This window comes from Cololabis saira, chromosome 21 (genome assembly GCF_033807715.1).
Source record: "Cololabis saira isolate AMF1-May2022 chromosome 21, fColSai1.1, whole genome shotgun sequence".
In the NCBI taxonomy this organism is placed as follows: domain Eukaryota; kingdom Metazoa; phylum Chordata; class Actinopteri; order Beloniformes; family Belonidae; genus Cololabis; species Cololabis saira.
This window is the reverse complement of record NC_084607.1, coordinates 25,472,980-25,545,068: the sequence shown is the minus strand read 5'-3', so window position 1 is coordinate 25,545,068 and position 72,089 is coordinate 25,472,980. Positions and strand designations below refer to the sequence as shown.

Below are 72,089 nucleotides of genomic sequence, written 5' to 3'. Positions count from 1 at the left end.
GAGTCCGGGGCCGGGGAGGGAACCCCGCTGCTGAACGGCTCCGAGCCGCGGGTCCCCGCACAGGTACTGCTGCTAACACCAGCTCACACAGCACAGGGAACACTGGCATGTTATTAACCCCCATAAGGTTTAATCCAGTCATGTTTTTAATATCGCATGAGTCATGAATGCTTGCAATGATTTGTATGCATTTTAATGACACCCACCGGTCATGCTTCCATATGTTATGGCTGGTTTGCAGTTGTGTTTAAGATGCAACAGTTTGCTCCATTTCTGACTGCAACTGGAGGAATATAATTACATTAGTACGAGTTAAATGACAGCATTGATTGCCTTAACGATTTAATCATATAATAGAAATCATGGAAACGTATGACCTTTTTATAGCTAGTTAGTTGCATTGTTTACAGTTAGACATGATCACGTCACATTTACATGAATACTGTTACAGCTACAGTTCAGTTCAGACAAGCTTATTACAAAGAGAGAAGTGGATCTTAGTAATATGTAGTTGAAATAAAGTCCACAGCTGTCAGAGCTGCTGTGTTTTACGATGTCTGTGAAGCTAATTTAGAAAAAACTGTAAAATCCAACTTCCTTTTTCTTTTTTTAAATGCAACATCAGGACTAGTAAATTACTTCCTGTTATGCAGGACTACAGGTGGAACTAAATAACAAGCATCTTCTTTTTCTGTTCATTTTAAATGCAGGATTTCAGTACACTATATGAAGAAGTGGTAGACTTAACGGAAGTTCATATTGTCCAGAACAAAGTGATTTTGTCTGATTTGTTTCAGGAAAGTGAAGGGACTCGGAAGCCCTTATTGTTTCATAAGAAAAAAAGGAATGGTTGTTTTAACTTAACTTGAACACTTTCTATTGAAAAATATTTTTAATGATGAGATGAGTTTATTATACTGTCTTTTTTGTCACAAATATAATTATGAAGAGAAGGTAAAAGGTCTAGTGGAACTTTTGTTTTACAGAAAATTTTTGACTGCCCATATATTTTCATTCACACTTTTAAAACCTTTCCGACTCATTTCATTTGGCTGGTGGATACCAACATCTATCCAATATTATTACATCAGCGTAGAAATTTCAGCTGTACACATGGCCGTACGTATTTCTGTAACTGTCTGTGGTGTCCGTAGCTCTCTGGAGGAATCACTGTATGTCAAGTAGGCAGACTCAGCACGGTGGATTTGGAAGAGGAGATAACGACAGAGGAGGTAAAGTCCGAGCTCTGAACGGTATTCACTCTTTCTGTCTGTTGCGTCTATCAGTCATCACTTCTTTAGCAGGGGATTTTATTTCTATATATATATATATATATATATATATATATATATATATATATATATATATATATATATATATATATATATATATATATATATATATATATATGCACTTGTTGATATGATTGTGTGGAAGTGGTATTTTATTATTATTTTTATTCCCACAATCATATCAATAAGTCTATTCATGACTTCTTAAAAAAAAAATCGTTGATCATCAAACATGTACGGTATGTTTTGTTTTTTTCTTATTCGTATGTATCAGGTGCAAAAGAGATAATTAATATTGGAAGAAGCAGCTTGAGATTATCTGATAATTTGGACCTGTTAGTGCTCATTTTAGCTCCTACCCTCTATGGTCAAAGTTTAATCTGAGACATCTGACACAGACGACCCAGACAGCCAGTGACGGCTGACTCATCCAGTGCGTGTGAAAGACACATGTCTGATTTCCATTGTGAAGCTTTGCAAATAAAGAATGCAGGACGTATGTGCTTAAACATGTTTAAAAAGTCAGACTGATAAACAAGAGGTGTAATGTTAGTCTTTTTTTTCTTTAAGAAGGGATACAGTGACTGTGGAACGGAGGATTTGTTAAGCTGACATACATTAAGGGACTCGCCCACCAGTTTGCTATTATGTCTCTTCATCATTTCTGTCTGTGCTACAAATATGAATAGAGAAGAAGTTTCTTATCCTCTGGTGAGCTTTCCAGTCCTTTTATAAACAGTTTGGCCCAATTATGCCTACAAAATCAATAAAGCAGCTGGTCTGGCTTGGTATTTTGTTGGTGACCTAATCAGAAGTGGACAGATCTAGTTTCACATGTCGACAGCTGACGATAAAATATGTCTCAGAAAATTGAAGCTTATAAACTTTAAACGCTTTCATTTGAAGCCAGTCTTTGAAGAAAAGCCTGCTATGTCAACAGTGAACATTCATACAACAATAGATATCTTTATCACTCATGATGTTCCACATTAGGTTCTGGTCTGGGTGCATTCTGAGCATGCTCACATCTGTACTTGGCGCTGCTCACTTGTGATCCAGTCACCCAAGGTGCTTGTTCGTATGTTAGATCCAGGCCTGAACAGAGCCCCAGTCTGTAAACTTCAGATTTTAGGATGCAAACTGTGACACAAAGAGAGAAATTAAACCTTCAAGCAACAGCAGGTTACAGTACAGCACAGTTTAACTCTTTGACAGGATGTCACATTCATCTCTGTCCATGACATAAACCATTAGATCCGGTTAAGGTTTCACTGGCTAATGGGAATGTGACTGCAAGCATGTGAATGCGAGTTTGTTTAATTAGTTGCAGATGTTTTGTTTGCTGCGCTGATGGGACAGAGGCCCGCTAAACTTGTGCATGTGAAGCTGAGAATTTGGAAATTGACTGTTAAGTTGTATTAGTGCATGTGTCGCTCACATAAATGGGCATTTCCTCCATCATTATGTCATCTGTAGCTTTGAGTGAAGGAAAAAAAAAAACATACAAAGACTTCCTTTGTTAAACATCTGTGGTTGTGTTTGAAATACTTGCGTACTAAATGTTGTGGAGGAAATGCTGCAGCTTTTTTTTTGTTTCCCCTCGGGTGCTTGGTCGACCATCTGCCCTTATTATTGATGCAACACTTTATTAAAGTATGTCAAGCTTGTCAGTATTTTTTTTTCTTCTCTGAAGTGACTTTTGGGAGTCAAATGTCTATCGTGTGTTTTCAAATCTGTTTCTTTACTCCCTGCAGTTGTCTGTATGAAGTATAAGGTGCCGGTAATTCAGCTCCCAACTACAGTGGGGAGAACAAGTATTTGATGTACTGCCGATTTTGTCGGTTTTCCCCCTTGCAAAGCATGTGGAACTCTGTAATATTTAATCAGAATTTAAAACAAAAATCCAGAAGAAAAAAAAAATCACCTGATGCATCAGAAAAACAGAACTTAATAGTTGGTACAGAAACCTTTGTTAGCAACAATAACAGATGTTTCCTGTAGTTCTTGACCAGGTTTGAATACACTGCAGCAGGTTTCCACTCCTCCATACAGATCTGTCAGGTTTCGGGCTGTCGCTGGGCAATATGGACTTTCAGCTCCCTCCAAAGATTTTCTATTGGGTTCAGGTCTGGAGACTATCAAGGCCACTCTGGGACCTTGAGATGCTTCTTACGGAGCAACGACCCATCTTCTGTGCTCTTACTGAGAGAAGGAGGTTGTTGGCCAAGATCTCCAGATACATGGCCCCATCCATCCTCCCCTCAATACGGTGCAGTCGTCCTGTCCCTTTGCAGAAAAGCATCCCCAAAGAATGATGTTTCCACCTCCATGCTTCACGGTTGGGATGGTGTTCTTGGGGTTGTACTCATCCTTCTTCTTCCTCCAAACACAGAAAGTGGAGTTTAGGCAAAAAGCTCTATTTTTGGACATGTACTGTCTTGAGCAGGTGGACCATGCATGCTCTGCAGGATTTTAATCTATGACAGTGTAGTGTGTTAATGATAGTTTTCTTTGAGACCGTGGTCTCCGATCTGTTCAGGTCATTGACCGGTTCCTGCTGTGAGGTTCTGGGCTGTTCCATCACCTTATTCATGATCATTGATGCCACACATGGTGAGATCTTGCATGGACCAAGGAAGACTCACCATCATCTTGAACTTCTTCCATTTTCTAATAATTCCACCAATGATTGTTGCCCTCTCACCAAGCTGCTTGCCTATTGTCCTGTAGCCCATCCCAGCCTTGTGCAGGTCTACAATTTTTATCTCTGATGTCCTTACACATCTCTCTGGCTTTGGCCATTGTGGAGAGTTTGGAGTTTGTCTGATTGAGTGTGTCTTTAATACAGGTAACAAGTTCAAACAGGTGCAGCTAATAGAGGTAGTGAGTGGAGAACAGGAGGGTTTCCTAAAGAAGGACAAACAGGTCCGTGAGAGCCAGAATTCTTACTGGTTGGTTGGTGATCAAATACTTATTTCATGCAATGAAATACAATTTAATCATTTAGAAATCTAATTGTGATTTTCTGGATTTTTGTTTTCGATTCCATCGCTCAGACTTGAAGAGTACCTCTGATTAAAATAACAGACTCCCACATGCTTTGGAAGTGGGTAAACCTGCAAAATCGGCAGTGTATCAAAATACTTGATCTCCCCACTGTGTGAGCTTCCTGTCCTCTGGTCAAGGATTGGAGGTCAGTGTGGGCAACTCATGTCTCTAATGCTCTCTTCCCTGCAGGACTCTGCAAGAGGAAGGCCTAAAGAGATCCCTCACAACGAGAAACTGCTGTCACTTAAATATGAGGTAAAACAAGTCATGTGATTGTAAAAACCTGGAGTAAACTCAGTTGAATTGCTTTAAATTGACAACGCTTTCATGTAGGGTGTGAAAAGTCCTGAGCGCTTACAGTCCAGGAACTGGGACAAAAGAGTTTTGCTCAATAAGAACAAAGTAACCAAATAGGCAATAGAAAAAAGAAAGTTTAAGGCTAGTAAGCATTTTGATGGTCTCTGTTTATCAATACTGTATGTGTATACGTAACTACTTACATATTTAACTAAAGAAGGAGGTTAAAGACAAAAACACTAGTAGTGCAGCAGATTAACTCATTTTATCAACACGATACTTCACTTTGGTATAGAAGCATGAAATTTGGCACAGATACTCTCCAAGGTCTACTCTTTAGGGAACAGGCGCGTGCCACTCAAAATTCCAATATGGCGGCCCCAAAATCCAAGATGACCGCCCAAAAACGTGCTTTTTCCTTTATAACTCAAAATGCCTTGATTTTTAGCCCCATAGATATATTAAAGCTGAATATAAAGTTGGGTATTGTGGACATTTTGGTACCAAGTACATGTCTGTATCCATTACGGTTCTTGAGATACATCATACAGAAACTTGTATATACCCGGAAAAGTGAGAATTTTGTAAGATTGATTGTGGTTACGAGAACATGGATTCATGAAAATGTTACTCTCATAACCTGATATTTCCAGTAGGGTTACTTACTATTAAGACAACCTAGGGGTTGTCTTATTAGTTAAAGATGTCGGCCCTTTTTTCAAGATGGCCATCAAATTCTCATTATAGTAGAGTATAGTAGAGTGAATTTCACTACACAACCAGGGCACACTGGTGACATTACTGCTGTGGAACTCAGCATGGGGTTCAGTGCCAGCTGATCTAGTTGTACTAATACTGTAGTTGTTGTCTAGTAGTGATAGTATAGCTTTGTTTAGTGTCCCAAATGCTGTCTAACAGCCCCATGTCAATTAGGTAGTACTAGTTAGATGTAGTTAGATAGCCGCACCTGAATTGACAATTGCGATACTGTATCAGCCTTTCGGAACAAAGGCAAAAAGACTGCCTGGCAAACCTGGGATATTTGCCCTGAGGCCTCTCCCATCTTCAGCAAACTACCGTAGATGACCATTTAGTAGCCCGGGCGTTTAATATGCTAAATCCACTTGGACCCCAGGCGTTTATAAGAACCAGGCGGGTATTTGCACCAGGCTACAATTTATTTTTGCAATGAGCAGCACCAGACCATTACTTACAAAGAACATATGAGATCACCATAGTACCACTGGAACTAAAATTGTACACACTGTACACAACACCTCACGACGAGCTCCCGATCACGAATCGTGAGGTCGCAATAAAATCAAGCGTGTTTGAAATCCTGGTCTCGTGAATGAATCACAGTTGAAGCAGCTGCGACCCGATTTGACTCATCCTTTCACAGAGAGCATGCACAATCTCTGATGTTACATCAAAAACTATTATTTGTAGTTTAAGTTTTGCAAATTCACATTACAAATCATGTTTTAATAGCAAAAAAAAAGAGCGCAGTTCCACGTACGGTGCGGGTCGCCGCGTACCCTGCGCCGTAGGCTCTGCATTGGTGTAACGCGGAACCATAAATCAGCCTTCAGTGTGTGCGCTATCGGCTGAACTCTTTTTTCTCTTCTCATTTTGCTGGGACGCCGGGTTCCTCCACCGAGACACAACTTTTGCGGTACGCGTTCTTTGTTGTGTCTAAAAATGATTCGCAGTGCACACACCCAATCAGAAACGGTACAGATATTTTGGGATTTTAATATATAAAAAAATAAAATTATAAATAATAAAGAATCCCCATGACTTTGATCAGGTGGGCAGGATGCAGGTTTGGGTGTGGGAACAGCCCACCCCTGCCCAAAACCGGCTTCGAGTTCCAGTACACAGACTTCAGGTGAACATGTGCATTTTATATGCATGCAAACATTTTTGGAGCGGAGCGGGTTGCAGTGTTACTGGAGCGCTGAGCGGTTATGGGTGGAGCGTTTTTTTTTTTCATGCTCTGATACAAAGACAGTTTGTCTGTGTAACGGCGACACACGGAGCTGATCAGAGCAGTATGAACGATACTGTACACAATACAATGCAAATACAGTGTTATTACCAGGTTATTAGGCCTACCGGTAGTCGCCCGGGCGTTTAATTGAACCGGCGTTTATTATGCCAAATGGGCTCGGACCCCCGGCGGCTATTAGAGCACAGGCGCGTATTTGCGCGCGGGCGACTACTTGGTCATCTACGGTAGGTCAATACCCTCCTTTATTGACTGATGGTGAGCTAGAGATCTTGGAGAAGTTTGTTGTCCTCATGTACGACAGATCGAGTACGGCCGTTAGTGTAGATGAGGCTAGGCTTGATACGTTTGCCCGAAAGCAGAGGCCATATGAAGCCATTCCTCCAACAAGAGCAGCTCTGCTTCAACACACTAAACGCGCTGCCTATCAGGCAGGCTGCATATGGGGTCAGGCAACCCAGCGTAAGCCACAAGAAGAGAGCCCTGCTGACTGGGGATGGACAAAGGTCGGTGCACAGTGGCAGGTCTACTGGACAGCAAATGCGTCTGTTGCTCAAAGTTGTGAACAGCTGGCCAAGTGTAACTGCAAATCAGAGTGTTGTGGAAGGTGCAAATGTTTCAAGTTGGGTTTCAATTGCACAGAACTGTGCGGTTGCAAATGTGAATAGAGCAAGTACACTGAAAACCTTGTGGTGGGCCTGGAGCCTATCGAGTACCGTGATGACAAGTGCACCTTCCTTGATATGATCCCCCTGATGCAAACCATAATACTGAGTGCCAAGCAGGGAGAACTGTAGTATTTTAGATGGTCGTTTGTTTGACTCGGCGGGGGATCGAATGCACAACCTTTCAAATTCAGTGTGGACATTAACATCTGTAATTTTTGCTGGTCATTGAATTTTGCGATAACAGTGGCCCTTTGTATGCCTGCAATCTTGCAAAAGGCAGCATCTTGATTTTTTACTGGCTATACACTTTTTCAAAAAGAGTGGCCTATAGAATATTTGTAGCACATATGCTTGCATCAATATTTAAGCATTGTGACAATGAATATAGGACAGGAGTGGAAGACATGTTAAAAAACGGTCCCATCCTGAATATTTACTGGCCATTTTCCAAACAAGTGGCCCTTCCTCTTTGTAAGCTGCACCTTGCCGTGGTGGAGAGGCTTGAGTATTCCAATGATCCTGAGGGCTATGCCGGTGGGGATTTTAATTTATATCCCTGGCAAGTTTAACTAAGCCGGATAGGTAAAAGGGGAGGAGGCAGACAAAGCAGCGCCCTGGGCCTCCAGGTTGAGGGTTGGCCATGGGGATATCTAAGATTAAGACAACCCCCAGGTTGTCTTAATAGTAAGTAACCCTACTGAAAATATCAGGTTATGAGAGTAACATTTTCATAAATCCATGTTCTCGTAACAACAATCTTACAAAATTCTCACTTTTCCGGGTATATACAAGTTTCTATATGATGTATCTCAAGAACCGTAATGGATACAGACATGTACTTGGTACCAAAATGTCCAAAATACCTAAGTTTATATTCAACTTCAATATATTTATGGGGCTTAAAACCAAGGCATTTTGAGTTATAAAGGAAAAAACACATTTTTGGGCGGACATCTTGGATTTTGGGGCCGCAATCTTGGAATTTTGAGTGGCACGCGCCTGTTCCCTAAAGAGTAGACCTTGGAGAGTATCTGTGCCAAATTTCATGCTTCTATACCAAAGTGAAGTATCGTTTCACTAATCTGCTTTACTATAGTGCTTGTGTAGGTGTACGTCGGGGATAGAGGGGGCTTGTAAAGGTGTGTGTGGGACAAATCTGTTCCAGAAACGTTCCAGAAACGTTCCAGAACACCTCTGAATGTTAAGGGTCAGAGATCTGAACAATCCATGTGCCCAGGTTCCTTCAAACCTGTATTTAGTGGTGTCCACTGATGATCTGATCTCTCAGTACACACGCCGACACCATGTCTGAACTGTCCCAAAGTTTCATTTGTTTGAATTTGACATGACATGATGTGTTATTTTAGAGTCTGGACTATGACAACATTGAAAACCAGCTGTTTCTGGAAGAGGAGAGGAGGATGAGTTTCATGGTGAGTTGAGGAAGCACCTGTACGTAGAAATCTTTTATGAATTAATTTGTTTTTAGTCTTTTTTTTTTTGTTCTTATTGTCTTCTTTTTCCCCTCTGTTTTTTGTCTTCCTCTCCACTCCCCTTCTATGGCTTGGGTGTTTTTAGGGTTTCCGCTGTCTGGAGATCAGTCGCTGGGTGGTCTGCGGCCTGATCGGCTTCCTGACGGGCCTCATCGCCTGCTTCATAGATATTGTGGTGGAGCAGCTGGCAGGGATCAAGTACCATGTGATTAAAGAGAGTATCCTCAAGTTCAATTAAGTTTTATTGATATAGCATCTATTACAATACAACTTGTGTCTAGACGCTTTCCAGAGATCCATAACATGACCCCCGAGCAATTATTACATAAACAATGGCAGGTAAAAACTCCCCTAGTGGGAGAAAAACCTTAAGCCAAACAGTGGCAGGAAAAACTCCCCTTTAGGATGGAGGAAACCTTGAGCAGGACCAGGCTCATAAGGGGGGAACCTCCTGCTGTAGGCCAGCCGGGTAGAGGAGGAACAGAGAAAGGAATGAAGAACGGAGAGGGAAGAGGCACAGATATATTGTCAGTGGTACAAAATATACTAATAATCATCATCCCTTAGCTGGAGGACACTAAGAGTTCTATCTACATATGACCGATACATGGTTAGTTGGTGCACTACAGAGACCACTATATAAACAGATGTAGACAGCAGACTGAAGCGGTCAGAAGGTGGGACTGCAGACGGCTGAACTTAAGGGACTAGAGCAAAAATGATCACAGGTTGATGCCTTTGTTGCTCTCAATATTTGCTTGTAAGATCAGCCATGTGCTGCTTATCAAATGCACCTGATTAACTGAACACCAGCAAGTGCAATCCCCTCAATAAAAGCAGAAGTTAAATGATCTTACAGTGTGTTTGACCACAGTACTAATAAGGAAAGACATCAGCATTGATTTTAGAAAAAAGCTCCCCATCAGTCTGGGAAGGCTTTTATTTTTTAACAATTTGGTGTCAATAATTCTACAGTAAAGTATGCTACTTTGATTAAACAAAACAACAAACAAATAAACTAAGGGCTAAATCTCAGGCCCTACAGGCCGCATGATTGTATGTTGAATAGAAATCCTCGTAACGATGCAGAAAAGACTAATCAGGTATGTCTTGTTTGGTAAGGCTGCCTCTTTATTCTAAAAAGAACATTCTAGCATTAATCGAAGCTGCGTTGAAACAAGCTACAAGAATTCTGGACGAAGGAAACAGAGTGGAAAAGGTTGGCCATAATTCACAATGCCACATTAGCTGAAGGCCAAACACAGCATGTTGGGACAACTGTCACGCACTGTGATGGAGGAATGATGACCTAGAATTGTTTTGCAGTCAGCGACTCGACCATGAACTTGTTAGTATTCAAGGGTATTCTAAAGTGAAATGTGAGGTCCTCTGTCCAAATACTAAATATTTGGCAGAAATTTGGTCATGCAGCAGGTCAGTGACCTAAAGCATACAGCCAAACATGTCTATAAAAGAAAAGAATCAAGATGTTGCATGGGCGTCAAAGTGCAGCCCTGAACCAGGCTGAAATGCTTTGGTGGGACCTTAAGAAGAAAGCAGGGGCACATCCTTAAGGAGGCACTTAAAGGTCTAGTGAGTTTCTGTTCTCCTACCAGAGGATTATTTATGTTCACAATTTTGGAATGAAAAAGGATGTATTTAAAAACAAAAACAAAACATGACTAAGTAAATGTACATGTGGTTGTGTTTCGAGCTAGTTTTGCTGATTTCGGCCTCGTGTTTTAGCACCGTTGGACACTTCCTTGATTCTGAACCTTCACAGATATTGTTAAGTTTACAGAAACAGGTGGACTCTCCATTTCTCTCATCCTCTGGGCTGTTCTGAACTCCTCCTTCGTCATGGTGGGCTCCATCATTGTTGCGTTCATTGAGGTAAGACTGAAAGCAGAAAATAAGTTGATGAGTTGTTAATTATTGCCACTTTCTTTTTTTACTTCCTTGTTCTTGTGTTTTGATGTCATTCCTCAAGTGTGCGTATCCTATTTCCTTTTTTACTGAACCTTTTCATTCAGTCAGTTACACGGCATGCAGCCACATGGAAGTGAAAACTATCTGGTGTCTGCACATCCTTCCCATGTCTGGAAGTGTGGAAACACCACAAATTTGTTAAGACCAAAGTTTCCCAATTCTTGCCATAATGATTTGCTCAATCTAGCTGTTAAAACGTCTGCAGTTTTGTCTGCAACAATAGATCAGTTTACCGGACACTATTTTTAGTAAGAAATACTTTTAAATAACTATTTTCTCTCTTTCATCTTTTCCATTCTGATATACCACCTCTGCTACTACCCTCCCGCCGCTGTTTCTCTCTCAGCCCATCGCAGCTGGAAGTGGTATCCCTCAGATAAAATGTTACCTAAATGGAGTCAAGATTCCCAGGGTGGTACGACTCAAGGTAGATATACACACATACACACGCAAATCAATTCACTTACCAGGAACATAAGAGCAACCCCTGAAAATGTGTTTGTCCTCCACAGACGCTGGTGGTGAAGGTTTGTGGGGTGATCTGTTCAGTCGTAGGCGGTCTTGCTGTGGGGAAGGTAAACTACTTCTAAACAACGTCTTTTAAAATGTGATTAATCCAAAAATGTTCACTGTTAACTTCCGACGAATCGCACAAATAAATATTTTCTAATGTTCTGTTCATCATAAAAAGAACATTTTTAGATTGCAATAATGCAGGAGGAGACAATTATCTTTGCGTTAAACAAATGGTTGTGTTGATAGTCCAGAGAGGACAAACTTTGGTCCAACAAACAACATCTGATGTTGATGTGAGTGATTCTAACACACAATAAGGTTTAATTAAACATCCCTGGTTTTGAAGGAGTTTTTAATAAAATGTCTTTGCAGCCTAGTTCAAAAAAATTAAATTTGATTAGCATACAATGGGCTGGTTCACATTGGCTTCCAAAGCGTCATGGCAGGATGGCATATGAGGAAAAAGTTTATATATTCTTTTGTTTTTTGTATTTTACAAAAACTGCTATTGAGAAAACCGATGTGTTGTGTAACCGATGCTTCATGCATTGTATTTTGCAGTCTATTACAGCTGTGTTGCTTCTTGTTTATCCAAACTACATGTTGTTAATGCCTTATCTTAACTTTGACCGGCTTATAGAAAACATATAACATCTTTAACTTTTGCTTGGTGATCACTAGGGGTGTAACGATATATTGTGCCATGAAATGTTGCGATACAAAAACGTCACGATACGTGTCGTGGAGGTGACAAAGTGTATCGCGATATTGGGTTATTAATATGAATCTATTGTGTTGACTAGTAACGCGCATCCGGCCGCGACCGCGCGGACCAAAATCTTACTCCGCTCAGAAGAAACTAGTCCCGTTTTGAGCTCTGAACTTTTACTAATGTAAGGCTGGTGTAGAGTTAAGCCTTACCTTATTAAATTAAACCTTTTTCGGGTCATGAGTAGGATAAACACGGGGACAACTTCTGCTGAGTTCCAGTGTACTTTAATGTCCCTCAACAGTGTAGGATTTTAGAACATCAACACAGCACCTAGTGCTGTATCACTCCGCCCAATCTAAAACATACTAATCACTACAGATAAGCTGACTAGTGTAATTATAGTCCCTGATTTACATCAGAATATAAAGAATATATTTATAAAATAATGAACCCTGAATTACCAAAATAACCTTCTTAACAAAAATAAATCTCCTCTTACACTTATAAGGTGAGCATGAATCAATATTTTTTATGATGTAAAATGTATGTATTTACTTTTATTTATTTATTTAATGTTAGTTGTTAAATTTCTGGAAAAGAAAAAAGTCAAATCATACATGAGAGAAACTATTCAGTTTGTGGCAAAATATTTGTACTTGTATGAAACTGAAGATGCATAATGCAAACCTGACATTTACTTTTAGTTCAGTTTGTGGAAAATGGTTGGCCTGGCTTTCTCTTTAAAACTTAAACAGTTATAAAGCATTACAAACTGTAACAATAGGGCAAATGCACAGCATTGTTTTGTATTTGGTGTCTTTCAAATAAAAGACCATTTTTTCCAGTCATATGTTCCTCATTCAAGGTTGTTAAAAAAAATACTGCTATAATATCGTATCGTATCGTGACCTCAATATCGTGTATCGTATCGTACCGTATCGTGAGATTAGTGTATCGTTACACCCCTAGTGATCACAACTGATGACTGATGACTGCTGTGTCTGAAAAGTGTTTAGCCGCCTGCTCCTCCCGGCGGAGCAGTTCCTTACACACCTGTCTTCTTCCTTTCCAACAATCCCTCAGGAAGGTCCCATGATTCACTCCGGTGCCGTTGTGGCTGCAGGTGTATCCCAGGGCAGGAGCACCTCCTTAAAGAGGGACTTAAAGGTCAGACTAGAGACTTTCTGTTCTGCTGGAGGTTGTTCTTGCTTTAAAGTAATTTATAGTCCATCAGGTTTAGATCTTTCATTCGGAGAAACTCTTCTAATACGTTTGATACGCAAGATGCGTTTTATCAGTGTGTTGGAGAGCTGCAGTGATTTATTAAAAGTGTGTCTGTTTTTTGTAGATATTTGAATACTTCCGGAGAGACACAGAAAAAAGGGACTTTGTTTCTGCCGGAGCTGCTGCCGGAGTCTCGGCTGCTTTTGGAGCCCCAGTTGGTAAAAATCCAGCAACTCTTCCAGAGCACAATATAAAATCTGCTGTGTTAATAATCAGCTTTACTGTATTGGCAGTATAATGTCTGTAAGCCTGCTTGGCTATACTACACGGCAAAGAATCTTTCAACCAAATTGAAAATGAACTTTAATCCCAAGTAGTAAAAGACCATAGAGACGTGATGTTAAAAATGCTAAATTGAACGTGGCTCATGAACTGAAGCCCTCTTAGTATGATTAATGGTAATCTTTTAAACTGTGTTGGAAATAATTGTTATGTTTTGCATCATTAGATATATCCTAAAAGAAACACATGATGTATTTAATCCCAGGTGCGGTTGTTGATTTTCTGCCGTCGTTGTCCAGGTGGTGTTTTGTTCTCCTTGGAGGAAGGAGCGTCTTTCTGGAACCAGATGTTGACATGGAGGATTGTAAGTCATGTGGTCCTGTGTGTGACTATTAATGATCATAAAATTATTAAGTAAATCAAATCAATTCAACTCTCCGGCCGGCAAAAGACACAGCAGAATAAGTGGAAATGTCTTCTCATTTGTTCTGTTCTTTAAATGCTTCCTGATCCCTCTCTCTGTTCTCTTCTGCAGTTCTTTGCCTCCATGATCTCCACCTTCACCCTGAACTTTTTCCTCAGTATCTATCACAATAAACCAGGAGACCTTTCTAATCCAGGTCTCATCAACTTTGGTCGCTTTGAAAGTGATGTGAGGAACTAAGTATTTATATTTTCACAATTTTTACTCTGTCTTTTTAAATTCTCTTTGCTGGATATAAACCATGACATCTGCATTTTGTCTTTTTTGTAGAGTATGGAGTATAACCTCTATGAGATCCCCCTGTTCATTGCTATGGGAGCTATAGGTAAGATCTTTTTGAAGTCTATGTACAATTCTTGAAAGGGTGACGTGACTCCAGCTGAATCTGTTCCAGATTATAACTATGATTTTTGTCACATGATTCAGACAATTCTGCTGCCAACAGCATTTTTTTTCAGTTGTTGACCTATGAGGCGTGTCTGTTTGCATGTTACATCGGTGGGTTATAAACGAAGAGATTGTGGAAACAATTTATGAAGATGGGTCACCACCAGAAAATGAGTGAAAACACGTGTAGCCATACGCGGTTAAAGATCATAACACAATAAGATCTGCATCATCAGTACTCATAAAACAAGTCGACAGAAAAGATTTGCTCTCTCTATCATGTGCTGAGATGTTGTGTTACGGCAGCCTCTTTAACTACTATTCAAAATTCAAACATTTTGGACAAAACTGTGTTCTTATGAGACCAAAATAAACATATTTAATGTAATGGGTTTCATCAGTGTTACAACTGTTACAGTGTAATGAATGAATGAATGAATGAATTACTGCAGAGGATGTATGGGGTTTACAGTGAAGCCCAGAGGTGTGAGGGTCATGATCTGGGGGTGTTTCAAGCGCTCAATGGGGATCATGTTTACGGAATCCCTATCGAAAATATTCCAACGTAATAATTTGCCCCCCAACCAAACGCAGCTGGAAGAATGGATCTTTGTTATGCGTTTTTCCCTTTCAACTTTTCTTACTTCAGCCACTTGTGTTCTCTGTTTCTCATCCGTTTGCTGTTTAGGAGGAGTGTTGGGAGCTTTGTTCAACATACTCAACTACTGGCTGACCATCTTCAGGATAAGGTACGGCTCAGAAAAGGATCAAACAGGAATGCTAAACAAATTTCCTGGAAATGTGCAGGTTCATATGATGTCACTTTGTTACTGAGACATCAACAACAACAGTGTGAAAATGGATTGAGTAAAAACCCAACATCCTGTGTTTGAGTCGTGAAAACATGGTGCTGCGCTGACTCTACCCTTTACTTTCTACTCTTTTTATATGCTGTATTGCCTTGTTAAAGGTTCCGTTGGCTCCCCTTACTTTGTGAGTTTCCTTCTGTTTTTCCCTCGTGCCTTCTGCTGTCGTTGGCTGTAGCTTTTATTGGAAGTTCACCTGCTTCTCCTTGAATCTTCTCCTTTATCCTGGTTGGTTTGGGTTTTGCGTTCCCAGATAAAGGGAGCTTTTTTGTGGTGCACCATTGCCCTGGTCGGGTTTCCCATGAGACATTGGTCGTCGGGGACAGGCCAATTCTGTCTTTTGTTCTGTTCAGATGAGGGAGTCTTTCCTCCTTTTTGTTGGTCCAACATGAAGCTTTTATTTCTTTATGGAGAATCAAGGTCATACTGGCGTTTGTGCGCATTAACTGGAAGAGAAAGAGATTATTTGAGCAGCTCTGCCAGCATTTGTTCTGTTGGCCTCAATCATTTTTATTTCGTCTTTATCTAAGTTCTCTGGAAACTAGTATTTCTTTGTTGGATTATTGAGCAGCTCTGCTAAAAGTGTAAAAGCTGTAGAAAAAATGTGTATTGCTAAATCCAAACACTCAAATGAGTATAAAACAGTAGCAGGGTTCAGCCAGCGGGACTTCATGTGAATAGCGTAGAGATCGGTCCCATTTTAGTTTTAAAATATATACTTGCATGTTACAATTACAGGTCATGATGTTCAGCAGATAATTTTATACATTTCTGTTAATGTCTGATAATTAAAAGAATTAAATCTTCCAGTGTTAATATATATTTTTAACTCTTGAGCTTCTTGAGCTTCTTATCGAACTTTGTACTTTAATAAATCAGAAAATTCTCAAAGAAACCTACCACTCTCATGACAACTAAAGCTTGCACACATAGAAATGTTATTCAATTTATGAAATGAGCTAATGATTTCACATATTTTCCATTTATTAATTATAGAACGAATGATTAAAGACAAATAGTTGAAGAGTTACTTTTCTAAAGTTATTTTGTTTGATAAGCTGGGGAGAGAAATGATGTATCAAATGTGAAATGAGGTGCTTGTTTGCTTAGTTCTGAACTACTGCTTGCTAAAAGGAGTAAATGTTAACATGAAAATGTAATAATGATCGACCCTCTTTCTCATAATCTTGTTCATGTGACAGTTGTAAAGATAAATGATTAGGTTATGAAGCGGTTATTGAAGTGAATCTGTAGCGTTTTAGAATTGTTCTCCCTCCAATACTAATATAATGTGGAGTGTGTGAATTATTTAATATTAGAAAATGCTTTATTGTAACAAAGTTTAGGTCTAGCTTTGTTCAAAGAAGGCTGTTTGGTTTTTAAGTAGATTAAATAAGCAGCGTATTTGTCCCCTGTTCAGACCGTCAGCTCCCGACTGTAAGGAAGTTGGAAGTATGTCTGCTTTTGTTTCCCGGTACTTAACAGTAAATCCACCTGACGTTTAAGGTTCACTGATTCAACACTCATGACAGCAGATTTAGCAGAGCTGCTTCTTCTCTGTTTTTCTAACTCTCACTAGGCTTTCCACTCGGGGGAAATCCATACTGAACTTGGCACATTTTCTGTATTGTTTGATTGTTTAAATCCCTCTGAGGAGTCTGAAACTATCACACTGGAATGCCCTCTGACTTGTGTTCCTGTGCTAGATACGTCCATCGCCCGTGCCTGCAAGTGATGGAGGCCATGTTGGTTGCAGCAGTGACCGCCACAGTGTCTTTCACCATGATCTACTTCTCCAACGACTGCCAGCCTCTGGGCCCAGACCACACAGAGGAGTACCCTCTGCAGGTATGCACGCACTCCCACCCGTCACAGCTCTGCCAGCTTCTTGAAAGTTGGTCTTTGACATGAAGTAGAGCTAAAAACATTCTAAAGGCCTCATTACTTACACTTAAGAATTAAGATGTGTCCAGACAAAGTTGGTAAGACGATATCTTAAGATTCAAATCAGATGTCAAAGTGAATCTTGATACTTCCAGTTTTAATTACCCAACATCAGTTTCATATCAGTAAACGTGAGTCACGAGAACAATATTGCTAAAGAATCCTCAACAGTTTACATTTGGCATTAGCGCTGCTCTCAGCTGACATTTGGGATTTTGAACCTGACGTCTACACAAGTGTTGGAGCCTTTATCGCGATGTTTTTAAACTGCCAACATTTCATATTATAACATTTTATGTATTGAGGAGAAACTCGATCAAAAGTCTCTCCACACCTGTCGGTGTGTTTGGGGCCAGCTAGATCTAGGTCTCAGCTAGGGTACTGTGACATCACAGACCAGATTTAATAACAATAATAATATAACTAATCCTGTTTTTCTTTGTATATGTTTAGAAAGTTTTAACCAGATTACTTCAACGCCACCAACCAACAGGTCTATTACCTCAAAGACATGAAGGACTGTGGTTTTTGAAGCAGACCTGGTCTAAGGCCTTGTTCCTCTAAAATGCAGAAAAGCGGCCCTTCATTCTTGTGGTGATTCAGGAGCTTACTTCCTCGTTATGTCACTTAGTGTTGTCGTGATTCAGAAACTAACTTCAGTGTCAGTAGAGCTCACTCCGACTCCATTTCAAAGCGTGACAGTTAAATTCACCAGAAGGTTTAAAGACATGTAATACAGATCTGATGTTGTTACTTGTTTAAGCACATTTTTTCTTTATGGTCACATAAATTTCCAATCTCTTACTCTTGATCTGTGAGACCGACTAGAGACGATGTTTCTGACTCACTCGAAGGGGAAAAAAAAGGTAAATCAGCATTGCGCTCTAGAATATGAATAGTGTTAATCAGAGCTCTGATAGAGTTCGTAGTATCCAATATCCCAATGTGAGAAAAGAACTACTAATGATGAGCCGTCATTGGATTCATTTCTGAAAATATTGTTTTAATTATACAAAATCAAAAGTCATGAAAAACATGTGGTGCTTAAGATGTGCGTCTCATCATGCAGGACCGGGTTCCGTGCCAGGGCTCAGCCCAGCCCAGTTTAACTCCTGCTGTACCAGTTATCAGTGTCACCAACCCAGGCTTGGTCACCACGCTGGCGCTTAGCTAAGAACTCTATTATCGCCCGAGTGGCTTCCCTGTGGCTTCCCTGTGGCTTTTTAATTTCTGCACATATGCAGCGACACTTTGCAACAAGCGAGCTTGTAGTTTTACTCCATGAAGTAGCAGCATTGGCACGGCATGCTATGCAAACCTGACATTGCACAACATCTTCTTTTTAAAAATTTTACAACCCAAATAATCGCACACTGTGGATGCGCTGTTCCTCTTCAAGACTACAGTGTCAGCTGATCCAGCTTCTGACTGTTTTGTCGAGCCAGAGGCGATTGTGCCACGGATTCAAGCTCAGCTTGAAGAGTTGATGCAGTCGAGTGCTCTGCTCACTGTCGCGTCACGTAACAACCTTGTAATCGCTCGTGTTGCGGTTTATAAAATCATAATTGTTTTGTGATATCGCGATGTTATCATGAATGTGATTAATTGTTCAACACTACACTTATCCAGGTTTCCAATCTTTATCTCCTGGTAACTCCACACAAGTCCTTCATAGGTGGGTAGCACAACGCTCTGTTCATGTACCCCCGAGCCTCTCTGACAAATCAAAATCATTTTTAATTCCATGGATGGTTTCAGTTCATCAAGTACCATTTTGGAGAAATTTCTTTTTTTTTTTTTTCTTGTGATTGGATGTTGTCTCAAGGGATGTGGATCTGTTAACTGCTCATGATTCTGTTGGTTTCCACAGAGGTATCAATCCCCCAAATCTGGCACCGTGCAAACTCCCCCAGCTCAGCAGCTGCCACACGGGAGACATGGTGCACAGAATAAAGACGAGAGTTGATACAGATTCATACATAACACTGCCCTGCTATTGGGAAGTCTGCCTGAACATTTCCCTCAAAGCCTCTCTTAAAAAAGAATAAATGGTGTGATGTGAGATTTAATTTCTACAGGGTTTATTGTAAAAACAGGTTGTGTTAGCAGCAGGGGTTAAACAAACTTTCGTCTCTCATATTATTTATTCTGTTTCTTGTTCCAGTTGTTCTGTGCAGATGGGGAGTATAACTCCATGGCAACGGCCTTCTTTAACACTCCTGAGAGAAGCGTGCGGAGTCTTTTCCACGATTCACAAGGTATTACTGCATTAATAAACGCATTTGGTACAAAATATGAAAAATATCCTCTATAGGGAGAAAACAGGCTGAGCTAACGGAGTGAATTTATATGGAGATGCAGTCTCAACAACAGTACAACAGTACACAGAAACTCTGGACGTTTTCTTTTTTTACACCGATTTCTTTTCTGTGTTCTTTTATTTATATTTTTCTGAAAGGAACCTACAATCCTCTGACACTGGGTTTATTCACGCTGACGTATTTCTTCCTGGCGTGTTGGACGTACGGCCTGGCGGTGTCTGCTGGGGTCTTCATCCCGTCTCTCCTAATCGGAGCAGCGTGGGGGAGGCTGTGTGGAATACTGCTCTCCTCCATCACTTCAGCTGGCACGGTCAGTGCACAACAGCACCTGTCACTTACAATTTAAAAACTGTCTTTATCTGGCAAACTGAGCCCAACATATTTACCATCGACATAGTCTGGAAATTTGATTGCTTTAGCGATATGTAGTTTCATATTTTTTTTTATTTACTTTTCTTTGATTTTTGTAATCTCCTCAGAGCTGGGCTGACCCTGGTAAATACGCATTGATTGGAGCTGCAGCTCAGTTAGGTAAGTCATTCAAATACTTTTTATTTTTTAATTAATTTTGAAAAATAGAACTTATTTTTAAATATTTTGTGTGTTTTTTTTTTTATAGTAATATGTATGTATGAAATGTGCTGTAGCAATGTTGCACTGCTCCCCACAGGCGGCATTGTGAGAATGACTCTCAGTTTGACTGTTATTTTGGTGGAGGCAACGGGGAACATCACTTACGGCCTTCCAATCATGCTCGTCCTCATGACTGCCAAGATAGTGGGAGATTACTTTCAAGAGGTGAGTAAAGAGGAAGGGACACGCACTGATCTTGTTATACCTGAGATTTAACCATAGACTTCAAAATATGAGAAAAGCGACAAAAAAAATCAAATCATTTTTTAAAACACTATGGAGACACGTTCTGAGTGATGGAGGGGCTGCTGGCCATTTTTATTGTTATCCAATAATTCAGACTGAGACTTGTTTATGTTTTTTTTTAAACACGTCAAAAAAGACAAATGCACTTCACTATCGGAGTGAATGCAGATGTTCACTGGACAGTAAAACAAATGGAAACAAAGACTTTTCAACTTGAAAATATCCTTCTGGTTTTAAAGCTACTCTACGTAGAAATACCACTTCTTACCTCATGGGGGCAGCATGTCACAAGAAAGTAAATTCACCAATTGCAGGACACATTAAAGTGGGACAAAGTAGTACTAAAGCTTGAGTTATGGTTCTGCGTCAAAACGACGCCTCCCGAAAATTGTAACTACGCGTCAAGGCGACGCAGACCACACGCAGACCGAGAGGGCTGTGATTGGTTCGCTTGGAAGCAACGCATTTCCGGTTTCCGGTTTGAAGCAGTCGTGAACTTTCAGCGCTCTTTTCTTCGTGTATGTGTGATTTTTTTTTTTGATTTTTTTTTTTGTTTTGGTTTTTTGCACAATAGTTGTTATCTCTTTGATTCACTGTGACCGGAAAAAGTTGGATAAACCATTCAGGAAAAGATTGCAAATTAGCAGTCACGGGGGGTACTGCACCGCAGCGAAATGGAGTGACGGAGAAGTCCGGAGGGTTCACGACGGCGTGTGCTCTGCGTTGGTTTGACGCAGAACCATAATTCAGGCTTTACAAGATCTTCTGGACCTTCAGAGAGCTATAAACCCCCCCCCGTGGTGAGAAGTGGTATTGCTCATAAAGTGGCTTTAAAACGGATCAGAGTATATTGACATTTTATAAAAATTAACACACTCTATTGTCACAGCCATTTTATGTTGCATTTTTTAGTTTTTATAGTTTAAACCAGTTGGGTGTGTGTGTGTCTGCTCTTTCTTATTTAGGGTTTATATGATATCCACATCAAGCTGCAGAGTGTTCCCTTCCTGCACTGGGAGGCTCCTGCCACCTCCCACTGGCTGACTGCCAGGTAGGTCCTGTCAGACGTGTTGGAGACTGCCAAACAGCATTTTATTGACTATTAACTTGTCTGCAATTTTATAACCTTTTCCACTCAGTGTCTTATTTAATCGTATTACCTTTCTTGTCATTTCCTCTTCGTGTCTCCACTGTCCTGCCATCCCTTTCACAACCCAGGGAGGTAATGAGTTCTCCAGTCACCTGTTTGAACAGGATAGAGAAAGTGGGGACCATTGTCGACACCCTTAGCAACACGTCGACCAATCACAACGGCTTCCCTGTTGTCGTGCAGGTTTCTGAGAATGATGAGGTATTGCCATTGCATCACTGGGATCTTTGTTGAAAACTAGCATGCTGGGAAATGTCCATTGTCGTGCACCAGATTTTTGTTATTTAGATTAACATGTAGACATATTAGTTGTTAATGAGGTGCAACTGAGATTGGAAAATGTCAGATGAAACATGAATAGATAGTGTGGTTTTGGTGTCTTAGTTGTATGTTTTTACTCTCCCCAGCCAGCTAAACTCTGCGGCCTCATCCTCCGTTCTCAGCTCATCGTTCTTCTCAAACACAAGGTAACACCTGTGACACCAGCCTCGTGTGCTTGTCGTATCATAGTAGATTCACTCGTCGGTGCTTCCTGCTCTCTCCTGGCAGGTGTTTGTGGAGTTGGCTCGGTCCCGGTTAACTCGGAGGAAGCTCCAGTTAAAAGACTTCAGGGATGCCTACCCTCGCTTCCCTCCAATCCAGAGCATCCACGTTTCCCAGGATGAAAGGGAGTGTATGATGGACCTCACCGAGTTTATGAACCCAACACCATACACAGTACCGCAGGTAACAGACGCATTCCCCAGGTTCTTTGTGTTTATCTCTCCTTTTATCTTCCCAAACTCTCAGGATTGTCTGTTTTATTTTACGTGCATGAAGTTAAACCTTAGGCATTTTGTCTGCAGGAAACGTCTCTGCCTCGTGTATTTAAACTCTTCAGAGCACTGGGACTCAGGCACCTGGTGGTAGCAGATGATGAGAACAGGGTAAGACTGTGCATGGTTGTATCACCACATTTATACTCCTAAAAATTGTACTGCAGCTGTCGTGCAACTATTTGTGGTTTGTAATGCTTTGCAGGTTGTTGGACTGGTCACCAGGAAAGACTTGGCCAGGTATCACCTGGGCAAACACGGACTGGAGGAGCTTCAGCTGGCTCAGACATAGTACACACACTTACTATGGACTATGATCCTGCCCCAGGGGCTGCCCATCAACATCTATGCACCTCTGAAGGATTCTTCCAAGGCCCACAATATCTTTTATTGCTTAGATGATTCTGAGAATAACTTCCTCTTGCTAAACAAGACTGAAACTGAGGTGGTTATGACTTGTAGTTGGTGTGAATTTTTTCCTTATTTTTTTTTCTTGTGCCAAGTCATGTTTAGATAACGTTTTGATTCCTTTTTTTCTGCGATTGGGCAACATTTTTTCTCATTTTTACAGACTGAGGTACGCTGATCTGGGTCATATATCTATTGTTTTGATGAAAAGCTCCCTTGGAGCCACTGTGTAGCAGTACTACTTCTGACCACACGGGGGCAGCATATCACAACTTAATGTATCACCCTCTGGTATAAACACGGAGAACTGCACCTCTGGTGGGGCAAAGTGATGTTACAAGACACACTGGCTCATCCCCAGTCATTAGCACAGTTTGAAACACGGCATCTTTAAGCTCCCCTGTGGTCCAAAGTGGTATTGCTACCTAGACTGGCTTTAAAAGCAATTCTGTGTTAAGCTTGATGTAGTTTTGGTTTGACTTGCAGCTTCCTGGAAGTGGTTTCAACAATGGAGATGGCAACGGCTGACTCTCAAATGTGTAAACTCCTGTGCCGATGCACCTCAGGTGTAAAAATCAAACTAGCTGGAAAAAAAATGGAGAACCCTCTGTTTTTGTTTTGCTGACAAAACATCCAGACATTTGTTGTCCTATTCTGCCTCCTCAACATCACCATTAACCATTATGACATCCGTCTGCTCCTGTGAAGATGCAGAAACTAATTATTGACAGTTTAAAGTGATGCAGATGGATACTTTTGTCCAACTTCTGAATCACACAAGTCATTTAAATTTGTTTACGTAGGACGTTTCATGAGTGCTCATGTTGGCCACGTCACTGACCAGTTCAGGTTTTTAATGTTGTCCACACTTGTGTAGTTTTGCACTGAGAGAATGTTATTTATTGTTAATGTTGCATACTTGTTTTAATTTAAAGATGGGTACGGCTGTTGGGAGAGAGTTTGGCTTCTACATCCCTTGATTCAGCACTCTGCTCTTTTTAATATTTATCTTGCATAAAGGAGAAAATGCATGGACATCTGTCCAGCCGGATGCAGACCCCTGCTCCATCTGTCTTTCTGCCAGTCCTATTAAGCATATATTCTTATAAGATGTCCTTGTACTACTGACAGTAATAACCAGGTTGGGGTGTAAAGACACAGATGAGCTTTGTTCCCTTGCTCCAAAAGGTTTGCACTTTCTGCTGAAGTCTGTAAAATTTGAAGTAGCCAAAGATGAAGTTCCACTTGTCTTTGAGCAATTGGTCAGTTTCTTTTCCCCCGAGACACAAAACACAATTTTTCAGATGATTTATGTCAGTTTTTGCATCTAACATTTCTTCAGTTGTCAGTGTTAGTTTTCTTTGCACTTTGTCATTATGCGTATCAGATTTCTTTCCTGCTGTGTGACCTTTGTTACACTGGATGTAAAAATGTCTCCTTCATTCTATTTTTTAACCTACCAGATGAGCCTTTTGTGAAATAATAAAATTGAAATCTGTCTATTGTAAGTTTTCTTTGTGTATTTGAATGAAAGATGTGCTGTTTTTTTGTTGTTGTTGCTATCTCTGGTATGCAAAAGAAGTTTCAGCAGGACACAAAGTGACAAAGCTGAGCTTACAGTCCAAGTTGTTTCAATTTTGTGACCGGCATTGGAAATACTCACAGATTCTGTCCAAAAATACTGTAACAGGATTTGTATCCATGTGGCAACTTTCATAGTCTACCAATTTGCCGTCATTGCTTTAAAAGCAAGCCCAGGAAGTTATGCAATGCTACCCCACAACTTACGCAGGTTACAGGGTTCAGCTAGCTGTATAGCACTAGTGTATTATATGCTGAAATGGTAATTCTGCGAGGCTGTGGTTTCCAGAGGTGGCAGTAATGTTGGTAAATGTACCGGCAGCAACATTCAGAATGTGTATACCTTCATTAAACACCAGCTGGTAGTGAGGATTTGGTTCCTACAGAGGAATTGATGCAATTTTAACTTTGTGAATTAGTGTAGTGTGTAGTGAATAGAAGGGACTGTTTGTATAGAACTGCCTGTCTGAATGTTCCTCTCTTGTCAAAGGTCTGTATTTTCTGTCGACTCACAGCAAGACGGTTCCTGCTTAGAGTCCTGGCAGGAGTATTTCTGTGTGGAGTTTACATGTCGTCCTCATGCTTGCATGGGTTTGCACCGCCTTCCTCCTACAGTCCAAAAATAGGTATAGTAGGTTAACTGATTATTCTATATCTATATCCAAACGGTTTTACAACGGAATTTTTTTAAACATTTTTGGACTGAAATTAGAAATTTTGATTCATGATGCCTTTAAGGAATCTATAAGCAACTCGACTATGTCTCCAACTATGAAACGGAGCATAATCACACTTATACCCAAACCTAACAAAGACAAACTATCTTTAGATAATTGGAGGCCTATTACTCTTCTCTGTGTGGATTACAAGCTGTTATCACATGTCTCTAATAGACTTAAAAAAGGGATAAACTAAATAATTGATGAAACCTGAAAGACCCAGTGTTCGTGAACCATAAGAAAACCAGTGGAATAGAATCAAAGTTAATACAAGCTTTTATTATATCAAGCACAATGTTTTCCGGCCGGAGGTACAATTCTGTCAGACCACAAGGTAGGAGAGAAATGCACACGTGCTCATCGATCCAGTTCAATTTATACTAAAAAGGGAGGTGTTATTTGTACCTGAACCCCATTGAGCCAGCCAGAAAGACACCCAAACGTCTCACCTCCAGCCCCAAATCTCCTTTGTCTCCCACCTGGGGTGTCAACCCAGATCACAGATAAGACCCCCCAATCCTAAGCATCTGTTTCTCCCCATTGTCTTCTCTTAACAAATGGTATGTATTTGTATCTAACCACTGCATCTAAAGGAAGCAGTCGAGCCATAAACAGAAGCAGACTCCGTGACTAGATGAAAGCAGCTGACCTGCTGAATACGAGATTACTTTGCATATAAAGAGAAACCTACCTTCAAACTTCATGAAATCCTAACAATTTCCACTCAAAACATGATTAATGTCCTCATATCGCAACACCAGGCATCCGTAGAAAACCCATCCCTTTCAGCACCCCCAGGCCGTTCCCTCAGACATTGTCACCAGAGCTGTAAGCAGATAGTCCTTTTGCCAGCGTCCAAGCATAGTTCTGACAGATACCAGGGTTGTACCTTTTTGAAGAAGACCCTGGTCGTTATATTTCTCTGTTGTGAACACAAAGTCTCATCATTGCACCCCACGGTCAGTGGTAATGATATGTTACTGCCAGCTTTGAGAAGCTCCTCCATCAGTCTTTTCTTTGTCAGCGTCTTGTGCGAGAGCCCACCTCGCATTCAGATGAAGTTCATATCATCAGCCGACACAGCAAAGAATCTTTGTCGTCTCTGACCTGAAGACGAACAGTGCTGCACATTGAAGCAGAATCTCGCGTAGGAGATGGATCTGACGGTGATTTCTGTAGGAGGTTCTGTACCAGGGGTAACTTTCCAGTCAAGGTCCCACGGAAACCAGTGTAGCTTTTAATCCTATTTTTAAGGGGAGTACTTATCACACCGCACACACACACACCACCATTTTTCACTGGGTCCTCAATTTTACACTCTTTTTTTTCTTTTTTACCACTACTTCTAGAACATTTCACTAAAATCAAAATACATATACTGAATCATATTCTATTATCACAAAACTTCCATTAAAGCATGCATAAATCCTAAATGCCCTATAAGATAAAACCTCAACCATAAACTCCCATGATTCTCTCTTAGTCATAGTCTAAAAGGAGAAAAGATCGTGCACTTCTTCCAATTCGAACTCCATTGAGTCAGAAGAAGGAAATAAGGGAACAGTCTCAGAGTTAATCTGAGCCATCTGAGAAAATGGAGGCTGTTGTAATTTACCATCTATTGCTGTGGTAATGCATTTTAGACACATATGTCTAATGCAAGGTATACAACAACATCCACATAAAATAAGAACCACAGCCATTACAAGAGAAATAAAAATTGATACCACCACACCTTTCCATTTACCAAAATATTGAGAAAACCAATCTCCAAGAACATTCTGAATGCCAGAATGTCAGTCAGCTCCTCAGAAAGAGTTGATAGCCTGATAGGGCCCTATTTATGGACCCATCTGGAGCTGTGTTATTTGGGATAAATTACACAACAGTCCTGTCCAAAATGTGCACATACTCCTCTGCTATCAGCAAGCAAAAAATCCAACGCCATACGATTTTGATAAGTCATAAGTTCATGCAAACCAATTATAACGTCCCTAGTCATATTATTAAGGCATTGTACATTGAAATTGATATAATTTATGCGATCCACATTCTTATTCACCGTAATTGTTGGGATGATAGATTCAAATCCTGAAGCCACCTGATCAACCAATTTATATTCATCAGGGACCCCCCTAGGCACTGCTATGCCATCAATATAAGTTGGAGAATTCACATAGAGATCGAATACATCCCGTTTGAGCCTATTCATCAGGCAATCCACTGACAATCTTCCCCATAACACAAAATCACAAAATTCTGTTATTTGACATTTCTTTTCCTTGTCCTTTAAGTGTGTCCTATGTGTTTAAACTTTACTTGTGATCCGAAGGCATTCAAATATCTGATTACTTTAACTCAAGCAGGATGTTTTAAGACATGATAATTCCTTGTTCCAGGTAGTCCAGGCAATCCAATAACCAGTACTCGAGTTGAGGGGGGATGGCATCCCTCCTGAAATAAAAACGGTCAAAATCATCCCCCCTGTAAAACTGCCATCCCCTCTTTCCATCCCTTATGTCATTTCATCAATGAATGTGGTTTTACTGCTATTTCAACATTTAGAGTCATCATCAGAAAAATAACTTACTTGACAATTTTCACCTGTTTCAAGTAAATTTTCACTTGAAATAAGTAGAAAAATCTGCCAGTGGGACAAGATTTATCTTCTCATTACAAGCAAAAAAATCTTGTTCCACTGGCAGATTTTTCTACTTATTTGAAGTGAAAATCTACTTGAAACAGGTGAAAATTGTTGTTTTTTCCAGTGATGAGTCTTGTTTTAAGTGTAATGAGATTTTTTTTTACTAAAATGAGACATTAACTAGAAATAAGACAAATATTCTTGTTAAGATTTTGAGTTTTTGCAGTGATCCATTTTACTTATCCTGTGAAGGACAGAGTCATATTGATAAGTTCAGAAAAGTGTTTTTTATTGTTGTGTTTTGATGTATTTGATGTAAGCCCAGTGGATATTTAAAGCTTACAGAAGGCTGCATTTAACTGCTGCTATGTCATTCCTGCAGTATTTCTGTAGGTGTTTTGGTCAGTGCTATTATTTGTAATATACTATATTATTTGTAATCAGCACAAATTATCTGTCCCTATATGATAAAATCCACCATCCCCCCTGATTGTTTTTTACAATTTGAGTACTGCCAATAACTAAGGCAGAAAACTGCTAATCTCTGTATGATGGGCCCAGGATTGCCTCAACTTCCAAAAACAAACCTCCTGTCTGCTCACCGGTGTGGTTAACCACTGCAAACATCATCCCAGATGAGCTCCCAAAGTTGTATCAATAATTGACGATGATTACCAGGACTTAGCTTAGACTTAACTCAATCATCTGAACTTCAGGATCACAAACAAAGTTACACAGCCGTGACTTCCCATCTCATCATCTCACTCATCTTCTTCCGCTTGTCCGTTCCCGGACATCCTCAGATGTTGTAAAAGGAAACGTCCCTACATAAACAGCCCCTCCTCCCCTTCCATGGTGTCGCAGGTTGGAACAGGCCACGTCTCTGCATTTCTCCAACCCATGACACAAATCTGCTCCAACCCCAGAAAATAAATCCCCGACAGAGTTTATCCAATGATCTGTTCAGGAGCAGGAATTCTGTTCTCATATAAAATGAGTTCAAACACTGCACCATTCCAGTTAACTCATCTGCTTATCAGCTGAGCTTGAGGTGACATTGTTGGTGTTGAAGAGAGGGACCATCTCTCCTGTCCACAGAGGTAAGTAGCTTACCAGTCTTATTATTTGAGCAATGATCTCGGGGAGATAGCGGATATTGTCTCGATCCCCATTAGCCATTTCTGTTACCCAACGTCTTAGGTCAGTCTGGATTGGATCACATGGCTCTGCTTGTTCCAGTTCTTTCCCCTCTATGTCTGGGATGATGACATACTCTTCTGCAATCTGGGCTTTCAGGTATTTCTTACGTATCTCTGATGTGAAAGGGACTCCAGAGCTATCATTACCTTCTGCCTCACTGAGTGCCACAACAGTGATGGCATGTACCGGTATCAGTTCTTTTGCCTGTTCCAGGGACTGTGATTTAATGAGCTGTGCTATTGCCCTCACAAAACAAACTTTAATACGTGGTGTTTTGTTTTTCCGACATTCCCACTGGCGGATCATCTTGATGCAGTGTGCAACATCAACTCTGACAAAACAAGGAGGCAGTTTTGCAGATTGGTTCCCTAGTAGGACACCAAAGCACTCATTGATATAAGTCTTTAGGTCACGATGATTAGTAAAAGCCTTCACTAGAGCACCAAGGAAAGCAAGATAAAAATCACCCACAACTTGTTTTGGCATTGGTGCACCTGCATGAATTCACTCTGTGAGCCACTGTGCTATTGCAACTGTATCATGTCTTTCAGACATCTGGACCACTGGGACACTGGAGCTGTTGGATCCTGTCAGGACGCCATGGTAGAGGAATATGTGGCCAGATGAGCCATTTGGTCTCACCAGTTTTTTCACCACTGAGCCAGTTGCGTCAAAACACACTGTCTGGTGAGATTACAAAGTTAATTATTAGTTTTATACACATGCATTTGTGTTTGACTCCATTAGTGTCAGAAAAACTTGTCATGGCCGATGTCTCTAATGCTACCACTGTGGGGAACGCTGTATTTTAAAAGCTGCAGCAACTTAATGAGATCTTTGTCACCCAATTCTGAGTTTTTCTTTTCTGGTTTTGCCTTCCTCAGGGTAGCCAAATTTGGAAGATGGCCTGGCTCAGGATCTCCAAAATCCATCAGCGTGGTTGCTCGGGACGCTCGCCATACATGGGGTTCCTTCCTGTCCTCACACAGTTCTGTGGCTACTTGCTCACGCAAATGTCCAGACAGGAAACGCTTACAATGACTTGTGTGCTTGGACTCGTCAATGTTTTTTATATTGCACTTGAGGACCATTGGGCTGTTTAGTGCAAGCTTGTTTTCACTTTTCATATCAAGCTGGCTTTGACACTCTTTTCAGTAGCGTTTTATAACAATGTAATTTGTGGCCTGTGAAGGATACACCATGGCTCTCTTAAAAACAAATGTGCATGGGTTTTTAACCTGTTTCCAAATATATTCATCTATAGTATGAGTCCAGATCCCAGGTTTCAAAATTATGTAGTCCATTTTTTTTTATTTGAAGAAGTTTTGTCCTTATATTCCTCTTCTTCAGGTATGAACTGAACCCATTTGTCAAATGGAACTTCTAGTGGAAATTCCTGATCGTGTTCTTGTTCAGGAGAAAGGGAACCTGACTGGGAGGATTCTGTGTCACTGTTTTCTGGATCCTTGGTCTGATTATTGAACCCTAACACTGACCAGACCATGTGTCTGTTTAATATAACAGTTGTATACAGGGCCTTTGCAGAGACTTTCAATCTTTGTAAGTTTGCTTTTCATCAGAAACTCCCCCTTTTCTAGATGTACCGCTAGCAAATTTAAACTGGCTTTGCAGGTTCATCTTTCTAGATGTGGGTCTGATCTATCCTGTAACCCCTCTTCTCCAAATAATATCAAAAGTAAATAAATAAAAATCAAAAATATAATTACTGCTCAATATTGGCCTATACCCAAAGCCCGGACATCTTCAGGGCATCTACCTGAAACAGAGAAATATGGTATTGGAACATATCACGTCTAAAAGCCATCTCAGACTTCTTCATTCATTTCACTTCAAAAAACCTTCTAAAATCCAGTTTATACCATAAATACTGACTAGATTGCACATTTATGAAGCACCGAAATCCCTGGGTTTTGTTAAGATTCTCAAAGGCAGTCTATAACCTTGAATTTATGTTTATTATCTTTTGATTTGTTGTAAACTTTCATTATAAATATTTTCTCAAATGTTGTTCTGCATCAAAGCAGCAAGAACAAATAACACTTGATTAAATGGAGGATTTTTAACCAGCAGAGGCTGAAAAGGCTTTAAGCAATTTATTCATTGTTAATATTCATTATCAGCACATTTTGGTTAATGGTTTGTCATTCGCGGACAAGATGTGGTTTCCAGGGAAACAATGAAACAGGCATGCTGAGGGTCAGTACATGTCAGCTTCTCTGAGGGGGTTGATGTGGCTTTTCCTCAGCGACAAAGAAGAACTGGAAAACTGACAATTATCAGAAGCTGAACATTTAAAAGAGCTGATCTCAAGATCATCCTCGATTAAAAATTTAAAAATTCACAACTGCTGAACGCCATGAAGCTCTATTTCAAGAGCTGATTTTAAGAGTCACATGTAGTGAGAAACTGAATTGTTAGTGAGCAGCTGGCACTGGAAAATGTTAGTTTTGTTTCAGTGACAGTGACAGTAACTAATGTACCTTCTGATCCATAATTGATCTTGTTTGTTGTTTATAAGTTACAATCAGCATGTTAACTAACAGAATTTTCTCATCTGGTCCTAATAAGAGGGAGAATCCTGCCACCTAGAGGGCAGATGGCGCTGTTGCAACTTTTTAACTCACTTGTCTTATATATTATATATTTATATATTATGCGTCTCGTCCCTGGAGTCTACCAGCAGTGAGGGAAAAAAATACAATAGGAATTTACTGGTTTTTGCATTCATTTCCCTAAACTATAATCTTATCTTTCATCTAAGTCACAATAATAGACAAACACTGGGACTTCTGATCATTCTTCATTACAGAAATACTTAAACTCAGATGCATTTGCAGGAAGTCTGCTATAAATGACTCTCTTGCGGTCATTAAACAGCATCTGCATGACGTCAAAATCTGAGTTTTGGCTCACTTCCAAAGTTTTTTTTTTCTAAGCAGATGACTCTCCTGATACAATCATTTCTAGTCATCAATGCCAGGAATGGTATTATGATGAAAATAGCAGTTGGGTATATGTGGGATTTAATACCCCAATCTGTGACATTTTTGATGTCAACCAACTCCACCAGGTCCACCAACCTGTAGGGTATTTAGCTAACTTGGGAATTCAACCATTCTGGTGCACCAGGCACATCATGATCCCTCCTTCTCGGGAGACCCGAGTAAAAGACAAAGAAAGAGTAATTTTTGTACAGGGACCCGCTGAGCTAAAAGTAAGTTTTTTTTTTTAATGCACCAGAGTTATGTTTGCTATTTGTGTCCAACTGCCAATATTCCAACTCCAAAAGAAAAGCTGCTGTTCCTTGACTGACCACGCAGGGCTGACTGCAAAAGAAAGTAAATCTCTACAAACCTGCACGTTTAAGTGTCTAACTTTACAGTAGAAACAAGCATAGTTACAGCCGGGTTTGGTTTCCATAGCTGTGTTTCAGCTGTTTTTTGCTGTGAAGCTGAATGAAGCAGCCAGCAGCTTGCACTAACTCAGCATTAGCTAAACGAGTTTATTTCCAATTTCACCACAGAAACAACATTTGAAAACGGCTAGTCTTCTGCAAACATTTGCCAGTAACTCTGGAGCTCCTCTGAGGTGGATTGGATGAAGGAGCTGGGAGCCATGGCTAACTTTGATTGACATAAGGCGGGCGTGCATAGGGGGAATTTTTTCTTGGCCTGTAATGGCTCATTGCAGCCTGAAGAAAATGACCCTTCAAAATCACTCTGACATCACAGGGGGTTTATCCAGTAATTATACAATCTATGTTTGTCAATCCATCGAGACATTGATGCACCAAAGGAAGCCTTATAGCAAAGGTTCTATCATTTACTCCTATCCCAAATCTTATTTGACTTTTAAAAAAATGAATCTCACTATTGACAAGCCAATCACAGATGTTCATAGGTGCCTGGAAGCTGCTGCATATGGACTAACGGGACTCTCCCTTTTGGAGTGTCAGTTACAGGCTCCTGTTTGTTAACGGGCTGGTTGTGACTGAACACTAACATGCTCTGCTCCTGCTACACTTTGCTGGTCATTGCTGAAATGTGCTAGTTGTACATTTGTTTGTAGATGAGTGTAACTTTAGAACCTCATTCACAGACCTGAACCCCCCTCCCCCCAGGCACCCCAACTGGAAACACACGGGATGCCATATCTGCCAGAAAGCAGATGGGGAAGGAAGAGTGGGGTTTAGGTGTTTGTATCAAAATGCTAACAACTAGTAATCAGCATTTTAATGAAGCAGTTTATGAATTTATACCCAGCACTCATAAAAGTCCTTGCAGTCATACCTAAAGTCCAGTAATCCACAGTGTCATGCCTTTGGCTGAGATCAGCAAAAAAAATAAAAGATTACTCCTAGCAGAGGGTCTTTAATACAGCATTGAAAGTAGCAGGGGACAGGTCCAGTGAATGTCATGAATAAGACACTGATGAGTTCCAGCAGGAAAACATCGACGCAAAGAATATCGTGTCTGAGGTCGGTCTGCAAAATGGTCAAATCTTGCAGCCTGGGCTTTAAATCTGACAGCGATTGGGGATGAGCGCAGGTGGGGCACGGCTGCTGCATACTTGAACCATTTCTTTGACTAGACAGAGTAAGACAGAGGGAGACAGAGAGAGAGAGACGATGTGCAGGGATGGAAGGATTGGAGATTCCTAGACGCATGCGTCCATGGCCTGTTGCTCCAGCTGGAAGAGGATGCATAGCAGGCAGGGTTAAAAAGCGATAGGTGTAAAGGCAGAGCATAATGTGCACTGGAAAGTCTTAAAGCAGCACAATGTAACTTTCAGCTTTTGTTGAGTTTGGCTGCTCCTTTGGACAAAAGCGGTAGTGCTTTACCAGAAAGAACACTACATTTCCCATGAGCACCAGCGCGTACTGCCGGAAAACTCCTGTCCCCGTCGCATGCATTTGTTTTGATAGCGAATGAAGACGGGACGGACTTTCAAAACTACTTTTCTGTTTCACCAAATGAACAGACGGAACGCAAAAAAAAAAGTGTTAAACTGCTGGAAAGGAACTGTAATTTACCGGGATACCTTAAACAAGGAAGCCAGGGACCGGTATATGGAGAAAATAATGATTATTAACGGTTTGGGTTCATATGAAATCCTTATCAAAGAGTGGAGCTACGATGAGGATTTACTGCCGCAGTTCTGCACAACCCACGTCTTGGGCTACCTTGTTTAGGAGTGTTTGGCAGCTGCTTTGGTAAATGTTTGACTCGCCATGTGTTTCAATAAATTAGTATAATAGTACAACATACAGTACATGTTTTGTATCACTCTTACTTCTCTTTTCTTTTTTTTTGACTGCTATATTATGCTGAAGAGACTCCGAGGCGTGAGCAATATTTTTGTTTTCCTCGTGAGATTATTTTTTTCCTCTGCAGCTACAAATAGAGTTAATATCTTTTCCTCAACAAACTAGTTTTATCTGAAGATTGGGGTTAATTGCACCGCAGAGAGCTGGCCAGCAACTGCGTTTAGCTGGCGAAGTGGGGAATAAAACCCGAGCCCACCCCGGTCTGTGTGTTTGTTTGTTTGTTTGTGGTTTAATAAACCCGTGTTTTGATGCGACCCGTCTGTGTGCGTGCTTGTTTGTGATCATGTGTGGAAGGTTGTTTGGTCGTTACAGCCGCGATCCAACCGATCCGACGACTCTTTCACTCTTTTATCTCAGATACTTGGCCTCCGTGGTTCTTCCTCCAAGCAGGAAACCGTTGAAAAGTTAAACCATTAGGATCTTTTCCCCACGTCTGTTGTGTGGAGCTGCTGCAGCCACAACGCAGCAACGGGTTACCAGCTTCTGCGGAGCTCTGCGCTCAAGCCCCGCCCATTTTTGTCTCGACTACGAATCGGGAAGGAGGGGGAAGTGGCGTATGCCGTAAAGCAGTCAAAGTCGTAAAGATTTGTAGTTTTTTAGTGTGGCAGGGTTCCTACCATGCTCCTCAAAGTTACATAGTGCCAGTGAAGGCGATACAGACCCCTCAGACCATGACAGAAGTGTCATTAAACCTGTTGTAAGTTGATGTACCATCACAATGACTCTGGAAATATTATATTAAGGTGGAAAAGTTACATAGTGCTGCTTTAAATCATGATATGCTTCTGGAGGATATTATAGGTGAGGGGTTTCACTCTCAGGCTGAGGTTCCCGGTTCGTGAAGGTTTGTAACAAACTCAACTGCACTTCTGTTGGGCTGGAGGAAAGGAGAAAAGTCCAAGTTGTGCATCTACAAATATTCAACAGTGAAGCTATGAGGCTATGAGACACATGTGACCAATAAGACGTATCACAGCTTCAACGTAATGATTTCCTCTTGTCGTGAGGAAACTCCAAGAACCAAAAGGTTTGTTTCGGGAGCTGAGGGCGATAAGTAACATTCACGGACGTGGACAGAGTTGACTGAGACATCAGGCAGAAGTATTCGCTGAAGATTGAGAAGTTTTAACAGTAAAAGCAGAGACTTGAGAGGTGAATTGTTCACACTAAATCAGGTTCAGGTTCAGAATCTGAATTCAGACTCTGATCAAAAGCAAACTAAAGCATAGAAACAACTGAACAGAATTCAAGTTATATCAAGGAATGTTTGCAATTTTTAGCTCAGTGGGTTCTTGTAGGGACGTGGAGGATAAGTTGCTTCTACATTACTGTATTTCAGTCTTGTAGTCGTTACGGTCATCATTGACATGTGATGTATTGTTGTAAAGTGAAAACACACCTATGAATAGGTGTGTTTTTCGTTCATTAATAGAAGTTAGCTGTGAACTACCGGGACAAACTAACGAACATCTGTAGTTTAACTGTCTCCTAAAAACTGTCGTATTATGAGAGTTTGAATCATTATAGTGGTGTTTCCAAATATATTTTTATGACTTCAGCAGCAGGAAATACGCTGAAACGTTAAAATGTTGCAACGTTATGTGTAAAAATGAAAGTTGCATTAGATGATAAGATAATTTTTTAAGTTTTCATATTACAACCACCGCAGCGATATTATCAATAAAATCCCACCTTACAAATGAAATAAACTTCAAGTCTGACAAATACATCACATTAAAAATGCCTTAAGAATAGCTCCCATTATCCTAGAAGAAGTCAAAGCAAAAAATAAAAATATAAAGAATTAAAAAAGAAGAACTTTACAATAATACTGTTACTGAAGTGATCTCTGTCTGTATGTATGTGTACATTCAACACTGACGACAAGTTTTCTTTTTGTGGGTTTATTTTGTAAGATGTCACATGTTTTTTAGCATTGCCAAACATTGTTGGCTTACTTTCGTTTTTTCAAACTCATCCAATCAGGAATCAAGCCTCGAACCACGGATCACCATCTGTTGTCCCAACTAAACAACTTAACGACAGCCCCCGCTCTTATCCCCCTCATATATATTTAAAATTTAAAAAAAGTTTCAAACAATGATGAGAAAACTGGCCCTATAGGCTTCCAGCCTGTTGTTGCTGGTACCTCTGAGTATAATAATAACAATTAAAAAAAAAAAGGAATTGATGTAACCCGCAAAGCAGGTGAGTCTACTTTCTCTGATTTTTGGGGTCTTGTTTTTGTAAAGCAGTCAGTGATTTGGGATGAGCGGGGATGAGGTAAAGCCTGATAATTAGTAAGCTCAAGAGTGATCCGAGTCCGTTTCCTTTGGGCAGCGATATAATGATCTTCCAGTCTTTACTCTGAGCTAAACTTATTTCAACTATTCCATCATGTTATGCAGGAGAAAGGAGCAGTGAACCCTTGACTGCTGCCCGCTGAACATTTGTCAGGTTTTCCCTGTACAAGGGGAAATGTGGCTATGAATTTTAAACCCTGGGGGGCTCTTTCACTGAGCACTCTTTATGACACCATCTGTCGCCGGCATATTCAGGCTCACATTTTATAGATACCACTCACCCAATATATTTTCATAAAGAATAAGAATATAATCACTTTATAGCACCACTTGCTTTTGAAAGGAGACAGACTGCTGACACGCAATGATTGGTAGTCCTGCGCGCTGACATGCCTTCGCCGTCTGAAAATGATATATTTGGACAATGAGGTGTAAGATGAAGTTTGGTGGGATTTATTTCATGGAGGGAATCAGAAATGTATGTGATCTTTTTTTTCCTACATCATACACTTTTGTAGCACGCTTGTGTATAGGAACACTATAAAAGTAACCCCGATAAAATGTTTGTGCCAGTAATTTTCAATAGTTAAACCAGCCAACATTTGTATGTGGGGCCCATCTTATATAAATGGGAAAAATGGGGCCCTACAGTATATGAGAATTGCTCATGGGATCCATGTTGGCTCCATGTGAATTGCTCTCAAGGGTTATTTTCATGTAAATGGGGTGACGGATGAGCGCAAGTTCAAAATCGATGTCTTATCTGGGTCCCACTTGCGCCAAGTGAGTAATTCACACGGAGATGATATAGAATATATTGACAATCCATACGGGGCCTCAGTTTTCATTTCATTTATACAGCAGATGGGTTCAACATGCAAATGTTGTTCCAGGAAGTTCTTACTCTGAAAGGCACAGAATAATATTGTTTCAGAAATAAACTTGAGGACAAAAATAGAAATAATGTTAGGTGCACGAGCTCATCCATATGTGTTGTGCAAGGTCAATCCCAAATGAGGTAATGTATTGAAACCAAACGTGACTTCACCTGCAAAATGATGTAAATCGAACCAGCTTTGAGTTTGAATAGAATATAATGTTGCAGAATAAGAGCCTTTAATGATGGCCCAGAGGACAAGTAGCTGTCTCAGAATACATTGCTGCTATTAAGGCTCATAAGGTCAAAATAGGTTACATTGTGGATCCAACCCAGGTCATTTGGACTTTGTGTGTGTACAGAAAGTGTATAAAAAAGATCTCTGTGTACTTACAGGACAATGCCTTCAGGTCACTGCCATGCTACATCTGTAACAATCAACTAGTAAATATTAGATATACGACTGTTAATAGAGACAAAATCTCAAAATGATCCACTTCTCTCTATTGAAGACTTACCGTGGTAGCTTGAAAAGTTACATTTTCTTTGTTTTAAAGGAAATAAGTGGGCCCAAATGTCATGGTACATTTGCTATACATTGGAAATGGGTGGTGAAAAGCTGTAACACCAATTTTAAGAGTTATACAAATGGCAGGGGAGAAGAGTGAAGTCATGTCAAGTAACTCCATCTGCTAAAACTGTAAATCATGCACTGTCTCTCTGTGGTATATTATCCAAAACATGTTATACACACTCGAGTGATACCTGTGCGTAAAAATTAGCCTAACACTTCTCCTTTAAAATATGGATATCACAGTTTTTAATGTGAAATTGGTGCTCCATGAAGATGCTCATGTCAGTCACAACAATCAAACAGTTGCATATGGATCACCCCGTTTCACATTATTTTACATTCATTTTGATCACATCTGTCCAGACATCCTCATTCCAGGAAACTGAAACAACATCTGAAACGAGGACGAGCAGAACCCTGCTGGGCCAACCTCCGTCTGTGACCTGTACTGTAAATGCTTTTAAGTAACACGTCAGCTCTAAATGTCCAAGTGGGCAAATTCTCTCAACTGTCACAATTAATTATGGCACAGATAGCAGACAGTTGTTAAGAATTGTAAAATGTTGCAACGAGCTTGACAATCAAAAGCTGACCAGTTAAACACCTCCGCTCTTCACTATGAAAGTAACAAAAGTGCAGCACTTGAAAGAATAGAGGAATAGTTTGTATCCCACCTGACAGACACACGGCACGTTGCGTTTGCTTTGGAACTCTGAGCTTGGACCAGGGAATGCTGTTACGTCCAAGGTGACTTCGTTCCAGTTTGGATAAGGAACCTCTCCCGATGACGACCTGGCTGCTGCTAGGAATTGTTAGTGATATAAATTTGTGACATGTCCTCTGATGAAAAGAAAAAAAAAAGAAAAATATGAATAAAATGAAAATGAAACTATTATAAATGATAAAATTGGCTAGGTATTTACTTTGTTGATAGAAATGGCAGTCATGCTGACTTCTAAAGTCTACATACATGAAGTTTCTCCATCTTTTCAAGACGGAAATACAACTTTTGCTGCGAGACGGTTCCATGTTTCACTCATACCACCTTCTTATTCCTCTACCACAAGACTGTGACTGAGTTTAAAGGTCAGAATTAATGAAAGATAAATGTGCGTTAGCCAAAACAGTCCGACATTGTATTTCTTTGGTAATTTATGGACATTTACTAAAGCAACTGGGCTCATGTCTTTATTTCACAGATTTAAAATCGACTATCGAAATATAAGAAGTTTTGTAATTTAACGTGTGTGGGTGAATCCATCTTCCTACACAAATCTAAGAGGGTGAGGAACAGTTTTCTTTCATTCCTACATGATAGTCGGACATCATCTGACTGATGAATTACTATTGCATTTGTGTGTGAGAAATGGAAGTGTATCCGATTGAGAAGTGGGAGAAGAAAGTACTTTTGTGTATGACCCCCTCTCTTACTGCTCCTGGGGGGTTTGACGAGAAAGAGAAGGGGGCAAAAAGGAGAGTGGAATAAAGAATAGGATAAAGGAAGAAAAAAACCACAAGAGTCATGATTGAAGCATGCGCTGGCGGGGTGTGGTCACAAAGACGGTGAGATAGAGCGGAGGATAAAGACCCGGAGGTGGAAGAGGGAAAGTAAGAACAGAGTTTTCAGTGACGACTGGAGGGAGAGAGCGGGCATAACGCAGCATTTTAGAAAAGTAAGGACAAATGAGAAGCGTGCATAAAAGCATGACAGAGTTGGAGGATTACAAGAGAAGGAATGAGGTGTGGAGAAAGAAAGGAGGGGATGCGAGGAAGAGAGAAGAGAGAGAGAGAGGGAAGGAGGGAGGAGGGGGGGAAAGGATGAGCTCATTGCAGTCACTGGGCTGATGACATGAGGAGGAGAGGGAGGGATGCAGGAGGGGAGGGGTTTGCTGCTTGTCTGCAAATCGATGGGCAGCGTCTGAGCGCCGCACACACACACACACACACACTCACACACACTCGCACTCACACACACTCACACTCACACAGCTGCAGACAGCTCTCTGCCGGCTAAACCAGCACCTGCCTTCCACAGTCAGCTCACAGCATCTCTGCTGCATGACACACACAAAAAGAAAAATAGCGCTGAAGCCATTTCAGCCTTTAGTTTTCTCTGTTTTTTTTTCTTTCTGTTGCTGAATCCCAGTTTGAGCGAGAGAAGAGGAAGTAGTGCTGAAAACCAGCTGATTCTCATGTCTGCTGCTTCTCCCTAGCTCACGCATCACATCCACACCCACACCCAAGGATACCCTCCCTGCTTTGCCGCTGCTCTTTTTCCCTTTTTCTCCTCCTCTTCAGTTTCTCCAACTACATTTTTTTTTTTTAAATTCCCTTTGGGATGCTCGCCTGACCTCCCTCCTCTCTGATCAAAGACTTTTGTGGATGCTCTTCTTTTTAATCCCTCCTGTCTCTGCTACTTGGGTGCTACCTGTGGAGGTCCCTCAGTTCTCTGGTTCTTCGCCAGGCAGCCGTCTCCCGGAGTGCAGGCCTACAGAGAGGAACTATGCTGGGCTTGGACGTGTGTGAGTTTGGGGGTCAAGTGCTGGAGCTGCTCTGGCTAACCATGTGCTACAGAGGTGAGGCAATGAAGGAGAGCGCGTGTGTGTTAGTAAACTTATTCTGCTGCTGCTAAATTGGCAGTTTTTGCAACTTTTAATTTCAAGCCTTCATTAACTAACCTGATTGTGTGTGTGTGTGTGTGTGTGTGTGTGTGTGTGTGTGTGTGTGTGTGTGTGTGTGTGTGTGTGTGTGTGTGTGTGTGTGTGTGTGTGTGTGTGTGTGTGTGTGTGTGTGTGTGTGTGTGTGTGTGTGTGTGTGTGGATGTACCGTGTCTCTATCCTTGCGGGTGTGGACAGTTTTATGTCTAGCATGAAGCGCTGCCAAGACAAGCCAAAGGTGATCAAAAGCTATTGATCGCCTCTTCTGAGTGTGTGTTTGTGTGTGTGTGCTCATGCACGCCTGCTGCCGTCCTTTGTAATCACATTTTTGTTCACTTAAAAGGGTATGATTATCAGCAGTGCCTGTTGCCAGCTGAGACGAGGTGTACGCGTGTGTATTTGTGTGGGCAAGATCACACAGAACGGAGGCAGAAGTCAAATGATGACACAAACGCCTGTTCTCACATCCAGCTGTATTTTTCTTTCCCTTCTGTGTCTGTGACATCATCGAACATACAACACAAGGCAGCTGTGACTCTGTGTGTGCTTACTGCAGTGCTGATGAGGAGTAACAGATGGGGTGAATACGGTGGGGTTTCCCTTCACACAGATGTGTGTTCAGAAGTGTGACTTATGCCGAGTTTTTTTTTAAAGCAAAAGTGGGGAGGGGGGGGGGGGGGTGCAGAATGACTGATGTAATTTGAAGAGCCCAAAGAATTAAAGAGGAGGGCCCTGTAAGTACAGATGGGATCTCAAAGAGTGGAATGAATAATCACATTTATCAACAGTGTGGCATCTTTCAGCTTGTTTCTCCTCCAGTTTTATTGAAGTTTATTGAAGAAAAAACACCTTCCTTTTTTTCAGCTAAAATGTCAGCAAATAAATCCAGAGTGATTTTGGTAGATTTTCACTGAGAAGTAAAGTATGGTTTTGGCTCATTACAGTAATCAATCATTTGTGTTCATCATCAAAAGTTTTGAACTGTAAGAGTATCATCTTCTGCATGTTGGGGTATCAAAACCTGTGATGCAGCACGTTTGAAGAGCAGCTAGAAGCACGGCTGTCGGGTGAATATTTGACGAATGGTCATCTCTTAACATAAACACAAGTAGCATCCTCCTGAAGTCTCTACTCAAACAAGCTCAACTTCTTCCTCGAAAACAGTTTCCACTGTTGTCTTGTTTTAACTGAGAGGTCTTATTGGCGAGAGACTGTATCACACGGGTACGATGTGGTGCTGCTGTGCAGCAGAGGAGGGAACAGTCCGACCAACACAGTGGAAACCAGTCAAAGATCTAAACTGACTGACTTTCTTCAGATATCCTTTGATTTCTATTTGAGCTTTTTTTTTTAACTTAATATAAGAGATATCACCATTCATGGAATTCTTCTTTTGCATTATTTAGTCTGCTTGAAATTTGACTTTTTGGTGTTTCTTCAGGATTATATTTACAATTATGAACAACCCTTTTAAAGAAAACCCGTTGTTATATTCTTTGATAATAAGCTGAGGTTGAAGTTTTCAAATTCCAAGAGTGAAGGGTTTAGCACAAACTTTCCATCTTGAAATTAGAAAGTATGAAGTTCAGCTCCTTTTCCTTTTTTTCAAACAGAGAAAAGTACAGTCTTTACATAAGGATTTAAATGTGATTTCCAAATTAAAATTAATCCTCGTTGCAGAGGCGTTTGGAAATTGGATTTTGCTTTTGTGCATTGTTATCCTGCGCTCCAATCCTTGTACTTGAGCCTCATTAATGCCGGCATTATCACATCCCAGCTCGTAGCACACACTGTACCAGTGTGGTGGGTCCTCTGAGAGGCATTTCACAGGGATGAAGACCCAAACATGCTTTTATTTCATTTTATTATACTATTTATTAGTTGTAGATATGACACATCAAATCAGATTGAGAATACTTGGCTTGGCAGCGATTTAAAAAAAAAAGCTGTAGATTTTGATTGGAACAGAGACGGAGACATTAGTAGAAGATAAATTACATGAATAAGAAGCAAAATGATGAAGCCAGGAAGGAGGGGCTTTGGACTAAAAGCAAATGAATAACAGTAACACAAATGGAAAGATGGGAGCACATTCTGGAAAAAAAGAGAAATATAAGGGAATGAAGGAATAAAAGATGGGATTTGTAGTATCACGAGAAAGAAAAATATGCAGTAACAATAAAACAAGTACACAAAGGTTATTTTTCTGTGAGTAAACTTACCAAAGAAACATGAGCAGCTCAACATATTTTACAAAGTGTGCGTGTTGTGCAGTGTAGGGAGAAAAAGAGGGTGAGGCACGAGTAGCTTAATGCTTCTCATGAGCTGTCAGTCAACAAACGCCGGCTCACACTGTGAGCAGCAGGCCCGGAAACATGCCAAGTGAAATCTTTTTACCGTTGTCTGTTCTTATTTTCCTTATATTTCATAACCTACACCATCCCCATCCTTCCCTGCCTCCTCATTCTCTCTCCTTTTTTCATTTCCTGCACAGAGCCTGCAGTATGCTCTCAGACCCCTCTTTCTTTCTTCAATACCTTTTCTCCCGTGATCGACTCTCAGTACTCTCTCCTGCCTCGCCTGCTTCTCTCTTTACCTTCTCACTTCCACTACTCACGACCGCACCATCACACTGTCAGCTTGTCAGATGAGAGTGTTTAAGAAGCGGCAGTGCATCTGCTTCTCCCATCAAGCCTCCTCCCTTTTTGTCTCACGGTCGAGATGAATGAGCTCGTACGGGTGAGCAGACACATACGAGACCAATCGAGTCAGTCAATTAGACAACCGGCGGTCTCATCAAAGCTCACAGAGCAGCTGAGGACATTTTCACGTGTGTCAGCACGGGTCTTTTCTAAACAATGAGATCACAATATGTTGACTTTTTTATATGTGTATAAAAGAATGACGTCATCTTCTCAGTTCACCTTTGAAGCCAGAGTATTCGAGGTGGCCAACGCTGTTTCCAACACACGCAGAAAACGAACCATAACCATGTGAAAGACATGAGTTTCTTATTTTAAAATGAGGGAAGGAAGTGAGGCTGTTTGTACCATGATTTGTTTAGAAAAGAAATAAAACACGACAAACATGAGTAGAAAATGGATTAGCACGTGTGAGCAGTAGGGATGAGCGGTATGGACTAAAAAATGTATCACGATAATTTCTGGCATTTATCCCGATAACGATAAAAATGACGATAAAAAAAAATACCAATTCAACTCCACCTTTGTAACTATAAATCTATCTCGCTCTCAGATCCGCCATGTTTGTTACACAAAAACGTCATCAATGGGAATTTTTCCTTCTTTCTTTCTTTCTTTCTTTCTTTCTTTCTTTCTTTCTTTCTTTCTTTCTTTCTTTCTTTCTTTCTTTCTTTCTTTCTTTCTTTCTTTCTTTCTTTCTTTCTGGCTCATTTCTTTCTTTCTTTCTTTCTTTCTTTCTTTCTTTCTTTCTTTCTTTCTTTCTTTCTTTCTTTCTTTCTTTCTTTCTTTCTGGCTCCTTTCTTTCTTTCTTTCTTTCTGGCTCCTTTCTTTCTTTCTTTCTTTCTTTCTGGCTCCTTTCTTTCTTTCTTTCTTTCTGGCTCCTTTCTTTCTTTCTTTCTTTCTTTCTTTCTTTCTTTCTGGCTCCTTTCTTTCTTTCTTTCTTTCTTTCTTTCTTTCTTTCTTTCTTTCTGGCTCATTTCTTTCTTTCTTTCTGGCTCCTTTCTTTCTTTCTTTCTTTCTTTCTTTCTTTCTTTCTGGCTCCTTTCTTTCTTTCTTTCTTTCTGGCTCATTTCTTTCTTTCTTTCTGGCTCATTCCTTCCTTCCTTCCTTCCTTCCTTCCTTCCTTCCTTCCTTCCTTCCTTCCTTCCTTCCTTCCTTCCTTCCTTCCTTCCTTCCTTCCTTCCTTCCTTCACGTACGTAACGCAGAACCATAAATCAGCTTTACACAAAAACGTCATCAACGGGAATTTATCGTTTTTACCTTGAGATGACAAATTCTTACCGTGGGGAATTTTTTTGACGGTATATCGTGAACGGTAAAATATCGCCCATCCCTAGTGAGCAGGAGGACGGTGTGAGTTAAAAATCCTATGTAATGAAAAAGTAGTTCCTCAAATCTCTGTATGGTCAGATTTGTTTCACTAAAAGTCTCGTGTCTGCTCCTCGCTTCAGTGGATGTCCGATGACTCCAGATGTTTGGCATGCGAAGATCTCAGTCAACACTCAAAAATGTCTCAGTGGCACGTTGGTGAGCATCTTTGATTCACACATAAACAGTAGACGACTGATGGGTGACCATCAGCTACTGCCAGATTTTTCCTCCAGCCAGTCTCTGATTTATCAAATCTGTCAAACTGTTTATTATTTTAGTCCATATGAGCGTTGGTCTCCCCATGATGGAGATGTTACTAGAATACTCAGCCAACATAACGTCCTCTTTTTATCACTTTTAGCAGTACAAAGTGGGTATCACCTGGCTTGCCGGGTCATCGCCACTCCTGAGGTTTAATTTCTACATTTAGCAGATTTAACCCCTTGATCTTTGATGTTGCATAGTTAATACGTGCATTTATAAGACCTCTGCACCACTCCAGAATAAAATGAATAAATAAAAGGGAGTTGCATTTTAATGAAACTGCCCTGAAAGGTGTGGTTAGCAATTTTGATGGCAGAAAATGGCTGGAGGCTGTGGTGGTGTAGTTATAATGTCGTTAAGGACTCCACAATTAGTCTCCTGCCCAGTGCAATACTTTATGAAATCCAGGTTGTCAACATTACTTAACGGTGTTTGGTTGCTATGTTTTACTTTTTTTTAATAATACATTTTATTTTTATTCATTAGGCACTGCCATCAAAACATTTAAAACCAGAGAGCACGCCTGTCTGAATAAGGGAGTTTTGATCTGGTATTTAAAGATGGAGAGAGATTCTGATGTTTGTTGTTGCATTAATGCTACCACTGCAGGAGTTTAAATGTCGTCAGCCAAGGGCACTGATAGAACCATCACGACTTTTGGACAAGTAACAAGCTAGTGCTTTTTGTCTTTTAGTCAGACATACGGACCCCGCTTCTTCAAAAAAAATGAAAGAGATCTGAAACACTGATTTGTCTGACAACATTACATGTTTAAACAGTGTTTAGGTCCATCCCAGATACCTCCGAGCCCAAAGTGTCAACCTCTGGTTAGTATAAGGCATCAGTTTTTTCCACAATAAAGTTAAATTACTGTTTGTTGATGTATCTTTGTACGTGATCTTTTTGTTTAAACCTGCTGGTGATGAAAGACGGTTCTTGATTCAGCTCGGGGGGGGGCTGGCGATCACCCTTAATCTACTGATATTGTTCCCGATTCCCGGAATCATTCCATGCTATCATAAACTATAGAAGAACAAATGTGCCAATGCTTTCCAATCTTTCTTTACAGAATATCATTTTCATACATTTTCATAGTTTTCTCACAGCTTTGTTGACAAACTTGAGATCATCTGCTTGTTAGCTTCTCAAAGTCCTTTCTTAGATCCAACTTTTGTACAAAAATCGTCATTACGATACACTGTTGACATCAATTTAATTCTTCACATTCACCTCGTCGTGAGCACATTTTTCCCATTTCACATTCACAGGTACTTAAATCACATGGTCTAAAAACAGAATGTTTTCTGGCATTGTCGAAAAACTTTAAAAAAAAATGTTATGCATAACTAAGACAGTTTGGTGCATTCATTCAAACTTCCCTCCAACATTAACCCTACTGAATAGCAAATATTGTAGGCCTCATTGTGGGCCCCAGCATCTGTATGTTTAAAGTAGGACGTCAGTCATCATGAATGTGCTGATATTTGTTGTTACTACAGTTTGTCTCCCACACAGTTGGTGGGATTTGTTTTTCATCATATTTATCTTCTATAAGCAAGACAAAATGGGAGCTGCAGTCCAGTGATTTGTGACATCATGTTAAGCAATGATGAAGTGTTATGTCTGCAGTGTTGCCATGTGAGCAGCTTTTCTCTGATATCATGCAGGTGAAAGACGACTTGTAGTCTTGTTGTGGTGGGAAAAGAAACCGCTCTGGTGACAACAAGCCCTGCTCATGCACACGATCTCCTGAAAATGCTGTTGTGTTCACAATTCCTGTACTGCCTTTTCTTTTTCTTTTTTTTTTTTTTGCTGTTGTAAAAGCTGGTAATGGCTTTGCAGAGGCCCCTTTTTTATCTTCTGCTGCCATGTCCTTTTGGATGCAAGTGTGCATATGTTTCAGTGTCTCAGAGGCCTCGTTATTGTATTAGAGCAAACCAGTGACAGGGAGCCTCAAAGGACTATTAAAAAACAGCAAATCCATGCTCATGCCACAAACACACACGCATACACAGAAGCAGGCGGCACATGGAGGGAAAGAAGTGGTTTTGTGACACAGTAAATAGTTATCTGGGTTAAGGGGAACAGAGGCAGACAGGATGCTATTATGAAAACAGAAGCAGGACTGTGGGGTTGAAAGGGGGGGAGGCTCCACTTAACTGACAATAAGATCTGACTTTCCTTTTTCATTTGATATTCCTCCAATATGAAAACAGTGATTCAAATCCAGTTTCTACTGCCTTTCAAAGCTGCCTTGGTTTTTAGAAAAGAACACAAAAAAGAACACGTAAAACCAAAAACTCAACCCTCTTTGACGCTCTGTCTCTTGTTGGCAGTTAGATGAGAATACGCACTCTGTTAAACATTACAGCCTGCAGCTAGTCAGTTTAACTGAAGACATATTTGACACAGCCTCAGGTTTGGACCTAAAATTAAAAAAAGAAGAAAGAAAGAAAGAAGAAAGTACGCTTGTAACAAGTTACACTGTGGTCATATAATCCATACATTGTAAAATAAGTAATATGCACAAGTAATCCTGGTTTTAAGCTGTTGCCAGGCAACCAAAAGAGAATAAAATGACTAACTACTCAAAAAAAAATTGGCTGTATTCAAGAGTAAGAAGTAAAACAGCTTCTGGCACACTGCCATCACAATATGTGAGGTGTGACAGACGTACACCTCCTTAGTTTGGTGTATTCTCAGGGAGTGTAATGTGTAGCACCCTCTTCATGAGCAATTATAAACATGGACGTTTTTGATCACCTTTAGACAAGTCAGTCATACGTGTCTGACATCTAAAGCCAGAGTCACCCCTTTTCCATGTCTTAGCACAAGATGAAGCTGCATCTCTTTGTATGTATTTATCTTTAACAGCGCACCATTCTCTCTGCCAGTAACACGGTTGCACCAAAAGCAAAAGGTTGAGAGATTACTTAAGTTTTAACAACGACAAGTGCAGAAATACTCAAGCTAGAATCGGATCGGGAGTATGAAAGTCATCAACTGGAGGAACTGCAGTGATAAAGATTGAACGCAAGCATCGCTGCTTGGGTTGGCCGTAAAAGCAATCCAGCTCAAAGTGGGGAGTGTTTCTTGCGCCCTCACAAGCAAACACACATTTCTTCCAAGACAGTATGATACAAAACTAAACTAAAACAGTTTGCTCGAAACAGACGATGATCGCTCCAGAGGACAGGGTCAGATGGAAGAGAATGACTTGCTGTGATAACTCCTAGAGGGAAAAGCTGGAGCAGAGGAAGTACCAACTGAAAAGCCTTCACATACAGTAGCACAATCCCATCACTTTGTTAGTAGAAACCCTCAGTCAGCCGTTCAGATTTGGAGAAAACTGTCGTCGCATTTCCATTACCATTAGAATCATGGAAAACCTAAATATTGCAAAGACAAACCTGTAATGGAAACAAAAAATAAAAATGGCAAAAAGCTTTTTACACGTTCAGACATGTCGATAGTCCAGTTTCATCTGCTCGTCTCGTCTGGATGTGACGTAGTCGGTCAATTTAAAGTCATCAAAATGTGGTTTCCAGCTGTTTTTGGCCTCATTTATGTGACGTAGTTATGCTATAACATTACTTAATCATTATGCATCACTGCATTACATAAAATTGCTTTTGAATAATCGTTTGACTGATCAACTGCTGCCTTTGTCTTCTGTTGACTATTTTTGCAACAGCAGTAACAGCAGTCACAACAATTAGTCCAAAACTAAAGATGTTTTCGTCCATCTTCTTCCAAATCTAAAAACACCGGGCCCTCTGCAGCGGTACCTTTGGCATTGTTTCAGAATCGTGCGAGGAGGTCCAATGGAAATCCACCTTGTGGCATCAGAAAGATATATCAAAGTATAATTATCCAGGGCCCCTGTCTCTGTCTCCACCCTGCTTCTGATTATCCTGCATTTGTTACACCTTGAAAGTTAGTAGTAGCACAAAACTGCCGCGAGGCGCCTCCCTTGGAAGAGGAGATGGAAGTCTGTTGGAGTTGCTGCTATGAACACAGCTGTAAGTGGAGCTGGTTTAAGAGAAAAGGGACAAAAACAGGCCTGTGTTGTCATGTGGACTTTGGTACCACGAGCCAGCAGCAGGCTGTTTGCTGGTTCTAGCTTCATATTTACCACCAGTGTGCCACTCACTTCTTGCAACCAGCAAAACAACTTCATCACAAGTGTTCAGATCTGTGTCTGGTCCCCATGTCAGCGTGTGTGTTTTTCACGTCTCATATGAGGATTCCTCTGTTTCCAACTTCCCCTGAAGCCCTCCTTTCTGCGCTGAACAGACTGCTGTGTTGATTTTCTCTAAATGTGTTGGTTTAGCTGTAAACGCCTGCAGATTCAGACTAAGTCCGCGTCTTACAGGTTGTAATTACGTCCCTCCAGTGAAGTCTCACTTCAGATTAAAGTAGGGGTTGCAATTTGGGTTCAGGTTAGTAAAACAAATAGTTTAAGAGACAAATCAGGCATCCTTGTTTATTTAAGTTAAACAAGGAAGATAAATTAATTCAGAGCGGTTTCACTATAAGTTTTACCGCCAAGACTTTAGCTATTGGGTCTTTTTCTCTTAAAGTAAACCAATAAATTCGGTTTATTAACATCCATGTGATGATTTTACCGTAGTTGTTTTTCTGGCCATGTACGAGTCTGTGCGATGAGACGGAAGATGTTTGGGGATGTGACAGGGCTAATGAGGCGGTTTTGTGAACATCAAAACAAAATCCACTTAATGTGACATCACAGATGGGGGCTGAAGCAGTTGGAGATACACACACACACACACACACACACACACACACACACACACACATGCATGCGCTCACACACGCACGCACGCACGCACTCACACAATATGGACAGCTTTAGCTCTACATGTCAGTGTTTGATGCGGCAGCTGTATCCTTTCTTGATGAGTTTGTTAACCTTTCTTCTGTAAAATGTGTTGTCTTGGCCTTTTAAACTTAAATTTGTATGTATCTTTCACTGTAACTGTGTTTTGTTTTTGTTGTAACTGTGAAGCACTCTGTGTCTGTGAAGGACGCTGTACAAATAAAGCTTACTTACTTACTTAAATTTCTGTTACAGTAAAAGAAAAAAATCAGTCCAGTCCTGCTTTTTAAATAAGACTAACATCTTAAAATAATAGACGACTTCTAATTTTCCTATAAGGAGAGTTTATTTTTTATAATGACAGTATTGTATTTACCTTTTATTCAACAGTATTATTCTGAGCCTGATTACCTGGCGCTGTGTTTAAATGGGTTCTTACTCTCGTGCCCTTCAGTTTTAAGAGTCATCAATAATGAAAGACTTGGAGAGATGAAAGGTAACTGATTCAGTTAGTGTGACAGGTCAGCAGCCTGGACTTCAAAGAGGAGCTCTCAGATGTCCAAAAGAAACTGGTTTTAAAAGCATCTTTACTGGTTTGAAACACACAGTTTGTGTAAATGAGTGCACCGACAGGCTTGTGCGGGGGTGGACTGCAGAGTTTGATATGTAAATACAGTCTGGCGAGTTGTTTATGAAGGCACGTAATGTCCACATCTGACATGCAACATGGTTTTATATTTGAATCATATGTAATTCTTGCTCGGGGGCCGGCTAGTGTGTGCGGGTATTAACAAACTGCATAATCTGTCTTTCCGTGCAAATTTCCAGATTATGGAGCACGTCCACAGTTACAGGCCCAAGGGCATGACGAGACTCTGGGTTTTAATCTCAGGACTCAAATACAACAAAGAATGACATGAAACTAACTAAATCTAAATTGTAGATGTAGATGAAGAAACATAAAGTGACAACAAAGAGTAACAATATAAACATCACAAGACAAAATATACATGACAAGCAAAAGACAGATAGTGAAATAATTTCCAAACAAAGATACAAAAAGACAAGAAAGAAAATGACCACGAAGAAACATTCAATGGCTAAAAGTCAAGCAAAATTACAACCAATGCCCCAAAAAAGCAGATCCATTTCACCTTGAATGGGGACAAAATATTGAAAAAACATCTTTCTAGGTGAAATAATGAAGGTAAAAAAAACCAAAATAAGCTGTATTTGTCTGTTTTTTATTTGGAAAAAAATAAATGTATGTTTGTTATTTATTCAAGAGACAAGAAAAGGATTTAATGCAAATGGTTAAAACTCATGAAGATACCATTCAGGATAAACAAAGAGATACAGGGTGTATTCCTCCAGCTTTGTATCCGGTCACATGGGAGAGATCCACAGCAAAGGTGATGTCACCACAAGGGGAGTCGAAACAGGTTGCCATGGTGATTGGCAAAAGCAGTTGTGTTTGGTCCAGACTGGGTGGTTTGCTGCTAAGTCTCAGACAGACATGCACAGGGGAGATCATGATAAGACTTGTGCATTGGTTTGTGTGGATTTGTGCACTCCCCGTGTCATCCAATTACCTCTGCACGCAGCTCCGAGGTGATGTACACCATGTCATCTCATTATGAGCAGTAAAACAGATTCAGAGGATATTACATAGGGCAGTTACAGCACAGTAAACATATCATGCAAAACACAGTTTGAGAGTGTTCTGTGTTCTCCGCATAATTAAGTCCAGAGGTGTGCTTCATGAATTTGTGTCTGGAATCTGTAATGAATCGCGGTACATACTCTCGGAGCAAGTGTCACACCTTTTTCCCCCCCTTTTGGTTCCAGTTATTGTTCTTTCAGCTCTCTGACAGTTTTGTAGAAGCTGTTGTCGTGACTACCAAACGTGGTTTTACTTGGTCAAATCCCTCCAATTATATAACTATTCCCATCTGCAAGTATTCACTTTCTGAGGATGAGGAAGACATGCCAAAATGAAATTTTAGCTTGCGGAGCACATTATCCTATGTCTGCAAGATCCGGTATTGAATCAAAATCCCTGATGAAATCAAACCCAGATTGCTGGAGCTGGCCTACATAGAGTGATGTGTCTGAGCAATGTTGCCTGTGCTGCCTGAGTGCTCAGTCCCTGAAATGCAAAAACCTTTTCCCATTTCCTTTTTTGCATTTTCCTGGTGACTGCAAAAAAGCATCAGTAAAGTTATGGTTAATATTGCCCTTTTAGTATTGTAGTAAATGTAAGCATTTAAAAGGGGCATGCTTTTGTTTTGTTTTTTGCTTGTAAGCATTTATTAAAGTAACTTTGTTGACTATCAAAAAGACTTTGAGATACAAGTAACATTGCATTGCTAGTCTCAGAACCCAGGTGTCAGCACATCAAAGTCCACGCATTCAGCTGGGCCCATTATGTTTGACACCCAACCCAGGTGGTAAACTAATCCATCCAGCCAGACCACTTGGGTAAAGACCTGGCCACCAGGCACTTGCCAACAAGCCTCTTCCAAAAGGCCTGGCTCCAGGGACCCCGGGGACCTTAGTCCAGGCAAGGGACATTGAGCTGTTGATTTATTTGTCTCCATACGAATATCCCGAATGGCACTTAGTCAGGCCCATCGTGCAGAACCACTTTGCTTTGAAAGAGCCTAATGTGGCACTTTACCCAGACACGTAGCTTCTGGACATGTAGACCCCATCATCATGAAAGGGTGGTGATTTGATAAAGGGCAAGCCATGCTTCACCAGGCTTTCGGGTGCTGTTAACCTTGATGATGGATATTGTTTGGCGATGGAAGAAATACTTTGGGAATCTTTTCAATCCCACCAACGTGTTCTTCACAGAGAAAGCCGAGGCTGTAGACCAGGGGTCACCAATCCTGGTCCTCGAGGGCCGGTGTCCCTGCAGGTTTTAGATGTTTCCCTGCTTCATTGCACCATGATACAAGTGACTGTGTCATTAACAGAATTGTGCAGCCCTGGATGACAAGCTGATGACGATGATTAATTAGAATCAGGTGTGTTAAAGCAGGGAAACATCTAAAACATGCAGGACACCGGCCCTCGAGGACCAGGGTTGGAGACCCCTGCTGTAGACTCTGGGCTGGGCTTGTTCATATCTGGGACAGTACCCCTGGTTTGACGGACTGGGGTAGTTGTTCCTGTTTTGGAGAAGGGGGACAGAAGGGTGTTTTCCAATTACAGGATAGTCACATTCCTCAGTCGTCCTGGTAAAGTCTGTAGGGTGCTGGAGAAAAGAGGGCATTCACTAGCTGAGCCTCAAACTCTGGAGGAACACCAGATGTACAGTACCATCCTGGCTGTGGAACTCCGGACCAGCCCTCTACCAGGGTCACAGAGAGGCATAGGGAGTTTGCACAATCAGTCCAAATGCGTTTAGTGGATTTGGTGAAAAAGCATTTTTCTATGTCCCCTGTTGGATCCTGTGGGAAGTTCTCTTAGGCATCGCTACGGGCTTTTCAGTCCATGTACAAATGGAGCAGGAGTTTGGTCTCCATTGTCCTGTGTACGTTGTGTTCTTAGTCAAGCTAATAGATGGCTGAAACTAATATATAATGCTTTTCAAGCAGGTGAAATGTCTTTAAGTATGGATAATGGATTTATAATGGTCTTCTCCCATCATCTTCAAGGTCTGCTGACTGACAAGAACAATTTGCCCGTCGGAGATGAAGACGATGAGCGGAACCTCAACTACAATCCGCCGGCTCAGAAATCACTGCAGGAGATTCAGGAAATGGACAAAGACGACGAGAGCCTGGTGAAATACAAGCAGACTCTGCTTGGGCCAGAAGCCCTGACCGCAGGTGTGTATTCACTTACCTGTGGTATAGGTGGTGATTCACTCTGGTGGTGACTATTACTGCAGACCTAATACAAATATTCACTTACTGTAACAGCTTGGTGCATAACTCACACACAGTGCAGGAGATCTGCTCACCTCAGCATGTTTAATCCAGTCGGCAGGCTTTGACAGCTGATATCAGTAAAATAGCTCTAACTCCCTCACTGCTGTAACTCAACACCACCTCATCTACAGCTTAGTAGCATTGAATTCATGAGGAAAGGGCTTTTATGAGAGAATTAAACAGCAGGGAAAGGAGGATAAGACCTTACCGTCAAACAGAAGCTGTAAATCCAAACTTGTATGTTGAATATTTTTATCAACGGACGATAATAAGTTTGGATATAAAATGAAAAGTAACTGATTGTTTAACCTCATCAAAGGTGCAACTTGTGCCTTGTCATTCCACTATTACTGTAGTGGATTAATTAAATTGGTCAATCAGTCTGCTGCCAATGCTTCAATAGAAAATGAGATGGATTTAATTAGATAAGCAGTACAAATTGCAGTCCTTTTCCAAACTTCCTTCACTGCCGTACACTGTCAAACAGATTAAATAAATTATTGAATTGCTTTCTCCTAACTCCAGCTCAGTTACAAGAAAGTCTTTTACCAAATTTATGTCCCAAAGATGCAAATATATGACTCACCAAGTGAAGTGTTTTAATGTGCATTCTCCAGTGATAAACTCTCTCTGTTCTCCAGACCTCTCTGGGCCCAATGTGAAGGTGACCAGACTGACCCTGTTGTGTGATGACGCCCTTGAACCAGTCACTATGGACCTGACAGGTACAACACAATACCCTTATATCGATCCGTTGTCTCTGCTGTTATAGGCTTCCATTAGAAGAGGTTGTGGGTGGTTTTACTCCACATTTAATATTGATCTCATCTTGTGTGTTTGTTTACTTTCTTTTTCTTTCTTCTGCTTTGCTGTTGTCATCTTCTTTTATTCACATATTGGCGGGTGGGATTACTGAGGTAGTGCACTGCTGCCAAGAAGTGGTATGGAGGGGTAGTTTGCTAAGTCAGTGGATCCTACTGGGTCTTTCACTTTGTTGTAGACACTAGTGCTGACAGAACCGAGGAGGAAGTTGGCTCTCTTACAGTTTCTGCCTCCTAGGATTTACCCCTGGCCCCCACTTCTAATGGAAACCTGCCTATTGTATAACCCTTTCCCCCTACTGTGCTCACCAGATTTGACTTCTCTATACTCAATTTCTACCCTACACCAAGGCAAGACATATCCCGTCCCAATATACTGAATGGTCTGCATTTATATAGCACCTTTGTTTAACCTTTTACAGGTTCTGCAAAGCGCTTTAGAGTCTATTACTTAAACATTCAGCACTTATTAAGCAGCTTACATGCAGTGCAGTGCTTTCTTTTTAAAAATCACAGATGAATAGGCATATATAGAGGCAATTTAGGGTTCTGGGTATTTCTCATGGATACTTCAACACATTGAAGGTGTTGGGGATCAAACCACTGATCTTCCAAATGGCAGACCAACCCTCTAACAGGGGCCACAGTTGCCACTGCAGTGAGTCTACAGTGAGGGGTTATTGCATGTGAAAGGCAGGGAAAGGCAAAATGTTTGCTTAGTGCTGACATTTACCCCTGGGTGAAAGCCACAGGCAGGAACGTAGAGGGATGTGTTAAAGATCTGCATGCATTGCACTGTGTGTTCAAATTGTGAGGAAAAGTTTGGAAAATGTGCACGTGGGTGTGCTTTCCACCTTGGTTTTATTAGATATAAAATGAACTTTGTTCCCCATGGAAGGATTTCCTTCATTACAACCACATTTGTATGCAGATTCAAACACGAAAACAAAGAAACAAAGATCACCTGGTTGCTAGGTGATGCTGAGTCCGTGCTGTGTGCTTTTCTCTGATATGAACACAGAGTGATGGGAAGCATCACATCTTTTAATGTGATTTCAGATGGATCTACTGAACTGCACCAAATAGGAAGAGCACATTGTCCCTGCACATCAAACAATTCAGTCTGCAGTGTTTAGTCCTCAATGAGAGATGATAAGGGAAATGGAAGATAGATGGAAAATCACTTGGGTAATCTTGAGTCCAGCTTGAACGGACAGACAGATGGTGCAGCTTTGGAGGAGATTTGTCAAGTCTGAGAAAATGATGAGGTCATTGTGAGTCATCAGACTTACTGCAGCGCAGGTTGGAGATACCTTCTTAACAAACTGAAGTTATGTGTTTAAAAAAAAGATGTGGGTGTTTGCAGAAAATGAAGGGTGGATATGTAAAATATGGATGTGGCCTTCGGGTCTGTGTAAAGCCACCGAGGAGGTGGTTCAAGCCTATGTTTTTTTTCATGGCTTGTAGAAGGTGAAACCTGTGATTGTAAAAATAACTAGTAGGTAATTAACCTGTTAACTTATTTCTAATTTTTATTTGTACCTCAGTAAACTTTTTTCTAATGAATTCATTGCCTTTATCACTGGTTTTAGGTCTCCATCAACGTGAGGCTATAGTCATTTTGTTAATTCTGGTGTACAAAGCAGAGTAAGCATTATGACATATTGCCATAGCCATATTGTGATGATCATGTCTCTATAATGGTAATATTGCATTGTGGTTCGCAATCAGATTCACCCCTAATTCACCCCGAACACACAGAGACCAGTATTCACATGCAGAGAATTATTCTTACGTTGAGACTACACAGACTTCTGCAAGTTAAGATCTGTGATGAGCAGACAATGTATTTGTGTTACATGGTTGTATCTGGTGTTCTTACATGCTTTACCTTGTTGACTGCTGAGACTCTGGAGACTGTAAAAGGGCAGATGTCTCCTCTTTCAGATTGGGTTTTGTTTTAAGGCTATTTTAAGAAAATTGCAATAGAAACTAGAAGAGAAGTATTCCTTTTCCAGTAAAAGCAAACTTGCAGTTGGAATGCTGCTATAGGCCTTCACACTGCATGGGGACACGAACATAATCCTTTGAGTAGTGCCCCTTACCCTTCTTCTCTCCTCTTCTTCTCTTTTCTTTCTTCAACCCAGTTCACAAATATTGATTCGAGATATCTCATCAGCATAATTGCGTTCCATTGTTCTTGTAGTTTGTTGTGCTGGTCTGCCCCCTCTTTTCCTGTACAAATTTGCAGGCCAGAGCTTCCAGAGCTGCATGCTGCCCTGCAGCGTCTCTGTCGTCCACCAACTAACCATGTATCAGTCATACATACATAGAACTCATAGTTCTCCCCCTCACAGATATTTAATACTAATGTGTCTTTTGTACTTTTGACAATATAAATGTGTCTCTCATCTCTATGTTCTTCATTCTCCCTTTCTGGTCTCCCTTTTCCTCCTCTACCCGGGTGGCCTCCAGCAGGAGGGCCCCCCCTTATGATCCAGGTCCTGTTCCAGGTTTTGTTCCCTCCTAAAGGGGAGTTTTTTCTTGCCACTGTTTGGCTTAAGGTTTTTCTCCCACTAGGGGAGTTTTTACCTGCCATTGTTTATGTAATAATTGCTCGGGGGTCATGTTATGGATCTCTGGAAAGCGCCCAGAGACAACTTCTGTTGTAATAGACGCTATATAAATAAAATTGAATTGAAAAATTGGAATAATAGCAGAATTTGAAAAAGAGGTTTGTGATGTAGAATCTCTTTGTTTTTATTCTACTCTACTCTATTTCGGCCAAAAGATACTGAGAGGTAACCGTTCAGGAAAACAGCACTCTCGTGTCTGTGCTCTACACTTCCCAGAGGATGAAGCCCATCCAGAGTCTGGTTGATCATATCTGAAACCTGAGACGCTTTCGACCCTGCTGTAGTGGAATAATGGGGATGAACTAAACACGGAGGGAAAAAATGCATCTTTGGAAGTAACAAATGGCCAATACTAAGACATTTTGACAACATGGTCCAGCACATGCAGTTGTGCTGGATCAGGAAGATCACTACAATCACTTCTACTGGTTGTTGAGAAGTTTAATAAATACAGCAGCCATCACTATTTCAAATAGGCTTTTCTACTTTTTCCCTTGAATCTGTTTTGTGAGAACGAATGTGGGTTTCTGCTCTTGAAGAAAATAGATAGAAACAGATCAGTGAATGCAGGTTGAGAAATTTACCCTCCACCATTAAATCCATACAGTAGCTGCAGTCTAATAATGGGATGCGTTGGCTTCATGTTACAGTTAGAAAGCCAAGCTTGCTGGACCCAATGCCAAATGGACTTTCCACAGAAAGCTGAATGCATTAGAGACCCCATTATACACCGCAGACTCCACAGCATTGTCTCTTGTATTGTTGTTGCCGTAATGAAAAAGAGAAGGAAATGCGGCAATACTGGGTCAGATACGTTGTGCCATAGTGAAGAGCATTTTTCTGAGCTGAGCTCCTCAAAGGAGAGAAGACAGGAGGAACTTAGTCTCACTCTTGACCATTGGAGACCTTCACTTCTACAAAGATGTTTGAGCCTAAACATCTCACATCATAACTTTTGCTGTCAACTATCAATCAGACGTCCAGACATTGTGATAAAAAGTAGCCAAGTGTTTGGTACATTTGCTTTGCTTTGGACCAATTATAATGCATATAATATCAATCTCAGTAAATACAGAGATGTGCAAAGGTTTAAGCTTGAAGCAGAAGATTAACTAAAAGGTGCCATAAAGTTATTGCACTAATTATAGTATTTTGAGGTCGCATTTCTGCTTTGGGTTAACACCTTACATTTCTTTAATCTCTTAAAGTCTCTGTGATCATGTTTACTGAATAGTTACAGAACTGCATCTATAATCCAGATAAAAGTTTGCTCATTCAAATATTTTTGAGTTTTGCAGTCTGTTACTTTATTCTATCTTTGCTTGAATGCAGTAACAGAGAAACTTCATTACCTTCATTATAAGCATGATCACGAGAATGGAAACAAGAGCTAGAGATAGAGTAACACACAGTTACTTTGTGTGTCACGTTTTGATTATATCCCTTTCTGCTTGGGAGATCATCTTGCCTGTGACTGGCATCAGCATCTCTTCTCCTCCATTAAAGGTAGGCACACTGCCATTAGATGAGCCACTTTATACATATACAGGAACTGAGTAAGTGTATTTTTTTTCTTTCAATTCTTTTTGCATTTAGATTATTATAATTACTGCTGATGTACTGGAATATGAAAAAATGTTTTTGTCTGGCTCAGCATGCAGAACAATAGTGTCAGTAGAATAATATGGAAGGAATTAGTTGCCACTAGTTTAAATCATACAGAAATCTATATGCAACATATGCAACACACAATGGTAGCATATGGTGTGTAACGTGTGCACTGTAATGATCACGCTGCACAAAACAATATCCTCGACTGATTTTCAGTGTTATGGCGCACTAAATCCAAGAGGTTGCTTTGTTAAACATTCATGTTCCACACGCTGCTTCATGCCTTTGAGTAAGCATGTGGTTGCACATTAATGCAGTTGCACACAGCAGAAAATGCCCTCATGCTCAGTTTATTCGGTCAATAGTACTGGTAATTGACTTAATGAGCATGTTATATTCAATATTAGATCAAATGGTTATTAATTTAGTTCATTTACATTTCATTTAGATTTTTTTTAACTATATGTGCTGCATTTGCAATCGCTTGAAAGCCATTCTATGACCTATGATATCTTTAACCCCATGGGGGCATATAAAGCCACTGACAATACTGTACTGAGTGGGAACAAGCTGGCTCTCCTTGTAATACCACTTTGCACCACTAGTGGTGCACTTGGTTGGGATTGATGTCTGATTTTTCCAACAATTTAGCTTGACACATTTACATGGATAGTCACGGTATTTCAGACCTCCAATACAGCCGGTAATGTGGGGAAAATTAAAAAAAAAAAAATCCTGATTTGGTATGACAGTAAGGCTTTGATAGTGGTGTGTTTAAGGTGTGTTTGGAGAAAGTATGGGCCGAAATAGCAGCTGAAAGTTCATCCATGCCAGAACACAAACAATAGATAGTGCTCATCATTTTACTGTCTCAGCTCTTTTGGGAACATATTGTAAAGCTGCAATGAAAAAAGGAATGGATATTGACAAATGGCATTAAGCGGATGGGAGAAACTACAACTATTTTAGGTTCATACTGAGTGCACAAAAAAAGGCAAAGGAAGTGTAATAATCCAAGAATATATGAATTTATTTGCATTTATTCATTTATTTTAATTTTCTGAACTGTACCAACTTTTCCTTATTCAGGGTTGTAGTTTTGCATACCCCTCTGTGTCTACTGAAGCATTTTTGTAGCGAGCTGAGCTATGCACGTACCCAAATGCAGGAGATATTAAGGCAACAGGAGTGCCAAACAAAGTTTTTTAATATAAACAAACAGAGCTGCTGGGGCAGGAATCAAAAATCAACACACCAAAAAAAGCTTCCACCACAAAACATAGAAAATCCCCAAAAACCATGAGAGGGTAACATACCAGCACAATAGCAAAGAGAATGAATACAGGTGGACTAGCAGGGAGGAAGGGAAAGACAAGACAAGTGCAAACAATCAAGAGCCATAGAGCAGGGGAAGTCAAACCAAGAATTGAGCTTTCAAAATAAAAGCAGGAAGTACTTACATTAAGCCCTAACCCCAGTCGGTTAGTCAGTCTGACCCAGAGTTGTGAATTGTTTCCAATAAAATATAACTAAAACCTACTCTAAAGAGTTAAACGCTGTTAGATAGTATCAGATACTAAAAAGTATAGTAGCAGTTTTTGTAAAAGCTTTGTCTTATAGCCAAGTACAATCAAATATAAAACTTTGTTGTCTGTCATTCTGTGCCTAAGTGTGGTAATAGTTTAATGGATACAGCAACATTTTGGGGATTTTCTCATTTGCCATCAAACCCAGAGTTTAATAAGTGAGTATATGCTGCTCTCTTCTTTGTGAATCGAATACATCAGTATGAAGCATTGACTGTAAAAAAACAATACAAAGACAAATCATTTCTGAAAACCGGTTTTGAAGCCCATTTTTCTTTGTCGTGTGCGTGAAATCAAACCAAAACGGTTCTTTGAACCAGGATGTAGATATGTTTAGTTCTGCCCTAAAGTCTGACATTTTAATATGGGAGTCCATTGAGATTGATTTGCTTTTGGAGCCAGTCTCTAGTGGCAGAACCTGCAATAAATCGTAGTTCCGCATGAGCCTTAAGCAGGAAGTTTGATGGTTGGCGCTTGGTATGAAGCCGCTGCCTCCATAGCTCAGCATAGCAGCACTAGGAGAGGATCCTTAGCCTCAATGACAAATTAAACTTGCTAATATCTCCACAATGTTTTTTATCTATATTTTGGGGTTTTTACATTTTTAGCTGGTGAAGTAATAATTATGTAAAAGGAGTTGCATCAATCTCATCAACAACTGCACATAAACTGTATTTTGGAGCCATGCCACTAACCTGGGCGGTGTCATTGCCTGCAGTGGAATCACTCCACCGTCCGTCCGTCCGTCCGTCCGTCCGTCCGTCCGTCCGTCCGTCCATCCATCCATCCATCCATCCATCCATCCATCCATCCATCCATCCATCCATCCATCCATCCATACCTGTTTATTACAATTCAGGGTCATTCTGATCTGCTCGTTCCCAGTTCCTTGTATGTCTGTGCATCTTTCTGCTTAGGTTGTTGTGCCTAATTTCAAATAGTTATTTCCACAACAGGTAAATGCACAAGTCAAGACATTTGAATAAGCCAACTTTGGAGTTGTTTAGATGCTTATTTTTTCACTTTGGCTACATATGGTGATACCCTTCCAGTGACTATGCTCAGCTAGACTGGCAGGGGTATTTTGTCGGATCAGGTTTTTAGGTGCAGATTACAGAGACATATTTACCATATTGGTTGATGAAATAAGTACATTTGTAAAATGACTTATCCATTTAACTTGACTGATCTACAAATGTTTGGAAATTGAATCTATAGTTATGCAATAAATTGTATACAGAGAGCCTATATTAGCCTATTACAATGATATATTTCTAGCCACTTATATCTATACCTACAGGGCTCTACAAGAGTGTTATATTCACTTTTAAAATGATATCCGCTGACCCTCCTTATGTGTTACGGTGACAAGTCTAGAAAACAGATAAGACTGCGTGGCACATTTTGTTGAACAGATCACAAAAAGATGGCACATTTATTTTTTTGCGAACAGATTCATTTTTGAAAATCTGGGCTTTTTTGTGATAATTGCAAAGTGGCAGCCTTGACTGGAAGCCTGCTGTGTTCAAGGTGTGGTCTGCACTCGTGCGACCGTGCAAGCATACGAGCACGTGTGTGTGTGTGTGTGTGTGTGTGTGTGTGTGAGGAGAACAGGTACACAGCCCCCCAAACTGACCTATTTTTTCCCTCAGAAGCTCCCAGCATTTTTTTCCCTCTTTCCTCTAACTCTGACTTCCTTTTCTCTTTGTCTCCTGAGACAAGAGAAAACAGAGGAAAAGGTTTCATGCTGTGGTTCACAGAGGAAGACGGGTTGAGAGAAATGAGACCAGAATACAAATTCTGAAATATCTCCAAAAAGTCAGTTAATGAGAAGCATGTCAGGTTTTAATGGTGATTCTCGGCATACTACAGATTCAGGACTTCCCCGTGGCAACAGTAAACCAATGTTGGATGAATTATTTTACATAAAGTGACAAAATGTGCCAGAAGTGTGTAAATATATTTCTAATTTGGAGACCAGTTGTCTGGTCCCACATGGTGCTCTTCTGATTGAAGTGTGCTCTATGCACTCTTTGTGTCGCCCTTTCTTTCCTCTTGTCTGCCTCCCTTCCCCCTCAGATCTCTACCATCTGTTTTTTATTCACCCCATTCTTTTATCTCCCCTCCATCTATTCCTCCTCTATCCCTCGCTCTCCATTAGGAAACACTCAGGGCTCGTGGTTGGCTTTAAATTGACATATAAAGTGATTAGACAGTCGATGCATTTCTGATGGTTGTGTGCTTTTACAATTGCCCCGGGATGCTTTATTCCCCTTCAGCATGAACTCACTCAAGCCCACAACACAACTAAGTCAGTTAATCGAAGAGTTCATCTGGTTTTTATGAGCAGAATGAATTGACGGAGAAGCATGCATGTATGACAGTTGGATTGGAGGATGACTGAAAAAGAAATCAGTAACTTAAGATATCATACTCATTCCACCAGATTTGATTGAAAACATGAGAGGAAGATTACTTTTAAAATGTATGTATTCAAGTTCGAAAGTTAGTACCCCCTACATGTTTTTTTTTGTTTTCTTTATTTTTTTGTGTGTAAAAACATGATTAAAACCATCTGATCATAATGGGTCCCAGTATTAGAGAAATGCACTTCAACCGGACAACAATATGCAACTTTTTTTATCGTGCCATTAATTATTCAACAAAAATTAAGCTAAAAAGTTATAACAATCCTACCACAGAATTTCAGATGGCCTCATATTTGCCTGGTAAATGCTCTCATGGAGGTGATTGTTTACTCAGTGACTGCAAGGTGCCAGTGTCCTGTGGCAGTGAAAAAAACCAAAATTATTGCTCCTCCAGTGGGTATGAAATATTTCTGCTGATATGCAATGTCTGTTTGTTTGTTTATTTGTTGTTGGGTTTTTTTCCCAAACATGGTGCTGGGTGTTAAGGCGAAACAACTCTATTATGGTCTTATGTGTCCATGGGACATTATTCCAGAACTCTTGTGGTTTGTTTAAATGCAACTCACATTTTGCAACTCACTCATAATTCCTGGCAACCCTTCTGTCACAACCACGCTCAAAATCCATGGCAGCATTTGATCATGAATGTGCAGGTAAACGGACACCCATCCTGAGTCTGGTTCTGCCAGTTTTCTTCATGCTAAAGGGTTTTTTTTTACTTTCCACAGTCACCTGCTGCTTGCTCAGGATAGGGGATTGTATCAAAGAAAGGTTTTGATCCAATCTGTTGGTGTCTTTAGCAAAGCAATAATTATTTTGTTATCTAATTGGGTTTGTATTAATTGGACTAATTTGGAATGAGGTGAACTGTATTGTTGAAGCGCCTTGGGTTGACATTTTTTGTTATAGGCCTTGCATAAATGAATTGAATTGAATTGAATTGAAAATAAATGCCACTTTTTTAAAACCAACAATACAAAAGATGCTTGGGAGATAAGCTCTCTCAATTGTGGGAAGGTGGAAATTGTCATTCATATAGTATATCAGGTCAGCATCTCCAGCATTGCAGGCATTTTTAAATGAGACTCTGTTACTTTCCATGGACGAGAAACTGTTTAATGCAGTGGGCAGTGTAAATGCAAGGCGTGTTATTGCAAGTTGCAGGGGGGGAAGAGGAGTCAGGAGGCATTATCGAGTGGTAATGCATAACAAGAGCTAGCTGATGCAGCGATGGGTGCAGGAGATGGAGCGGGTGCTGGTGTTCCACTGGATCCATCCTACTCTTGATAGCAATGGGATTTGCAGAGGGGCTTCCCCCAGAAATCATACTAATCAAAATATGACCATATGTTCCTGTGCCTTTCCTGCTGTCGTTGATCACAAGACCTTTTTTCTAAGGCTCTTTAATTTGTTAATGGCCTGAGCTTCCTTTTTTTGCAAACCCGCTGCCCAACATTTTAATAGCCAGTTGCATATTATGGTCCCTGTAATATGTGGATTTACGGTGTCCTCAGCCCTGAGGCCGAGGAGCTTGCAGACCTCCTTGTCTTGTTATCAATAAATCCCACCCAGGTCCCGCCATCCATGTCATTCTGTTCCCATCAAACCTGATCCATGATTAAGTGTACACTGGAAGGCGAGTTATTGGCTGGGCCAGCTCGACACCCGACCCCATGTCAGTTAATGTATAAAGGACCGGCAATACGCTATACTGGTGTAATAAACACAGGTTAGCCGAAATAAGAGACATAGTGGTTCACACATCAGCAGACCGTCACACCAAATAAACTGCACTTGTTCAGTCTTTTTTTAATGTTATTATTATTGACTTTAATAATATAAAAAAGTAAAATCCTGAAAGGCTTGGGATTTATCTCTTGTTTTTTATTTATTGATTTTTTTATCTATTTCTCATCGTTATACACTGTCTCATCTTAGGGTAGATTACCTGTGAGGTTCACTGTTGTGGAAAAACCTATTAAACGCTCTTTAATATGGTCTTTCCAACAAAGTGAATATCTGGACTGAAACTGAGTGTCTAAGTTACCAAGAATAAGACTTGAGAAATGATCCAGATCTTTGCATGCAACGGGGTCAGAACCTACATCAGACGTCTCGATGCAGAAATTACAATGAAACAAAGGAAGCATCATGTTTTTAAAGCATAAAGGATGATGACCTAAGAATGATGATTCATTCTTACGATTCTAGTGGACAAAACATTGTTGTGGTCGATGTTAATCTCTTTGGAGCAGACTAACAGTCTGTACACTAAGTTGGCCAAGGCTGGATTTTTGTCGCTCTCAGCAGTTTTGATTTAATCAAGTGGCCGAGGCTATATTTTCCATCACATCCACTCTTTAGAAGACCGGTAGCTGCCTTGATTTCCATTTTTAAGCAATATTTCTCATGGTAGCGTTGAACTCCAAATTTTTCATAATTGGTTTTATAATCCTTTCTGGACTTTTGTGTAGCAAGAATGGCTTCTCCAGAATGTTTGCGTATGTCTTTCCCTCTTTGTGTTAACACACACCTGAATGCTCCAGACCAGCAAACTGCCAAAACATCTGTTTTCAGAAGTCAGTTGATAAACCTCCAGCTGATAAGTTTTAGAGGTCTTCGTTTGCCCTTCGTTTGCATCATCAGCCTGATGTTTAAAAGCACATAGATGCAACTTACCTTATTAAGGGAGGGTTATTATGTAAAGCACTTTGCGCTACTGTGTATGAAAAGTGCTATAACATAAAGTTTGATTTGATTTGATTACCCACATAACTTTTATTTTTTTGTATTTTTTCTTAAATAAACAATTAAACAGACAAAACTCTGTGATCTGATTTATTGTGATTTTTTGGTGAAACTCTGTGATCTGAGGGGGAAATAACTTCCAGACAACTGGATAGCGAATACACCAGTGTACTATTTCAGCTATTCCAGCTCCTCTTTACCTGTTTTACATAATATGAGGGTGTAAAGACAGAGATCTTTGGTTTTGTGTGTGCTTGCAGGAGATCTGAGCACTCTGAAGGAGAAAAACTTCACCTTACAAGAAGGGGTGAAATACAGGATAAAGATCAACTTCAAGGTAAGATGACTAAAAGCTTACACCTCTTCTGATTTATATTTCATTTTTTCACAGGGTGGAGAGCTTCATAGCATGTTTTCACGTGGGTAGTTGGAGAGTAAATCACCAGTTTAATCATAATACAAAATATCAATCCAAAAGATGCTGCCAGTATCACAGAAAGTGACGCAATACAACATTGATGCATTTCTATTCATTATCCACTATCACTCTCATTCATATCAAATCCCAATGGGCAACTAAAATATATATTATAAATATTTTGTTTTATTTCTGGGCTCTACAAGAACTTTAAATGGAAATCAATGTGTCCTTTTAATAAAAATAGATTTCACGAATGCCACTTGACAGCATGAATTGGTGATGCTTACACGTATTGACGTCCAATAGATGTATCTATGCCGTTTGTTCATTAGATGATCAATTTATTGATTGCAGATCAGTGAGTCTTTACACCCCTACAGACTGGATTACTTTGAGCATATGCAGGAACAGAACATCAGGGTTTTACAGCAACTTTTTGGCTGGGGGTGCCGGGGGGTTTAGATGGTGCTGAGTAAGCTACCATGAATGTGAAATCAAACCACAACATCAAACAAGACCATTATAATCTTCAATGAACTCTTTCAGCTCAGTTCACTTTAATAATGCTGTTAAAGATTAATGTTAGCAGTAAAGCTTGTTCATTTCACTATCGGTAACTCACTCGGTTCACCTCATCCTAGCTAATTTGTCTTCTGATGAAAAATTAAAAAGGCACCTTAGCCCTGAGGATAAAAGCCTCCACACACACACACACACACACACACACACACACACACACACACACACATATACATTACTGAGCTTAGATGCTCAGTAATGTGGCAATTTGAATGTGTGAAAGAAGATTTAAAAAGTCCTCTGAGGCCCCACAACATACTATTAAATGAGCTCTGAATGCAAGCGAAAGAGGCCATCATTAAAATGATTAATCTTAAATGAACACTTAACTTTACAGCACTTTCAGGTCCTCTTTCCCACTCAAAGATCCTCAAGATAAAGCAACATTATCCATCTTATTCCTATTGTACAACCTCAGAGGAGAAAAACAGAAGGCAGCCTTTTAGGTGTTTAAGGCCGACAACACAATAAAAAAAGGAAAAAAAAGGAAAAAAAAGTTGTGACCGTGCAGATTTTACATTTTTTTAATATAACCATTCTTTTTCACAGCACTTATTAAATGTCTTGGCTTTGAGGAGGTAAAGCAATGATGCATTTAATACATTTCTTTATTGCATTCAATCTTCAAACATGTTTCACGGTCATCAACAGTACCAAGATGTACTATTTTTCTTTTTAAATTGTCTTCATATTCTTTACTGACGACAGGTCAAAACTCCAAGCAGGCCAGTCTGTTATCAGTACCCTGTTCTTCCTCAGATTCACTGTTCATTCATGTGGTTTTGCATTGTCCAGTTGAAAAAATGTATAAATGTCCCTGGAAAAGGCGGCATTTGTTGCTGTTCTTTGGTCTTAAGTGCAGATCACACAGCATCCATTTGTGCATACACAGCACAGTATATATGTTTACTGTACGATGGTCCATCCCGGAAACCTTTACATTCTGTCCAAAGGTGTCCAAATTCTGTAAGAATATTGTAGTGTTGGAAAAAGGTTTCCCAAAGTACTTCCTTCTGTATGGGATTATATCAGCTGTTGATGAATCATGCTTTTTTGGTGTAGATTCCTCCAGTGCATTTAACACCATCCAGCCTACATTACTATGTAAGAAACTCCAGAAGACACAAGTGGATGCCTCCACAACCACCTGGATTACCGACTACCTGACAAACAAGCCACAGTTTTTAAGACTGAATGGTTGCGTCTGAGCAGGTGATCAGCAGCACAGGAGCACCACAGGGGACTGTACTCTCACCACTCATCTTAACTGGACACCTCAGACTTCCAGTACAAGTCAGTGTCCTGTCATCTGCAGAAATACTCAGATTACTCTGCAGTTGTGGGGTGTACAAGTGGTGGACAAGAGACTGAGTACAGAGAACTGTACAGTTTCGTGGCATGGTGTGGGAGCAGTCATCTCATCTTGAATGTGAACAAAACAAAGACGATGATTGTGGATTTTAGGAGAGCCAGAAATAAGTTGAAAATGTTTTCCATCATGGAAAACTAAGTGTTGGAGGAGTGTAAATACCTCTGTGTTCACCTGGAGAACAGACTGGATTTGAGATGCAACACTGATGCTGTTTATCAGAAAGGACAGAGCAGACTTTACTTCTTTAGCAATTGAAGGCCTTTCAGCAAAGATGTTGAGTATCTTCTTTGCGTCTGTTGGGAGTCTGTGGAGAGTTCAGTCACATCTGCAGTAATCTGCTGAGGAAGCAACATCAGAGCCAGCGACTTAAAATACCTGAACAGACTGACAAAGAAGGAGGGTTGTGTTTTAGAGACTGTTCTGGAGCCTCTGGAGCTGATTGCGAAGGAGGGTACTTCATAAAGTGAAGATCATTGACAACCCTAAGCATCCTCTTCACAACACAGTGATTCAGCAAAGGTCTTCAGCCAGACGCATGCAGCACAGACCCCTACGGGAGATCTTTCCTGCCCACAGCAATAAACCTCTTCTAAGACTCTTTGAAGAGACTGAAATTAAATCACTGCTGCAACAATTTCCCGTCGGGGATAAATAGAGTATTTCTGAATTTTAATTTGGATAACACAATTTTGTCAACAGCAGATCTCATTTTCTCCCATGTGGCCAAAGGTGGTACTGCTACATCCAGTGGGTTTAATGGGTTCATACTTTCATTGACAGAAAAGTAAAACATTTACTGTTTTTTTCCTATCTTTATTCGTTTTTATTATTCAATTCATCCTATTCTTTTCTAACTTGATATTACACAGTATATAATACACTCTCACTCTCTGATTAGAGGATACATCTTGAAACACCTATTGATAGTGACACAAACTATGGACAGGACATGATGGTGTAGAAGTTTGTTAAGACAAATGGCATCAATATAAGTCTGTGAGTAATCCTAAAGTGGTATTCCAGGAATTCCTCCCTGAAGATTAATTAAAATCAGGATGAGAATCAACACGCAGCTCAGAGCAACTCTGCTGTGCTGTGAGGACATCTGTTGGACAAATGCTGTCACCGCCGTCTCCCGGAGCCTTGAGAAGAATATGCTCTAAATCTAAAACTGCTTTGAAAGACCACAATTTCAGTCATAGATTAAAAGAATATTTGATAAGTAATCAAAGTGAAGTTTAAACTAATACAATTATGTGAATGTGTGTGTTCCCAGGTAAGCAGGGATATTGTTTCTGGCCTGAAGTATCGCCATGTGACCTACAGGAAAGGAGTCAGAAGTAAGTTCAGTTCACTTTAGTTCACTCCTGTTAACCACAGTATGAAAATTCTTTGAAAAGTAGAGCTGATAGATTGATATTCTTACCCCCACCCCCCTCCTTTTTTCTTCAGTCAACAAGCTGGTGTGTATGGTGGGAAGCTACGGCCCTCGGGCGGAGGACCAGGAGTTTCTCTGCTCCCCTGATGACGTGCCCAAAGGCCTGCTGTCCCGTGGCCAGTACCTGATCAAGTCCTGCTTCACTGATGATGACAAGAACATCTACCTAAGCTGGGAGTGGAACCTCAACATTAGCAAGGACTGGAATTGATAGCGTGAGACAGACAAAGCTTCTCTCTTCTCTCTTTTCACACCTGCCCTTCATCCCCTGCTCCTGTCCTCCCCCTCTGTCATCTTCTCCTTTCCCTGGTCTAGACAGGAAGCTCTCTTCGCCCTCCTCCGTCTCCTCTGCTTTCTAAACCTTGTTTGTTTAATGCATCATACAGACAGGAGTCCCTCTCTCTGCCTTTTATCCCTGAATTATCCGAACATTCACTTCTTTTCTTTACTTTCACTTTTCTTTCCCTTCATAGAAAGTCAGTCCAGCCTGTTCGAAGCACCAAGAGAAGCAGAATTTAAATATGACAACATGATTTTGTTGTTGGAAAAGTACAGATGCAGCTGCAGAATCAAATAATCTGAGTTCCTGCAACTTTTTTTTTCAGTTTACTGAAAGAGGAAAGAGAAACTCAAAATGTTACATGTTTGATTAGCAGACATACTCAAGGAGACAAGGGGAAATATAGGTGTAGAATATTTTTGGATACCAAAGTGGATCCCTGGACATGTCAGAAACAGGTCAGAACGTCAGTTTGGAAAGGGGAACTGGACAAAGACATACAGCTCACAGAGGCAGAGAAACCCCTCAGGGCCAGAGTGCCCTGATCTGTGTGTGTGGTTTTTTTAATTTTGTAATTTTTTTTATTTTCTATTCAGTGTGGCTCACACCTGCAGAATACCATTGTTTCTGATGCGTGACAAAGTAAATGTGCATCTAAAAGAATAGATTAAAAGGAAAAGTTGCACCACTCGCAAGTTTGAGCTGGTTTTACGTTTTTGATCTATCTGTATGTGTATCACCGTAACACCCCATCGATGTCAAAACTTGCTGAGTCAATGGCATTTTTCTATATCATTAAAGAAAAATGAAATCCGCAGGGCATTTCACTGAAAGAAAGAAAAAGAGGTGCGTTGATATTCTATGTGTTTACTTTGTAAATCATCTGCTTTAACCAGTTGTACATAAAATATCTGTTTGTTGTTGTTCAAAACACACACCAACCGGGGAAATGATTGTTCAGGTAAGATTTTGTTAAATGTTAAATTTTTTTCTAATAAATCCGTGTTTCATGATTCTCTCTGCTACATGATAAAGCATCAGGTCTTCAGGAAGCAAAATAAGTTGGAAAGTCAAGAAAAACATTTTATTTTTTGGTGGAGCATTTGAATGTTTCGTTTGCTTTCAAAGCGACAGATTTTTTCATGTGTTTGTGGCGCTTTTTGAAAGAGCACACTAGTGAACGACTTTAACTGAACTGTGTATATTGTAGAAAGAGATGCATGTATGTCCTTTAGGATTTGATACTATTCTCTCTGAAACAAGAAAAACAAAAAAAGAACTAAATCTCTCCTATCCAAGGATACAAGATGTGAATGAGATTATGCAATGTGGCTAGAAGGTACTGGAGGAGGAGAACATGGATATTCCTGAAAAAAATAAGAAATATCATTACTGTGCTGAGTCTTTGGATATGCTTTCGTCATTGTAGCTGAACATATTCAACACTGAAGTACCATTTGAGTGAATCGTTGTGGTCTAAGACTAACTGTAAATGTTGGCTTGTTGGGTGTTGCATGGTTTAGCAAGATTCCTTCCTTCCTTTTTTTTTTTACAACTTTATTCTGAAACTTAATGTGACAGAAAAAAAAAGAAACTACGGGTGAATATCCAGATGGCAGTGGTTGCCATAAGCCGTGGATACAGTATTTACAGGGATGGTTTTAAAGGCACAGAGCTGGAAAAAAGCTGCCTGTGCCTCCTGTAACAATCAAGTCCTGCATCTTCAAATAGTGGTGTCAAATCTAGTATCCTGTATCGTTCAATAAAGGCAATTCAAACAACTAGTCAGTTGTCGTCTATGGAATGTGTGACCAGCAGAATAAAGAAAAAAAAAAGCTATCTAATGACCGAACTAAATGGTCTCATTTGGATAAGCAGCACCTGGCTGCAACTTACCCTTTTAAATCCTTCTGGAAGCAGTGAGAGGGTATTCAGGATTGCCCACAATTTAATAATAATAATAATAATAATGATTATTGTCACTATTATTATTATTATTATTAGTAGTATGTTATTGTTGTTGTTGTTAATAATAATAATAATAATAATAATAATAATATTATTATTAGGGCCTGAGCCTAATGAACCTAATGGCTCAACAGTGTCCCCTAGAAAACTTCGTGCCTCAAGTCCCACAATACGGTTTGACGTACAGTTGAGGACGATATTATTAGCCCCCCTATGGAATTTTAAGTTTTTTCAAGTTTCTGGCAAGATCCTTTTGAGCAGAGCAAGGCGGTTCTAACAGAGCATTCCTGAACATACAATGTGTCATTATATGGGCCAAAACATTTATATTTGTGCACCAAAACATTATTATGTAAGAAAAAGCTAAAATGACCAGGGACATTATTATTAGCC

General features: G+C 40.4%; 2 protein-coding genes across 3 annotated transcripts in view; both read left to right on the top strand.

Annotated features, from left to right (window-relative positions):
• clcn7 (chloride channel 7) overlaps positions 1-24,283 on the top strand; it is a 24,457-nt gene extending 174 nt beyond the window's left edge. Inside the window, exons 1-25 of one of the 2 annotated variants that reach the window (XM_061711669.1) lie at positions 1-63; positions 1,155-1,232; positions 4,530-4,595; positions 8,684-8,749; positions 8,895-9,027; positions 10,593-10,702; positions 11,145-11,225; positions 11,311-11,373; positions 13,110-13,193; positions 13,375-13,468; positions 13,832-13,896; positions 14,068-14,184; positions 14,287-14,341; positions 15,092-15,152; positions 16,976-17,117; positions 19,378-19,471; positions 19,672-19,844; positions 20,014-20,065; positions 20,205-20,332; positions 21,379-21,464; positions 21,632-21,764; positions 21,971-22,030; positions 22,113-22,289; positions 22,409-22,489; positions 22,584-24,283. The exon at positions 1-63 is cut by the window's left edge and continues 174 nt beyond it. In XM_061711669.1, the coding sequence (XP_061567653.1) occupies positions 1-63; positions 1,155-1,232; positions 4,530-4,595; positions 8,684-8,749; positions 8,895-9,027; positions 10,593-10,702; positions 11,145-11,225; positions 11,311-11,373; positions 13,110-13,193; positions 13,375-13,468; positions 13,832-13,896; positions 14,068-14,184; positions 14,287-14,341; positions 15,092-15,152; positions 16,976-17,117; positions 19,378-19,471; positions 19,672-19,844; positions 20,014-20,065; positions 20,205-20,332; positions 21,379-21,464; positions 21,632-21,764; positions 21,971-22,030; positions 22,113-22,289; positions 22,409-22,489; positions 22,584-22,670 (2,349 nt within the window). In that variant the 3' untranslated portion in view covers positions 22,671-24,283. The remainder of the gene's footprint in view (positions 64-1,154; positions 1,233-4,529; positions 4,596-8,683; positions 8,750-8,894; positions 9,028-10,592; positions 10,703-11,144; positions 11,226-11,310; positions 11,374-13,109; positions 13,194-13,374; positions 13,469-13,831; positions 13,897-14,067; positions 14,185-14,286; positions 14,342-15,091; positions 15,153-16,975; positions 17,118-19,377; positions 19,472-19,671; positions 19,845-20,013; positions 20,066-20,204; positions 20,333-21,378; positions 21,465-21,631; positions 21,765-21,970; positions 22,031-22,112; positions 22,290-22,408; positions 22,490-22,583) is intronic. The other variant, XM_061711670.1, reaches the window with a different exon arrangement.
• A 15,700-nt stretch (positions 24,284-39,983) lies between these two features.
• Positions 39,984-71,502, top strand: LOC133422398 (rho GDP-dissociation inhibitor 2-like). The gene is made up of 6 exons (XM_061712374.1): positions 39,984-40,607; positions 53,532-53,705; positions 54,449-54,532; positions 65,899-65,975; positions 69,287-69,350; positions 69,463-71,502. Exons 1-6 carry the CDS (start codon positions 40,535-40,537, stop codon positions 69,657-69,659), a joined length of 669 nt encoding a protein of 222 aa, XP_061568358.1. The 5' UTR covers positions 39,984-40,534; the 3' UTR covers positions 69,660-71,502.
• Positions 71,503-72,089: the final 587 nt, after the last annotated feature.

Bases quoted from the DNA above. Each gene is read 5' to 3' on its own strand.
- LOC133422398 (XM_061712374.1), top strand. From the start codon at position 40,535: ATGCTGGGCTTGGACGTGTGTGAGTTTGGGGGTCAAGTGCTGGAGCTG. The intron at 53,706-54,448 runs GTGTGTATTCAC...TCTGTTCTCCAG, and splicing joins GCCAGAAGCCCTGACCGCAG to ACCTCTCTGGGCCCAATGTG. The intron at 69,351-69,462 runs GTAAGTTCAGTT...TTTTTTCTTCAG, and splicing joins CTACAGGAAAGGAGTCAGAA to TCAACAAGCTGGTGTGTATG.